Below are 71664 nucleotides of genomic sequence, written 5' to 3' on the forward strand. Positions count from 1 at the left end.
GGCATTGAAGAGCAGCAGGAAATTTTTAGATGCAGTCTCATTGTTTCACCTTATTACAGCACTTGTCTGATTAGAAGTAGGTGTTGACTCCTCTGCTTGCCTCCTTTGTTTTAGGACTAACACGTCTGAAGCAGCAAATCTTTGCAGGCTTCAGTCCTGGGCTGAAGCAAAGGAAGAGGTCAGATACTTACACACTGCAACGGGATGCACTATTCCAGCTCACCCCACCAGCCTGTGGAGCTGCTGCAACTTTACAGAGCCACTCGAAGCAGAAAGGTCACACAGTGTCCTTTTCCCTCCCTTCCACTGGGTCCAAGCCTATGTCTGGCTGTTTGGTGCTGTTTGCCTTGCTCTATCTGTCTCCCATTTCCTGAGACTGAGTTACCAGGACAACAAAGGAGGGTGGGAGGAAAGTGCACGTATGTAGCTCTGCGGGAGTAACCTCTCCGCATGCCCCCTCCACAAGAGAGAGCCAAGCAGCATCTACTCAGCGGAAGGTGGGACTTGAGTTTCAACCATATTCTGTCGGAAAGCCTACCTTCTGCACTAACCCATGCCTTCCTAGCACACTAGCGACGCATCGTGAGGGATGTATGCAGCTCCAAGTGGCAGCTATACAAAGGTGTGTGGTGACTGAAACAAATTTAAGGCATAGTATAAAGGTAGGGATTGCTGTAGTAAAGCATGCCAAAGCCATGGGGTGCTAGGAGGGGATGCTGATGTCATGAATGCTTGAGATTCCCCTGGACTAGCCTTTCATACAGGTCCTTATCCAGAGGAAGTTCTGGGCTCTGCATGTCCTCAAACATCCTCTTTTGCTCACATCTGCAACAGGAACAGAATCTCTGACCTTAACGTGCACTTGTCAGTCTCAAGACAGAAGTAGCTCAGCCCTAATGCCAGGCTACTGCTTCCTAAGAGAACTAAGTGTTCTGCGGCACTTGGAGAAGGACTGAATTTGAACTTTAGTGTTTGTTTGTTTGTTTGTCAAATCCGAAGTTTGTGTAAGCAGCAGCATGGCAGTCATGGAACTGAAACCTATTATTAAACTAAAAGCTTTCCTGATGTTACCCTTTCCTCTAGCCCAGTTACTGGAGCAGAACAGATTTTCTGTCCTGTGTTCATTTTCCTCAGACCTAACACCAGATCACTACAACTTCATTGCTGATAGACCCTGGAACAAGAAGGCTCCCTGCCTGTTCTGATGCTCCCGGCATGCTTTCAGAGTAATGAGCTGGGCAGAAAATCCCTCTGAAAGGCAGCAGCCCTTCCCAAGGCAAACTAAGTATCAGACATGCCGGAGAGCCACCTATAGGCATGCTTTTAGAGTGCCATTGCCAAGAGGGTCCAAACAGGACAGTGTTTGGGAGGAACAAATGGCAGAAGGTTTTCAAGTTCCCTGTGGCTTTCCCTTTAGAGCACTCAGAAAAAAACAGGTAGTGGGGGAGAGAAGAGCTGGAGAGAAACATAACACATGTACCACGAATTGTCCACCATGTCAGCTGTCCTGCCTTGAGCATCCCTCTTCACTTGGCATTCTAATATGGCTATTATTTTTTTTTGAAAACAAATAATTAAAAAAATCAATTTAGCTGGAGAGATCTGAGCATGAGCTTTTATTCAATTTTTGAGGTCTCCTTTCAGCCAAGACAAGGCTGCCAAGACAAGGCTGCCGAGGTCTCCTTTCAGCCAAGACAGCCACATGAGTATTACCAAAGCTACTGAAGGCTGAGAATATTTTAAAGATTAAGGCGGTTATAAATAAGAAACAGAAACAGCAAACAAACAAAGTTAGAACAATTTTCTTAAGATAAAATAACAAAGAAAAGGAATGGGGAAGATCAAAGCATCACCTGGAGCGAGATGTGTTGCTAGTCCATAATATCTGAAAATCACGAAATGACTGCAGTATTGCAGAAGTGGTTTAAATACTATGAGATGTTAAATAAAGCACAACAGTTGAGGACTACTCCTGTCTTATCTTTTAGATGTTTAAGATTTCTATTTTGTGATATTTTCCATCACAACCATTATGATAAGTTTTTAAACAGAAAAATAATCTCTCTGAAAATTTGAGAAAATCACATGGTCAAGTACTAGAAGACTGTCAACATTGATTTCTGATGTGACAGGCCTTCGGTGATTCTATATATATCTGCTCTTAAACTATGCTGCTGCAAAAGGCTTTAGAAATGGATTACTGGGAAACAACAGGCTAATGAAACAGTTCTGGAATAAGCAAATTTTCATGCTGGTTAGCTGAAAAGGTCTGAAGAGAAGAAAGGATCTTTGCTTGCTTAGACCTTCAAAGGAGACGTGCAGGAACAGGGTTACCGTGAATTGGACTTTCTCCTCACTGTGGTGCGTGAATGTTTTGCATAATGCTCAAGGATGCTGTTCCTTGCTTCTGGCAGATTTTGTCTTTTTCACAATGTTGGTATTTTAAACGAGACATTGACAGCTCTTAATTACAGGCTTCTTTTCTGATTTAGGAATGCCAGTGTGATACAAAAGTCTTTAAAATACATTTTAAATCCATATGCATTTAGTAAAAAATGTAATGGCACATTAGCTTAAGTCTTAAGTAATTCATTTAGATTCTGATCTTGCAAATATGAATTATGCTTAGGCATAAGAATCTGCATGTATATAGGATCAGGAATAGCCACTGATAGACTCTTTGTCTTCATTAGGATTGTTTATATGCATAAGGATCAATTTAATATTATGGCTTTGGCAGAATCTCATGCAACATTTGCAAAGGGATGAAAAACACTGCAGGATTAAGAGTATTTCATCTTTATAGTAAAACAAGGCTAAAAACTGCAAGCCCTTACCTCCAATACAAAACAAAACAAAACAAAACAAAACATGCACAGGTTCACCCTGCTTAGCTCTGTTTAGACAGAACTCCTGTTATTGACACATGTATTTCTACCTGACCATTTAGATTCTTCTCAAAGATGTGGAGGAACCTGTTAAGCTCACAATCAATACACTTCAAGTTCTCCAGCAAGAATATCAAATTACTGATCCTCCTATTTATGCTATTAATACAAAAGACTAGGAATGACTACCAGTTTTGTCCGTCTAGCATTTGGCTTCCATTCAGGTTTATTAAACAAGCACAATATTACAACAAAATAATGTAAAGGATATAAGCTGACTTACCTCCACTTTAAGAAGTGCACAGCCTTTCAAGAACTCTTGGATATTACTGATGCAATCAGCTTCATTTTTAGGCTCCAGACAATACTAAAGAAACAAAATCCACTGAGATCATTGCATTACCTTCCGCATAGCCTCTAGTCAGAAGGCCTGCATGAATATTGACACGTGTGTTTTATACTGAATTAGGGAAGCTTCTTAAGGGGGCGGATGGGGGTGGCAGGCAAGCTGTCGAACCAGGAAGAAAGAGCCACTGGAGGAAGTGATGCATAAATTGAAATGGTCGGCATCTTGTTTTGAATGTCAGCATATGACAATGCCCTAAATGACAGGGGGAAATTGATGACTTTTAAGAACACACAGTCCCAAACCATCAGATAAGCAAAAGGAGCTAGCAAGTTTGTTTGTTTGTTTTTTAATAATAAATGCTCCTGTTTTATAGTGCAGATTTTTTTTTTTTTTTAATTTAACAGCTTCTCTTCTGTGTTGCCATTTCCTATCTCTCACTGGAGCCCTTCCTTTTTTTTTTTTTCTCCTGCAGTTACACAGCACTTTTGGACTGTCTGAATATATGCCTTGTAAAACTGTAATATGAGGTACTCGCATGATTTAAATGACTTCAGTACCAATGGATTTGCTGGACTTGGAACAGCTCAAAATTGCATAGATGTAATGTTAATTTATTCCTGATCTTGTTCTATAGTGTACTTCCTTATTAGCGAAGTGTTTTACAGTAACAGTTCTGAAAGAGTGCATTTACACTGTTGTAATTCATGGTATTTAAATAAATGTAGACAAACTGCGTATCCTATTCAATCCCACGATTTTCATCTCTGGTAGGCCCAGTGTTTCCTGTCACTGAATGAACATGCGCTAACTCAGCCAACTGCAGCCGTCTGGGGTTGTTTTTCTGGATGTCAAGAGACAAAACCAAAGAAGTAAGGCTAAATCATATTCTGCTCTCAGGTGTAACTAGCAACTTGCGCGTTAATCATTCATCTAATTGATGAAGGAAAGAAAATGTTCTCTCAAAATGACCGTGCAGTTATTTCAGACTAGCAAAATACATCTTACGAGAATTACCTTTTCTGCAGATCCCGGAAGAAGTCGATTGATGAGTCTACAGAGCACGGTTCCATCTTTCAGAGAAGTTTTCAGGAACTCCTCTGGATCATCTACTATTTTCTTAGGGGAATTCAGAACTCCTAGTGAAATAAGCCACGTTACAATTTGCTCTTCTGGATTCATTGCCGAGACTTCTGCCACCAGCGCAGTTCTGCGCAGAGGCTTGCACTAACCCACATCCGCGATTACATCTTCCTGCCTCTTTTGCTGGTTGCAGAGCTCAAATGTGAAACTATTTTTCTCCCTCCTTTTTGCTCAGCACCAATGCTCACCAAAGCTAAACTATCAGAAGTAATGTTACTTTAAGGTAAGAAACAACTTTTTTTACAAAATGCTTTCTAGCATGCTCTGTTAAAGAGACAGCGAAAGCAGATCTTCAGCTATTGTAAATAGAAGTATTTAATGTGGATATGTTTATTCCACAAAACCTCTTACCTACTGACTTTCTCCTTTTGCCAGACACTATCATCTTGTAAACCTGGTATTAACTTGTGGCTATTGACCAAAGTACTAAATGTCTTTAATACACTGAGATATTTAGAGGTAAAATTGAAATTCCCACTAAAGATGACTGGGGGTGAACGTCACACTAACTTTAAATAACATTTCTTAACTTTTTCTGTAGTAAGCCTTGTTAGTAAAATTGCCATTTTAGTTGCCTATTTTCAAGACATTTTTAAAAAATAAATTCTGATTATCCACTTAATGTACAAAAAAAAAAAAAATGTATTTTTTAACTGTTTTACGTAAGAAACACATATAATCCAAAATGGTTCTTTGGATGAAATGTAATCTCTCAGAACAAATATCGTAGGTAACTCTGAAAGGTCACAACTAAGTCACCCAACGTTGCGAATGAAAATTTCCAACAATTTTACTTGTCCTATTAAAACGGCACTTCCTACCAGCTCTTCAAGATCTACTGTCTAAAGAACAAGTGTTTTCAGTTTTTCACCCTGAACTGGGAGATATTAACCATCAGTATCGGCCACATTAACTTAGAAGAGCCCAGTCATTTGCAGTCTCCATTTGCAACTGCTTTCACCAGCTCAAACAGAAAATAAAGCAATTTTCCCATCAGTTTATGATGCCTACCTAGAATATTATGGATTAAAGTAATAAAACAGGAAATTATCCCAGAGACAACTTCTCAATGACAATATTCCAAGCCAGTTCCTAACCTTGTTGCTTTCAAGACACCAGCTCTGCTAAACTGCTTACACAGTAATTTGAAGTGTAGAGAGAAATAGAACAGTAACATGAAAGCTACATGCAATGAAAATGCATGGCTTTGTCTCATCATTTTCCAGGTCTTATGCTTGGTACTTGGACCTACCTAATTATCACTTTTAATAGCCACCAATAAGAAATCAACATTGCCTTTTTAGGATTATACAGACTTTTGACCTCTAACAGGATGTGGAGATGAGTTCTACACTGTGTGAAAATATAGCACATAGCAGCAGCCAGCGTGAACAGTAAAGCAGGCTGAAGCTAAATCACAAAACCCTGCCATCTGGGAATGTGCATCTATAGCTATCCATATGTGTGCAAAACGTTTCAAATTAATTACAAGACCTTTGGTGTGTTTTTGTTGTTGCTGTAGTTTGGTTGGTTTAGTTTACAGTTCTTCTGAGCACTACTCTGTAGAACTGAATACAGGCAATCTCCATGTTCATAGCTTGCTTCTTCTTTTACCATACCTACAGTAGGTAAGACAACTGGTAATATTCATTCATCTACTGGGGTCAACATGTGTATAGGAACACTATATATATATGGAAGACATCCACTTCAGCCATCTAATCAGAACATAGCAAGTTTCTGATATATAAGGCAAGAGATCATGTGTTGCTATTTCAGTAGATGGAGAATTACACACTCATCCACAGTTCATGTCACAAACCTGAACACAGAATATGTCACTCACTCTCTCCTACAAACTTTTTTTTTTTCCCCCCCACAGATAGGCAGTTTTAGAGGCTTATGCCTGTTTTCATGTGTTGCAGCCAGGCATGTATTGTGCTAATGGTTTAAACTACAATTAAATGAAAATACTTCCTGCATCTTGAATACTTAACAAGAGCTTGAAAGGGTGACCTCTTACATATTCAGAACCCCCCTCCCCCCCCCCCAAATTTAAAACATTTCAGGTAAGCCACTTAAAAGCCAACTTTTCAGAAAAGCATCAGCACCCAATTAGTAATCTTCCAGTTTGTTCACCTACCCTCACAGTAGAATTAGGTCTGTTGTGGAACCCAGAATATGAAAGTATACCACCTACCAAGCAAGGAACAATTTCTTGTCTGGTCTTTGGAAAAAGCTTCAACATTGCTTGTTAGTTAAGAGGAATGAAACAAATGAATTGTCTACCATCTCTTGCAGAGTCAACCTCCACCCCCAAGTTACCAACAAGCTTTTATTTGCAGCCTGATTTACACCAATAATGACCATATTACAGTATTAGTTTTGTTGTTGTTGTTGTTGTTTTTTTTTTAAAGGAAGGAGGAGGTCTAGATCAAATTAACAAACAGCATATAAAATCAGTAACAGGAGCAAGTTACAACAAGTAACAAGAATCAAGAAACCATTCTAGAGTGTTTGTACGCAAGTCACTTTTATGTAACTTTTTTTTCGGCACAGACGAAAACACCCAACAATGCTTTACATTTAAGCCATTCGTTTTCAATGTTGAAGTATGAAACACAGCACACGAGCTAATGAGAATACACCGATGACGTGAATAATGTAACATTTCCAGTACATATGAATCTTTTTTCATGCAGCTCATACACTGGCATTAGCTTTCAGTTAGAATCTAGTTTAGCCTGAACAGCAGTACTGAGACTATAAGCTACTGCTGAAAAAGAAGTCTTACTATTACAGAGGATGACAATTTCTTTTCAAAGTAAGGTATGGTCTCTAAGACCACAGACCACTTCTTAACAGTATACCACCACTACAAAGTACTTGTTGGTAAACATTTCTACTATGCAAGCGTAGCTGAGTAACGTGATTTTCTTAAGAACAAATACATAATGCTTTTATTTAACTACGTATTTATTAGCCCAGGAAAATATTGCTATTATACCTATTTGCTATACACAGGCAGACTTACTGCTAGAGTCTGCAGTCTGTAACTGAAGTTCAGTGATACTCTTATACCAAAAAAAATAAGTTATAAATGCCTAGGAAAGGGCATAAATGCTTTTTCTGCCTTAGCTTCTTATTAGGAACAGAACTGTTTAAATGAGAAAAGTTTGTCTACTGTTGAAATACTATAAACTGTATTAGCCATCACTAAGTACTTCTGTCAATGTGAAATTAGTTTGACATTCCAATGCCTGAGGATTACTCTCACATACATTGGCACATCAACACATATTTAGGACAAAAATGCATCAAAACCAAGAAAATATTCTGAAGAAAACATCATTTCTATGGAATTCTACACCTGTTAAAAGATGTGCTGCTGGGTGGAGTTCTGTAAGAACCTAGTATACATAAAAACAGATCATTCTCGAGATTTATCACTACATCATCTCAGTACATCAACACTTTCTTACTCTACTCCAGAAGGCTTGGATAATTATAAAACTGTTAATGTAAGAATACTGTAAAACTTCTGATGGTTTCTTTGTGAGGTAGAATTTGCAGCAATTTAGTCCTTTGCAATTTAGGTGACTAAAACCTACTTTCATATAACTGGCTATTTTTCATCAGAGAGGGAAAACACTGCATGTGAATACCCTGGATTATTTTTCTGCTGCACAATCTACTGATGCATGAATATTGAGACTCTTGGAAGATGTTCACTGCAAGACACAATAACTGATTTCCACCTATCTGAACATATTTTGTATCCAAGAGATTAGTAGCACTAGGCAATTCCCTGAATGGTAACACAACCCTCTAAAACAAATACTGCGTAACATCATGCTCAAAAGCCAAGTTCTATCAGCTGCTTTATGTTATCCTTCAATTTTCCAAGCATATCCACTGCTGCACTGCCATCTTCTAGTCTGAAAAAAAGGAAATTCAAGTTAATATACTCTCAGAAACTAAAAAACATAAAAAAAGCCAAACTAAGTTGTTTTTGCATATTCAACAAATACATTTGGATTATTTCCAAACTGTCCCAGGATCATAAAATACATCAGAAGCTAACCATAGTAATTAAAATGATCTGAAAACAATTGTTAATGATATGGAACAACAGTGTCTCTAGACTGAGTACCAAGTAATGCCCTCCTCTCCAATCCTGTCTACCTGAAAAACCCACTGTTTTTTGACCACTCAACAATCTTTTCAGTAACCGGTACACACAAAGGTACCGATTATAAATAATGTGCTACAAATTAAATAAAACGTAGGATAAAAAAGCAATCAGCTTTCTGAACTAGTACAATTAGTATTTTTTTTAGAAAGTTACTATTACCTTTCCTGCCAGGCAGTCACTTCAGTTCTATTTACCGCTCCCTAAACTAAGATTATCATAATTCCTGTTAAAAACTTGGAAATGTTTATAAGCTGCAGAGTAGGCTGAGAAAGCGTGTTATTATTTTACTATGTTTATTAATTACAGTATGGCCCACACTAAGCACTAGCAAGTGAAAAAACACATCAAGTAAAGTAAGTAGCCCTTAATTTTTAGAGAGCTTTTTTCATTTGCCTAGAGCAAATCATGGGGGAAATTTTCTACTTCCCAACTAATACAAAGAATTTAAGCTAACGTGGCATATATGTATTATGAAGTTGAAAACATTCTGACACAATCTATATGATGATTTGGCAAAACCTTTTAAAATCACTTAGGATGCTGCATATTAAAGACAGTCTGTTATCTCTGTTAGAGAATTCATGACCTGGACCAGCCTCAAACTTTAAGTTTGATAATGGACTCCTAATTTTTTGTAGGTGGGGAAGGGTGGGAAAAGAACTTAATTTAAGACGTATTTCCCTAATCCACTTTGGTACCGTATTACTGATACCAGTAATTCAATGAAAGAAAGGGTTGTTTTTCTTCATCCTTAAAAAGACAGTGGTAATTCAAGCTTTGTCCCCTTTCCAACAGGATATGTGATTTTAATATTTTAACAGTCACACTCAAGAGTGCCACAAAGACAAAGAAAGTAGCATTTTTTGTTCATTGAGATTTTATCAGTAACAGCAAAATATTAAGTTGGCCAGGTTAACAGCTTTTATTTAACTATGTGCATTTTCCAACTCTGAATAGAAAATACACTTGATGCTTCTGTTTTTATCTGAATTAAAATCCAGTACTCTGAAATGAAAGAAGAATTTGTCAAGAGCATCATGTACAAAATATTACTGTAATGTTCTGACAAAAACATTCTATATAGAATCTTAGAAAAAAACTAAGCAGACTGAGATTATAATACCACACAGTATGCAACAAAACCTATCCATTCAAGATGGATCTTCCCTAAAATCAATGATAACGCATTAAATGAACAACACTATCAAGTACAGCTTTTTCTTCTCACCATTTCAAAGCTGGTTCTCAAAAGCAGTACTTGAAAGTAGCATCAAAATATGTTCTTATATTTATAGCATACTTTGAATACTAATAAAAAAATAATTATTGCAAAACTTCCCTAAGTATACACGCTTCTTACATCAGTACTGCCCTTGAAAAAAGGACTTGCACATATCCATCACTCTATGCTAGTTTTTAACAGGCATTACACACTTTTTTTTAAAAATAATGTTTGTTTAGTGGACAAGTTCGCCAGGGCACTATATTAGTGGGGCAGCCACTACTGCTTTCTTTTTTCCTTCTAAGTATCAGAGAAACAGAACAGTGACACTTTCACATGAGGTCTGAACAGTTATTCCAACACTGACTTGTCCCTCCACTCACAGAGAAAATTAACTTTTAATGTGGTAGGCTTTGAAATCGTGAAGAACAGCTGAGCTAAGAAGTTTAATGCAATCTTTGACATGAGTGTAAGCCTGGAATTTAATCCAAGGACACTCGCAGATTAACTCATTGTTGAAGACTACACTTACTGTAACTATTAAGTTCTACATTCTGCATATTTAACAAGACCGATTAAAAGTCTGTACCAACATCTAGTACTTGGACTTTTTGGTCTTATTTAGTGAAGATTGCTAGATTAAACAAACTCTGCATCTTTATTTATGATGGACTTATATTTTATTATCTGCTGTTCTTAAAATTGCTGGTAAGATTGTCATTCTTAACTTGGCAATTAAAAAGCCCAGCAAGACCACCTCCTCCGAAATATGCTATCAGCAGATCATAAAGGATTGGTTAGCCACCAAGAGCATACAACCAAATCTATAAATACAGAATCACAAGAAATCTTCCATCCAGCTACTTCATTAGTACAATAATTACCTGTTCTATTAGTACAGGCAACACTCATGTCTGCCATCCACAGACGAACCAGCGTTACTTCATTGGCATCTTCCAGAAATTATCACCCTGCAATCAAAGTAAGATAGAACAAACTGAGAAGAGTACATTAAAAAATGCAAGTCAACCTACAGTGCTTCCCCCCATTTCAAGTCACAAGCTTGGGTTTGCAGATTAGTCTCTTGCAAGTTTTACTACTTCTCTTCTAAGTGGTGGAAGATTCACTGGCTTGGAATGGACTGGAATGACTTAGTGATAGGTTGCATGGCTTATGGATTCTCATTCCTTTTCAATGGTGCACTGCCATGTTAAATCCATAAGTTGAACGACAAAATTTACTGAGGACTAAACAGTAGCACAATGCTTTTGTTTTGTTTTTAGTTGGAGGTCTTCATGTCTATTACATTCAAGAGCATCTTTTGAACTTCGTGGCTTTACCTGAGTCATAACTTGCCACAGGTTCTGCCACATGTGCTAGATATCCCTGTAACGTAGTGTCAAACTAGTCAGGCATCCAACTAAACGTCAAGTTTGCAATGGCTTGCTTCAAACTCCCAATAGCCGAGATGGTATTTGTCAATCTAAACCAATTCCTGATTTCACAAAGCTTTTATTTTTATAATAATAGTATATGCAGCCTGTTTAAGCATCTTCACTGAAAGATACTGGGCACAAAATATCCCCTCCCAACCCTACTTCACAGTATTTTGTCTAACAGCGAGCTGCATTCTCACGTCTTTAGTTTCAAAATCAGTGCCATAAATGCTTTTATCCAAGAAGAAATGTTGAATTTGGAGAACTTCTAATGCATTGAAGCTTTTCGTTTCCTTTTTTTTTTTAATCTAGACAGCACTTCCATTGCCATGACGTGCAGCTTGTCTTACTGTACTAGAGGAAGACAACTTGATTCAATTTTGACTTAGACTGAAAAACTAGTTTGCTTTGCTTACCATCTTTGCTGTTTCACAGGCATTTGATGCTTTAAATCAGCTGTGGAATGCTGAAAGTTTCACTTGTTTTTATGAAGCCATAAGCCTTTGAGAAGTGGAGAGAAAGACTTCCTTGCTTATCTTATTTTCTCCTTTGGAATCAAAGATGTTCCTTTAAAAGTGAAACACTACAGAGTTGCAAAAATTTGAAACAGTATGAGTAAGCATCGTTTTGCAGCTTCTTTGATGGAATTGGTCAAACTTTTTATTTTTTACTTTTTTTTTTTTTAATACAGTATTCTGTAGCTGACTTACAAGTACATGGTTCATTTGAAGGGGACATCTTTTTAAATTCCCCATGAAACAGTAGGAAGGCAAAAAAAAAATAGTATTATCCACTTGCTTTTTCATTCAGGTTAATTGAATGATATCCTCTATTTTCTTTACACAAGGATCTGAAGGCATTTTGAACTGGGAACACTGACTTCAAATTCTAGACAAAACTGAACTTTGTGTGGAATATCCCCACCACCCTCCACATCACAATCAATACTTTAAGAATGAGATGCTGAATATGTAGAACAATCCAGCTCCATCCTAGATGGTTAGATGTTGTGTGGAAGATCATAAGAACTGCTTATTCCATTCATGAGGAAAGTCAGATGGGAAGTGTGGCATTTCAGGGAAACTTTACTTTGAAAATTACAACACTAGTACACAGCTCAACTTTTATACATTTAACATCTGCCTTTTGAAAGAAATGTTAACAATTTTGAAATGAAATTAAACATTGGTTTAACTTTTCTTCACAAAAGCATAAAAGTCATGGAGGGGAAAACTTAACAGGCAACAATAAAAAAAAGGTAAAAACAACTTTTCCTTTTAGTAGTCCTCTGGTAGTAAAGATAGAACAACTTCCACTTTTTTTTTTTGTTTGCGAAATTATTTTTCTTGGTCCAAAAAATTTAAGAGTGTTTTTAGTATCTGCTTCTGCCTCCACCTCTGTCAGATCTGCTTCCGCCACGGCCACCACCTCTGGGTGCTCCGCGGCTTGAACTACTGTATGAATCACGAGGCGGTGGATAGCCCCTTTCCATGGATGGGGGAAGACCCCTGTCTTGTCTTCCAACACGATCACGGCCACTTGAGTAGACATCACTTCTGCTGCTTGAGTAACTTTCTCGGCTTCCATATCCATCACGTGTGCTGCCGTAATCATCATATCGACTGCTTCCACCATAAGATGGCGGGGGCCCTCGTGCAGGTGGAGCACTACGTGAGTTACCTGCAGGGTCAATGGTCAGGTAATATGGCAACACCATAAGTTATATATAACAATTTCAATCTGAATTTACAGAACTGCTGTATTAAATGTTTACTGTTACTCTTTTGTATGTATCGAGATGCTCTTTATACAATCTGCCATGTTAAGGGTACTTAAAGTGGGAATTGAGTATCAGGCAGTGAGTGGATTTAAAGACTTTGAAGGAATGCAGACGGTGTTTATTCAGGCAGGCTCTTTACTGGGTATTCCAGAACAGCTTGTTACTTTAGAGAAGAAACTCAGACATTTTCCAGAGATAGTTGCAATTCTGAACTGTAGACTTTGCTTCTTTAGTTTATAGCTTATTTAACAAGACGATCAAATGATAACCAACAACTGCACTTTCACTGTAGGGGAAAAAAGCGTGCCACTTCCCCCTAAAACACGAGCAACCTAGTAAAGTCAGATTTTAATGACACCTGTAAAAATTACTATGTGAACCTCAAAATGAATTCTTACCATAACTCTCATATGAATCTCTGTAGGATCCTCCACTTGGATGATCTGAGTAGTCTCTGTCACGCCCGCCACCGTATCCGTCACGATCACTGTAAGAGGAAAGACTACTGAGACTTAGTATAAATCAGCTGGACCACAGCAAAAATAAAAGGACATGGACAAAAATCCAGTAGTAGATACCTATAGCCCCTCGAGGGGTATTCATCACGTGAACTGGAATGACCATAATCACGATATGCATAGTCCCGTGGAGGTGGCGCATAGTCTCTTGTATCCCTGGAACTGGGATAATCTCTACTCGAGTAACTACAAAGAACAAGAATGGAGTTGTTAACTACATGTCACATTTCGAAACAATCGGGTATCAAAACTCTTCTCAGAAGAATTTAAAATTAAGCCAAGCTAAATTAGTAAGAAAATTTACCCGTCTTTAGTGCTGTAGCCATCATCTCTTGGAGACATGTAGACATCTCTTCGTGATGGCATCGGTTCTCTGCGTGGAGGACCACCATAACTGTCTCTCCCACGTGACACAGGAGCTTAAGAGAAGCAACCCAAATTTTAGAATTTAACCAGTGCTTAACACACAGAACACTCCTCAAGGCAGTATTAGCCAAGTATTAGTAAACTGTTTACAGTGATTTAGGAACACCATCTGCAGTTTACCTTTGCAATAATTTACATTTCTGCTTGTATAGTTTTAAAGCAGCACTAACAGGAACATCTTTAGAATCACACTAAATTATACCAACAGCTACAAAGTGGTGTAAATAAGAGAACTGACAGATTAGTAAAGAGAATGCACTAGTCCACAACAGATTTAACTTAAAAAAATCAAGGATTTGCATTAGTTTCTGAAGACTAACATACTGCAAGATGGCTGACTAAGCAATAACGTAGTTTATCAAGTTCTTACCTCGTCCTCCCATACTACTGCTACGCACTGGTCCTGAAGGTGCAGATCTTTTAGGTGGAGGGCCTCCACTTCGTGGAGGTGGACCTCTCTTCATGGGAAGTGGTCCTCGAGAAGACCCTAGAAGGGTAAGCCACACACCTCATTACTTCTGTAGTACTCATCTATACGCCCTTAAAAGCCTGAACTGCAATAACTGCTGTTACCACTACCATGTCATCAACAGCAAACCTCTAATACTAGGCACCTCAAAACCCCTTTTTCTTGTGTTTTGGCCACTACTAGATGCTACTGGCAGAATTGAGAGCATGCCAAATTAACTCTTTCACAGCTTAAATTCCTTTTAAGAATTGTCTTACAGAAGTGAACTGAAAGCCACAGGGTGTGATGCAAGGGAGAAAGAAAACTGGTATCTGTCATCACAGCTTAAATGCTGAACAAGTTACTGTCCTCAGAAGACAAAAAGCCACCTGGGAAGATGTGCTAGAGAAGATCCTACATAAAGAGGGAACAGAGGTACTGTAGGACCTACTACACAGACTCTCCAAGAATGGAGTTCTCACTATTTCCATCTTTTCCCCCCGTTACACCTCAGGGGCTGCTTTATTTTTAAATGACTATTTTGATACTGAAAAGTCTCTAAATAAAGATACATCTAAGTTAAAGAATATCCAGTATCAAGTAGCATATTACCCCCCCACTTCAGAAAACTTCAACTTAAAACACTATAACAAGTAACATTTAACTTCCCTAATTGCCATTGTGACCCAGAAGGATCAGTCATTTAAACACCTACAGTTCACTGAGTTTAGACCACTTTCTACATACAAACAGAAGGCAGTTCCCTGTCCCTGGTGGAAGAGAATCACTTTTTCAACTTGAATACCAGAAAGCTTCCTTTCTCACGTGCAGGGAGGGCAGGAGTTTTGTTTTTCTTTCATAGCCAAAAGTCAGGTAGAGTGTTAGATGTAGAAGGGAATCTTCATATTTGAAAGCCTTTTTCTTAAGGTGTACTTGCCCAATCAAAATTTGACTCAACTGCCGAGATCATTATTAAAATGATGAAATGTGAACAAGGAGTGCACTATTCAGCTCTTTGACTTTTCCAGTAGGATTACTGTCATCTTCCAATGGGATTGTCTTGTATGTTGTCCAAGTATATAATGAGATAGGTAAATACATACCCAAGTGACTCCCTCTTGAAGGTGGTCCTCTTGCGCCACTTCCGCCTCTTCCACCTCTAAGGCCCCTGGGAGGACCTCTGCTTCGTGGAGGGGGTGGCGGCCCACGCCTACCACCACTTTCAAAGGAGGGCTTGGTTGCTTGTTCCACTTTAATTGCTTTCCCATCTAATGACTAAAGAAGAAGCTGCTTTACTTATTGCTCAGTCATGTTTGTATTTCTTAAATTAAGCCCCTCTTGCTTCACTATTATAGGGCTTCGATTTTATAAAGTTAGAGCAACTCTAGAACAGATTTCAGTCTTCAGTATTAGTCCCCATGTACTCAGCAGCATGTTGGGCCTATTTCTACAGTACTTCATTCTTGTTGTATTGATGAAAAATACATAGCAGCATCGAAAAGGATTTTCAGTCAAAACAAGTGTCCAATGACTACGGCAGCCCCATGTCATTTATACTGTAAATGAAATATGATTTATGAGTTCCAATTTACTTCCAATTGCCACGAACTTTTGTACCAAACTGACTGCACCAGTAGTTACAGGATTAAGCTGAAGGTATCTTAGCTTCAGTTGGGGTTTCTGGCAATGGGGAGGCCGTTTAAGTACATTTGCTTGATGTCCTGATTAAACGGTGATCGCTGAAGTATTTAGAAGTAATTTCAGCATCTACAAAGCAGACTGAGTATGGTAATTCACCCCTCTTTTCTACTGTTTCAAGCTGGGTTTTCAAAGAGGTGACTGCCACAAATTACTCTTACTTGCTTTTGCAGAGGGGACTTTTCTTTGAAGTGTATTTTCTGGAGCACAGACCTGCAGTAACAGGAACTCTGCAGCCAGCTTATTATACCTCAAATATGAGCAGGTAGTAAGAAATATTGAGTAACTTAAGTTTATCAAATTTCTGTATCGCCTTTCAGACACCTCACATTTGGTCAAGAGAACAGAGTCAAAATCACAAGCTCTGCTGAAGTTGGCTTACTGCACATCCATCCTGGCAAATATGTTTATTTGCCTTTTTGTTAAATATCTGACTCTGCTACAATACTTAATGAATTAGAAGGAAAGTGCTGTTAATTGCACTTCTTTACTGCAATAATGGTCAAAAACTGACTGCCAGCAGTATGTTACTCTTGACTGTTTTATTTTGGTAAATAATCACCAGCAATCTTCTTCACTGAGATCTCCCTTTCTGAAATCATCCACTCTAGTAGCTCATGTATTCTGCCACCAGAGTTGTACCTATTGTTTGAAAAACCTGTGTATATCCAAAGGTCTTGACATTGTGAAAAAAAATACTAGCAGAAACACACTGATCTTGTCTTTGACTTAATAGAAGTCTTTTAATTATATGAAGTTTCTCAAAAACACATCTGGCATGACAAGCTGAAACATTCCAGGAGAACGCATTAACACCACTAATCCCTGGAACTTAGTTTGTATCTCATAATTTTGCCATCACATCTCGTATCTCAGTCATCCTTCTCAAAACTGGAAAAAGTAGGCTTGAAGCCTTAAACTTTGCCATCACAACCGCTGCTGTCCTATTTCATGAGAAGTTCCCGACAGCTTGTTTGATTTTGGAAACCAAGTATCATCACTTTTCACTACCATGGGGTTTTGAGTATCTGGATGCCAAGTCAGTGTGTTTTTTTGATTCGCTTTTTTAAATGTAGGGAGCAGAGTTTCACCAATGATTTCTACTATTTCCTTATGTCTTGAACCCATGCATCTCACCAAGACAAAACACAGATTTCTTTTCAAACTGCTTTCCAGCAGTCCTGAAATCCAAAAAGTTTTTTAACCCAGAAGGCATTTGTGAAAGTTTGTCCTATTTTAAAGGGAGGGAACATTTTCATGTTATCAGTTTTCAGGTCAAGTAGAGAGAGGTCTGATCTTAATGAACAGATAAAACTCAGACAAGCCATCTCAGAATAAGGAATTGTTTTTCCGATGGGCCCAAAGAAAAAAAACACTGTCAAAATGAACTGATTAGTTGGTGTTTATAATCTTGAATCAGTGTTACAGCAGCATTTGTAGTATGGTGCGGGCACCATTGAGTGGCATCACCTTAGTACTAGAATGTGGGGAAGTCTACTGAACAATCATCTAAGGCTAAATCATAATTAAAAACTCCCACATGTGAAATGAACAACCTGTACTATTTTGTACTGTGCCAGGGAACCTCAAGCAAACAATTAGAGAACTGTCCTGCAAATTGCTCATTTTCTGACAAAGAAGTTAGATGTAGTGTATTTTGAAAACTTCAATGGCCATAATTTAAGAGCTCCAAAGAAACTTGCATGAAACAGCAGCCTAGCATCACATAGGGTTTTCCTCTCAAATGGAAGATTTCATTATTGATGCTGCAGTGACTCCACCATGTTCTTTGACATCACATCACGAAGGCTTCCTTTTGCCAAATACATTCAAGAACTGAAGATAATTTCCTATCAGGCTGAGCTTCTGCTTATTTTATCAATTCTTCACCAGAAGAATGGGAAATAAGTTTCTGATGATTAGAGGAAGACAATCTTCTCTAGTGCTGAGTACAGTTTAGACAGTCATTTGGGTTGTCGTATTTGCTTCCAATATCTCAACACACTCCAGCTGGCTTGGCAGCTCTTCAATTGGAAGAATGGAATGCTTCAAATGGAATTTTATCTCTGGCTTGTCCCGTATGTTTCTCTAAGGTCATGTTCTCTTTAATTATAGATTTTTTTTCCCCTTAGGGCTTAAGACCAGAAGATCACAACAGCCTGCTTCACAGAATGTTCAATACATGCTTGGAGTATTCGCACTTGTATTTAGATATGCAGGTCCATTTCATGACATCAGGATATTGACTTTACTGCCATGCAATTAAGGTTTTTCTGAAGAATTCACTCTAAGATTTTTACTAACATTTTTTACTAACATTTTTACTGTGCTGCTCAGGCTAAGATTGATCCAATTCTGCAGAGAAAATAATTTTAATTGAAAAAATTGCCCTTCCCCCAAAACTGTTCTCTTCTGACCTTCAGGACTAAAATTTTCAACGAACAGGCATAAACTAGTCTCTGCTTGCTTCATTTTAAAACAAATTCTTTAATCCTTTTCTTCCCTTCCCCCCTCCCAACACAGCAACTGCAGATACACTCTTGCAGAAGTCATTGAAGTCAGCCTCTTCTACTGGCTGCAAGTTTAATTTTTCTTTGGAATGACAGAATGAGCTACACACAGGCCACACAGAACCTTCTCCCCTGCCTAGACTGTAACTTATTCCTTACAGATTGCTTGAACTATTTATTGTCTGCACAGTACTTCTGCTGCTGTGTCTTTTGAAGTGCCTGGAATTTTCATTAGAACTCCAACCCATCACTTCCAAATGTGAAGAGAAGCTTCCGTTTCAGACAGATTAGAACGATCTCTTCCCACAGCATTCCTCAAGCATCACTCCTCTTTAGATCTAGAGTACAGAGTCTTTTTGAAGTACAATCATCACTTATTGTCCAGAAGGCTTTCTCAAGACGAGGACGAGAGGCTACCTCCCAATAATCTTCCACATCTTCCATATCCATGATTAAACCATGCTAGACCACTACAGAATTGGAATAATATATAGTAATACCTACAAGGTTTATGTTAAATGGTCATTCTTGGTCAAATCCTGAGTGAGAAAGTTCTTCTCATACTTTGGTGTTCAAATTTCAAAGCTGATGGAGGCATGTTTAGGCTTGCAGCTCTGAAGACAGAATCCATTATAACGATGACCCACAAGGCAATACCTTCTAGCAGTTCTTGAGTGATGCATGTGGTGCAGTCCGAAACAGACATCTCAGACAAGCATTAAATCTCATTTAGCTACTTTACTGAGCATTATTTGCATGAATGTTTCCAATGTGATCAAAAAGATTAGTACTAAAGATCTAGATCAGTCAGTGTTTTATTTTCAGAGGCATTAAATGAAAATGGTGCACTCCACAAACAATTCCTAAGACAGTGACTAAACTCCTTTCAGTCTGACAGTTAGTTTTTGGTGCTTCGAGTTACCATATGTGAGGGTTCAGTGGAATGATTAATTCAGAGGAAATCAGGGTTTCAAAACTGCAGGTAAACAGGTCTTCAGAACTGTAGCAAACTACACAATGGGAGGTACATTTAGTAACAGGCACACCTTTAAGGATGTTTAGACCAGCAACAGAAAGGACCTTATCTGACTTGTCACTCTCCACCTTGAGAAAAATGACTAACTTGTTTAAAGAGGAAGCAAGCCTCTGAAGAAAGCAACGCTAACCATCATGAGACTGTCCTCAAGCACACAGGAACTAAGAAGCACACACAGCAGACACAAACCAAGGAATAACTACATTTTACTATATGCATTCTCAGTGAACACTAGAAAAAGATTTTTTTATTGCTAGAAGCACAAATACTTATATGCATTACCTATGGACTGCAACAGGTATTTTTCTTTCAATTCAGTATCTTGCACCAACAGCTATTAAAAACCCAAGTATTATTCAATCATTGTTAAGTAGAGGCTTTAACCTTACAAGAAAGCACCACCAGAAGCACTGCTTACAGAAAGACCGATTCAGCATGACCTTAACACCTGACCTGTTCAGATTATGCATTAAAGACCAGAGACTGAAAATCAAGTTAACTGAGATGACAGCTTGCACTGTCTAAAAAGACAGTATCTCTTTGAAGATAGGCTGCTGTTGACTATTAAGTTACAGACTTGCATCTATGTTTTCAAACACATCCTGAAAAAGACACAGATCACAACAGCTTGTTGAAGGAATTTACATTATCCTGATGCTAATCTCAGAAGTTTTTGCTCCAAATTTTCAGGTTTTATTTTCTTTTAAAGCCATTAAATACATATTAGTTATTTAGTATTTTCTCTAGTAAGTCGTATAGTTCCACTGTAGGGTATAAACAAGCAATTCAATTGCTAGTTAACTGCAGAACTATTTCACAGTAACTGGAAAGATGCTCCACATACATGCCAAGCGGGTTGACGATGCAACTCACATATGTAAGGACACCTATAAATTAAGGGTGCATCAATGCACCACAGAGTAGGGAAGTCAAATTAAACCCATGTTAAGGGGAACATTCATAGTTTTCAGGTAAGTCACTTCCCCAAATTGTAATTTCTACAGCACTACACTCAAATACAATAAAAAAAAAAATAATTATAGAACATGAAATAGTGAAGAGCTGTCTACTAGAAAATCATTTATCACCAATTGAAAAAGAAAACTATGACTGACTGATGGTCAGGCTTCACTTTCTACTGTCATATCCAGGATAAGGAAAACATGATTCCAACTTCATGGAAGCTCAGAATTAATACATTTTGACAGATTTAAAGCTATGACTTGCCTCCAGGATCTTCTAGCAGATTGTCTTTCCCAGTGTTATTATTAGTTAATTTACTCCATAGATCAGTATTTCTGGTTAGTAGCAACAGCAAAGTGTGATTGATCTTAATTCCTACCTTTCCATTCATGTCTCTGGCAGCATCTTTTGCATCTGCTGGACTCTCAAACGTTACAAATGCAAACCCTCTGGACTTGTTGGTTTCACGATCTTTCATCAAGAGGACTGTGGAAATAAAGCTTTGTTATTCTTTTTCTGTAATTAGGATACAACACAGCCTTTATTTAACCTTCAAGCTCAGAACTTCTTAGAGGACGTGAAGGTATCATCATTTCAGATGATCAACACCAAAGAGTCATCACAGCTAAGGTTTTTTTTAAATCTTACAGTAGCAAGAGTGTTGTTTTTTTTTTTTTTATTGTTTTTACCTTCCACAATGCGTCCATATTTGCCAAATACAGCCTCAAGGGCTTTTTCATTTGTCTCTGTGTTCAGGCCCCCGATGAACAGTTTTCCGGGACGATCTGCTTCAACCATTTTGATGCTACGAATGACCTATTAAAAGCATACAGCTGTCATTAACAAAACATTCAACTAAATGAGACTTCCAGACAACCCCATGGAATATTCAACTTTCCTCAAACATTCAAGGAAGTTTTCCTTGAATGGGACGTCAAGTAAGCGATTTGATGTATAATGGACAAAAAAAGAGTAATAGGCTATTACTAAACAGTAGTAATAGGCTATTGAAAGAGTAATAGCAAATAGCTATTTCAAGTAGAGTAAGTCAACTTTGAGAGGTGAAGCAAAGCACTGATGAGACCACTTTTAACATCAAATAATATTGGTGAACATGGAAAAGCAGGTTTACTGCCTTTTTACCCTTGATAATAACCCTAGGGCTTGCTCTTAAGCCCTGCCATAGGTTTTCCAATAAATATACCTTTTACATCAAGATAAAACCAAAGTACTTAATTTAAAGCCAGGTGGGCCAATCCTCCAAATTAAGCACCACCGTTTACATTATTTTAAGAACATCGAGGCTACGTCAGTCAGCCTTGGCCAAGAGAACACAGCAGCCTGAATGGATGCCACTCCATCACTGCAACCCTGCACAAGGAGGCCACGGCTGAGGGGAGCGGGGAGAGAGCAGAACAAAGACAAAGCAAAGCAAAGCCTGGCAAAGCGCCTGGCGCCTGTGGCCGAGCGTTACCCGCTCGCCTACAGGCGGGAAAGCCCGCAGCGGGGCGCCGAGACAAAGCAGCCCCCTGAGGCGGGGGCTGCCAGGGGCCGGGCCGGGGCCGCCTCAGCCTCACGGGCGGCGGCACAAGCCGCGGGGGCCGCCCCCTCCGTGCCCCGCGGAGCCGGGGAGGGGAAAAGGAGGAGGAGGAGGAGGACAAGGAGGGGGGCGGCAGACCCTCGGCGCTCTCCACACACCTCCACAAAATGGCGGCCACCTCCGGCGGGGACTCGGCTCCCCGCCGGCCCCACACGACGACCGCCTGAGCGCTGACCCGAGCGCGCGGCCCGACCCCATATCCCCCATCCCTCCGCCCCGGCCTTCTCGTATCCTCCCCGGGGAGGCGGCGAGCCCGCGGCGGGACCCCGCGCGGAACCCCCCGCACCTAAAATGGCGGCCGCAGCGCGCCCCGCGCGCCTGGGACCCCCCCGCGGCCCGCTGCGACCGCGCTGCTCCCTCAGCTCGGCGCTGCGCGGGGCGGGCGGGCGGCCAGGCCCGGCTCCACCGCACCTCAGACCCGATGCGGCGGCCCCGGGGAAACCCCGGCTGCCTCACCTACGCACCGCGCCGCCGCCCTCCGCGGCCGGCCCCCAAGCGGCAGCGGCGGCAGGACCCCGTTATCCCCGCTGCCCGGAGCCCTCCGGAGCCGCCCGGCGCCACTCACCCCCGCTCCCGCCGTGCCGCAACTGCGCAATGAGGGCGAACAAAGGCGCTGCGGGCCTTTATAGCGCTGACGTCACCGGCCGGCCGGGGCCCCGGATGCACGCGGCGCCGGTGAGGAGGGGAGCGGGGGGGGGCCCGGGGTCTCCCTGCGGCCGCCTCAGGCTCCGCGCACCGGGGGCACCGCGCTCGGGGTGCGGTAGGAGCGGGGCGGCCTCGCTGCTTTGGAAATAAGTCCCTGTGAGGGTCAAACTCGGTGGAAGTGTCTGTGTGGGAGTTCAACACTTGGAGCAGTCTCAAAGCTCTATTAATTAATATATGTGTATGTCATATGGCAGGCGTATGGCAATGCCCCTTCCTCAGAGACTTAGGGTGACCTGAAACAAGCCTGGTTTAAAATGAAATATATTATTCACAACACGGATTTTCCCACTATTTCAACTACCCCCATTTTTAATTATACCTGAAGTTGAATGGTGGCTATTTTGCCAAGTAAATTTGATAGCTGAAAAGTTGGGAAGAAGTCTGTGCATACAGAAATTCGCTAGGTTTCCATAGCTTGCATTTGTGTTTCATCTAAACTGTCAGCGAGGCCTGTTTTCGTAGAGTCACCACAGTATAAATATCATTCAGTCTTTTAACTTAAAAGCAAAAATGGATTTTTCTGTTACCTTCTTAAAAAAAAAAAAAAAAAGGTGACAAAACCAAAAGGGAAGTTGCCTGATTGTTTATTCTGTGAGGTTGTAAACCGGATAGCTGTTTTGTAAGTGCTTTCTCAATTTGTTATCTTTTACAAAAATTCAAAAAGCGTAGCTGGTTGCCAGGATTACTAATGTCATTCCTACTCTTTGCAGATCCCTTAAATTGATTCCTACAAGATGCAAAAAATAGGGAATTGTAGTTTAATGTTTTAGGGGGTTCATATAATTCCTAACTCATCCTTGTACATTGAGGGAATGGTGACAAGATGTATCACAGTAAATTAATACACCTGGTTCCTATGCTGAAATTCTACTAGCTAAAAACCAGGAAACTCAGAACCCCATGTGAAGCTCCATCTCAGGTTTGAGTAATAAATAGGGTGCCAGCAGCCAGTCCCTGTGCATTCCTAGGCATGGATTTGCTGTGCTGTGGGATGTTAGCTGCAGGGGCCAGTTTCCAGAGCCACTCCATGTTCTGGTACTGCGTCTGCATCAGTGGCATCAGGTCACCAGTGGCTTTTCCTAGGGCTTCTCAAAGTAATCGGAAGGGGTGGTATAGTTTTCCAGGCCGTGTTGTCTTGTGGCAGTCAAAGGAGACAAAGAATAAGGGTCCAGCTGCACATTCTCATCCATTTTCTTAGCACTTGCCCAAGCCCTCTGTGTCTTGTATTCACTAATGTGGCATTCTTCAGACTGTTCTTCCTCAGAGGTGCCGCAGAGTCCACAGACTCTATTCATTCTGCCCAGTGCGCTTACAGTCACATGGCTACATAATTGTCACATCCTGATAAGAGAACACCAGACCCTATTCTTATCTTCTATTTTTCAGTCCCTTCTGTTCAGTTACTGACATTCAACTGCCCTATGTGTTAGTGAGAGCAGAAGGCAACATTGCTTCAGACTACCTCATAGATCTGCTGAGAATACAAAAGAAGGTAGCGCTCAAACACTCTGGACTGCAGTATGTACTTAAAAGATAACTTTTCAGCATAGATGCTACAAGTTTCTGGATGATGTTACTGTCTATAGGAAAAGGGAAAGATGACCTTCTGTAACACATGCAGAAGGGCAGAAATGCAGGATCCTCCTTTGGATCCTGCATTTTTTCATCAAATATAATGGCCTTTCACCAAGTTCATCATACTTTGGGCTTAATCCAGATAAAGGGATCAGGAGAGCTGGGGATGAGGGGTACATAAATAATCTGATCACATAAGACTTGTTTTGGGGTTTTTGTTTGTTTGGCTTCATTTTTAGAAAACCAAGCTAACAAGCATATATAATCAAAGAAACAGATCTGCACATACAACATCTAATCAAATAAGCCTGAAACAAAATCTAGAGAACAAACTGCGTATCTTTCAAATGTCTGAGCAAAGAAAGAATTAAAAGTATGTTCGAAAATGTAATCAGAATGAATAAAAAAGGAACATAATTCCCTCCAGATATACAGTCCAAAACTAATAACTGAAAAGATCAGATTAATACTTCCATGACAAAGAACAATTTTCTGGGCAGCTGTCACTTGATGGGTATTTGTAGAAAATCAGTATTTTTGCTCTGTGAAAATCAGGATAGAGTGGATCAAAGCAGCACAAACCAATTGTTTCTAGGATTAACTTTTGTCAACTTTCTCTAAACCACAACTCCATTATGTGTTTCTCCCGAATAACCTATTTGGGATCTAGTTGTGCTCCCTTTCAGTTTAGCAATACAAGATGGATCACAATTCCCTGATCTATAATTGGAGCTTCCTGAAATGACATCTCAGTTTCTCCAGATTCAACAGAAAAGACACGTGAGATAAGTAATCATTACCCTTCCTTTATTCTTTCTCCTTTTGCCCATTGCAAAATGGTAAAGGCAACACACCACTGACTTATGAGTTGGATAAAATTGTTGTGCATAGAAGTTTTGCATGGGAAATGCACGTGTAACTTCACAGATAGATTGGAAACCAGAGTGGCAACAGCTTGCCTAAGCAGGAATTACAGAAAGGAAGATGGAGACATTACCTACCCTCTATCAGCAGCAATACTTTTAGCTTAATGTCTCAGCAGTGAGTTTACATCTTGCCATAGTGGCATGGAGCTTGGATTGCAGCCAGTGCTTTCATATGCCCTGCTTCTCAGACAGGCTTTGCAGCTGCCCCTGGGCACTGCTCCTGCCTTTGCTACCTGAGCAAGTGGTCCTGGAGCCTGACACCACGCTCGTGGCACCGCTGTAGCTGCATCATAGGGGGGAAGGAGCAATACCAAGAGCTGGTGTGCATCCCACTGTTACTGGCCGTAAACATCACAAGCTGCTGAACCAGATATACAAACAAACAACAAAAATAAAACACTAAACCAAAAAACAACCAGCAGACAACCCTCCCTGCTCTCCCTACAAACCCCACCACATTTAATTCTTGAAAGTGATGGTTGTAACCCAAGGTTGAAATATCTGGGATTTCCACCCCTAATTTCTGAGCTGGTAAAGATCTAATTTGAGTTTTTCTCTGCTATGCAGGGGCTAGAACCTGGAAAGAGGTTCTGGTATTAATCACCCATAGGAGGCTTTAGGAAAAAGAGCGCCTTTCTATTTATCGTGAAACTGGAAATAAATAGGGAGCACCGCAGAAGGTGCAGCTGCGTGGAACCCAGCGCCATAAGAGGAGTAAGAGAAGAGCAAGGACTAAAGTGAGCGTGGAAGGCGAGGAAGAAGAGAAATCGCTTCCCCCAAAACGCCCCGGAGCCAGCCCCAAGCTCCGTGAGGAGCGGAGCGGCCGCGCCTCGCAGCGCCCTACCTCAAGATGGCGCCCGGCGCCTCACCCGGCAGCACGCAGGCGCCGCGGCCCCAGCGCTGTGGTGACGCCGCCGCTGCCGGCCTCCGCCTGGGCTGGGGCTGCCTCCGCAAGGCGCTGCCGGGGGGGTGGGAGTCGGGGCTGCCGCCTCGCCTCATGCTGCCTTCGCCTCCTGAGGCTGGAAGATGAGGCTGCTGGCGGCCGGCATCTTGCTGCTGGCCCATCTCTGCACCGCCTTCTACCTGCCCGGCCTGGCGCCCGTCAGCTTCTGCGACGACGACAAGGAGAGCGAGGGCTGCAAGGTGAGAGAGCCCTGGCGGGAGGCCCGGCGGGGCTCCCCGATGGCCGTGCAGGCACCGAGGGGGCTTGACGGGGTTTCTGCGACCGAGGAACCCTCCAAGCGTGAGCCCCGGCCGGTCCGTCTCGGGACGGACCTTTGCTCCGGGGAGTGACACCCGCCGCCTTCTCCCAGGCACACCTGGCGTTTCCCCCGGGAGGGCGGAATTCTCCCTTTCCCGCCCAATTTTTCAGTCATGACTGGAAAAAAAGCAAATTTCCCTTCACTGCTGCAGCCTCCTGTGGCGGCGGGGCTGCTGGGGGATGGCTGTGGCGTGGCCCGGCGCTGCGGTCGGGGCCTGTCAGAAGAGTGCAGGAACTGTGGCGTGCTGCAACTTTGGTTAGCTCCTGACAGTTGCTGATGCGCCTCGTGTTGGCCGTGCCTCTGGTTTTGCAGATTTGTATTTTCATACTTCTCTTCTCTGTTTCAGTCGCTAATTGAGCTCTTTGTGAACAGACTGGACTCGGTTGAATCGGTCCTGCCATATGAGTATGATGCGTAAGTACACCACGACAGGCTTCCAGAGGCATTTGGGAAGTTTGTTTTCTGTTCTTAGTGCAGTGATACAACCCATAACACAAGTGTTCTTGTTTCCTGTAAGCCTTGTTTTGGGTGTACAGAAAGGATTGTTTTGGATGTACAGATAGCAGAGCAAATCCAGTGCTCATCAGCAGGACTAAAATGCAACAGTGGAAAGGATGAAGGCCAACCCTGTGCCTCCTGACCACCTTCTGTTGTTGTTAAAGATGAGGCTGTTGAGTTTCTACAGGTTCTTTGCATTTGAGCTCAGTTTTAGACTTAGCAGAGACTGTTTGACACATTTGAAACTCCTTCCTATTTGTCAAATCCAAATCTTTGTGTTTTTTGTTTCTGGCAACTAAAGTAATTGAAAGGAAAGTCACTGTTATTTTTCTTTTACTGCCAAAGCTCTGTATCTAATTTTTGGGTTTTATTTTCACTTTGGTTCTTGTTGATGTATACTATAACTATCTACAAAAGCACTGCTAGTAAGCAGTTATATGCAGTCAATAAAATCATCTTGCTGTTTAACATAGAAAAGAGAAACTTGCTGTTAATGTAGCTCTAACACTGTATAATGCAACAGTAGCAACAAGGCCACAGACTAGCTCAAAGTCAACAAAATCTCTATTTGCACTAAACTTTATGAAAGCCAATGAATTTAGGCCCACACATTGAGGAAAAGTACTTATTCAGCAAAGATAAGTGAATCTCTTTCTTAACCTGCTGCCCATGTTTAAATAATAAAGACACAGAATGGTTATATTTTTGCTCCAATTTTCAGCTGTTTCAGACTGTATTGAGTCAAAAAGAGTTGGTGAATGGTATTTGGCAGTGTGGAATATTAATATTGGAAGTACTTCTTTGGAATGTGTTTCATATTAAAGAGTCTTTGTAAAAGCCCCTTTAAGAACGGGGGGTGATTTTTATTATTATTTTTTTTTTTCCAAGAGAATGGACAGACTTTTTTTTTTTAATGCGAAACATGATATTGTTTGTTTAAACTGTTACTTGAAAAGACTGTTTGGACTAAAAGCCATGTGTTTTGTTAAAAATACTTTACCTTTGAAATACCTTGGTTGAAACTGACGTCAAATAGGAATATTTCTATTTAATATATACAGAAGCACTTATACTTTTATTAACAGCTGCAGGCCTCCTGAAAGAAACATGAAAACTGCAATGCTAAGGACAAAACTTAAGAAATTGTTTTAGGCTATTATTTACAATTATATGGTAATTAAAAATTAAAGGTTATCTTTTCTACTTTTTTTTTTTTTTTTTTTTCCAGTTTTGACTTCTGTCAAGATAAGGAAGAGAAAAGACCATCAGAAAATCTTGGGCAAGTGCTGTTTGGAGAGAGAATAGCATCATCTCCATATAAGGTTGTTTCATCTCTTAAATACAATCCTGTTTAAATTTGATAGCTTTCTTTTTAATGGCTGTAGTCTGTTGATATAGCTGAAGACATGGCTGAAGAATTTGTGGGTTTTTTGGTTTTGTTATTCATTTAAACTTTGTACAGTTTATGCAATAAAAATGAACAAAAAAATCCTTCCAGTCCCAAAAGCATTGAAGGGTGACTAATAAAAGTTAGGAAGCTGTGAGCCAGTAATCACTCTTCCCTCCTGTTTCTCTATGATAGAGGAATCAAGAAACTAAGTAGTTCTTGAACAGCTGGGTATATAGCCTAGAGTGTTAGGTGATCTGAAATCATTTTTTGAGCTGTAATATAGGAGGCCATAAAGTGCTGGTTCAGGAACTGTTTCACATACATCTTAGTTGTGCTATCAGGCAACTTCCAGAGTGGGAAGAGAAGCCAAGCTGGGACTTATTTCCTGCTCTCCTAGAGGTCTCTTTCTCCTTTATTCTCTGAGCTAATGTAGTCGTATGATTGCTAACCACAAGAAGCTTTTAAATACAGAGCATGATGTGTCATTTGGGCTTGATACCTGTAATTTAAGAACTGTAACAGTTATGTCTTTGAAATGGCTATATAGTACAGTAATTAAAAATGCCCTGTTATTGGTTATCGCTTAAGCCTTAATAATATTAGAATTTTCAGTCATGGTCTTAGTTATGTTAGCTCAGTAACAGGTAAATCCTAACTGGGTTAGAATACCAGTTTGATATACAAATGTGAGCATGTTAGCATTAGGTGGTGTCTGCCCTTGAAGCATAGACATTGTGCAACATGTTACATTTTTGGCAGCGTTGTCTGATAACTTAAATCATGAGGGAAACACAGCTAAAATTAAAGCAGAACATTAAAAAAAGATTTAGTTAAAATCTGGTGTAACAGATGACAAAACTGTCAAAATAAACTGTTAAAAATAAGAAAGCAGTACCTTTTCTGCTCATTTTCAAATGTTGATCATCTGAAGGTAATTTATCTGGGCTGTTGTAGACTTTTAGCAACATGAAAGGGGAATACAGTTTCCAGATATACAGAACTCTTGAAATTTAGTCAAAGCAATTTATTTTATGGGGAATTCTGCCTCAAACTTTCATGTCAGGGATGTACGTCAAATAAGTTAGCTTTACAAGAGAAGTCTGGACAGATTATTGAAGCAAAACTTAAATTACTCTCTTGTGTACTTTCATACCAGTTCACTTTTAAGAAGCAGGAAACATGCAAGAAAGTTTGTACAAGGTCTTATGACCCAGAAAACAGTGCTGATAGGAGCAAGCTGGCTTTCTTGAAGAAAGGAATGCAGTTGAACTATCAACATCACTGGTAAGCTGAAATGTGTGCTTGAGCTTTTTTCAAGTTCCTTTTTTAGCATCACGTTATTTTTCTTCTAAGTGGTTGCTTTCTTCCTTCTTCTATCAGATTGTTGTCCTCTACTGTGCATCTTGTGGGTGCTACTGAAAACTGCATTACATGGATGTTAAATGTCAGTATGAAATAAGGTGCATATCTCCTGAGGACTTGTTCTTTGATAATTTCTTTATAGGATTATTGATAACATGCCTGTAACATGGTGCTATGATGTGGAAGATGGACAAAAGTACTGTAATCCAGGATTCCCAATAGGATGTTTTGTTACTCCAGATGGTAGAGTTAAGGATGCTTGTGTTATAAATGTAAGTGGTGGAACTTTTTTCTTTAGTATAGTAGATGTAATTTATTTCAGAGTTTTATTTTTAAGCTTTGTTTTCCTGAAAAAGAATAAGTAGCCTTGTAAGTATAGTTAATATAGTTAATATTCAGAATTTGGGCACTGAAAAAACAGAATGGCTTCTTTTGTATGCAGTGTCTTTCTGATAGAAGTGTCCAAAAAGACACTTTGTTTGTTTGTTTGTCTATATGATGCTATAAAGTAACTGTTTTGATGTCTGAAAGCCTTAGAAAACTCAGAGTTTTTGTTCTGAAATGTCTCATGTATCCATCTCCATACCTATTAATTCTGTGTCCACACAACTTGAATTGTGTCTGTGTGCAAGACCTTTTATGGATTTCACATACAAGCTGTCTAGTGAAGATCCAGAAATGAGCAGCGCTCTAGTTGCAAAAGCTATGTCTAGCATAGTTTACAACCTAAATATCTCAGGATTTTTCCCAGATGGCTGGAAGATAACACAGCTGTGATAGAGGAAAGAATTATATTCACAACAGTTTGAAATGTGTCACTCATCCTGGGAGTTGTATGGTGAACTACTGCTGTTACATATATTAGTGATGCAGTTCTTCTGAGGTGGAGGACCACCCTCTTGAGAGAGCAGTTTGCTGTGGCTGTGCTCTGCCACATAACTTACTGCTTGTATGTAGTGCAGTCAATTTATTTGTATTAACATGTGATGCATTTATCATGCATGTTCACTTAACTCTGAAAATGGTCGGTGATTTGAATAACCTGCTGTAGTTAGGTGTTCATCTCTATTACTTTGTGATGTTATGCTGTAGGGTTATTGAGAAGATTGATTTTATGTTACATTGATACTGCTGTCTTGGAAGCTTTGTGGTACATGGAAAATGTTTGTGGCAAAGTCAGTAACTTAAACAATTTTATTTTTTTTATAGGATGAGCTTCATATGTAAGTGGCAATAGTTGAATTTCCTAGTGAGTGCTCAGGGAGATTGTATGGTATATCCATGAAATGCTGCACACATTGGGTGTGCTAGCTGTGGTGTGGGTGCTTTGCTAGTGTAGCTGCAGTACTCAGCTTCAGTTTTAGTCTGTAGCATCTCGTTGCAAAGCACAGCAGTAGAAGAAAGGATTGCTACCTTGGCAAATAAGAACGTAGCACAGTGAATATGACTGATTTCTGGGCTGAGTTGGGCAATATCATTCTTCTCAAGAAGTATACCTAAATAACTATTTTGGAAGATGTAATTATCCCTTCAAAATGGGGCAGAAAAGAGGTTGTTATCATGCAGTGTCAGAACTACCGTTCATCCTCACATTTATGTAGCTAACAAATTATATTACTGCCTCAGCTGCTACTTTAAATTGGAGGGAAAAGGTACCTAAAGATAGGGTTATAGTATGATACAGGCATGATTCTAGTCTTCTTCTGGCAGTTAAAGATGAGGAATCCAGATAACTTTAGTGCAAGACACTTTAATGTTTTGCTGAGAGGGACAGGAGAGCAATATTTTATGGCAGTTGGAAAATGGCTAACATATAAAACCAAGAAAGGAACTTTAAAATTAGAAACTCAACTGGAAGTCCATTATTCTGGTCCCTTAATTCAAGTGAAAGTTATAGTTAAAGTTTTCTAAACAATGACAATTGTGGGAAGAAAGGAAAATTCAAGTCAAATTGAATTGACTCAGGTATCTACTGTGATTTTTTTTTTTGAATATGAACTTTATATAGTTCTTCAGTTCCAAGCTCTGGAAGGATATGGATGACAAAGCAGAATAGCTACTGAAAGTGAAAGGTACTCTTTTGAAGCAGAACCTATTTTGTCAGCTTCAGTAGCTGGAGTGTCTACCAGGTAGGCTGTATGTCGGGCGGGGAGCAGTGGCGAATCTGAATTACTGGCAGCTTGAATAAGATCTTTGAACTTGTTTTGGCAGCTTTGTGCAAAAATAGTGTCATACGCTTTTATATCTTAATAGAAATACATGATGCTTTAACTATGATGTGGGTATTATTTAGATAACATGCTACAATGTACTGTTTAAGAAAATGTGTATATATTTTATACAAGCATGTAGAAAAATGTTTTTTCCTGCTCCTTTATTGGACAGTAGTCTTATTCTAAAATTCATGACTGCATTGCGCCCTCTCCTGCTGGAAGTTTCTTAAGCTCTTGATGATATCTTTTTAGTCAGAGTTTAACAAGAAGAACACTTTCTACCTCTTCAACCACGTTGACATAACAATCATGTACCATAGTGGAAAGGATGAAAACTGGCCTGGTGCAAGACTGGTGATGGCACGACTGAGACCACAAAGGTAATTCTGCATTAGAGCAGCAAATTCTAGTACTGAGGAATCTATCAGTAGTTGCAAACTTTGAAATGATGTTTGGTGTTACTAAGTTCTGAGGAACCAGTTATTTTGAACTCTGGTAAAGTTTTCAGTATACTGGTTCACAGCTGGAACTGTGTTTGTAAAGAGCAGTTCCATGGCTGTAAATGTCATATAACTTTGCTTTTCAGATGTTTCCCGAAGTCCATCCTGATTGGAAAAACTGCTTTTGTGAAGTCTTATAACCTGACACAAACAATAGAAGCATTCTCATGTTTATATTGATTTGCATATAGTTGTGCATATCTTTCCTTTCTAAAATATGTTTTAGATACATAAGAAGTATCCATTAATTGAGTTAAAGTTTCCCTTGTCATCTCTCTTACTTTTGCTGCACTGCACCCCAAATGTGCTCTGTACAAAGGTACAGATATACTTTGTATATACATACTATATTTGTACAGATATACTTTTTCCTGCGTTAGTTTGAATACTGAGGTTCAAGTGAAGTATCAAGTTAATACTGCCGTTCAAAACAGCTGAATATCTGAGAAGACTGACTGATCTTCTTATAAGTAGCTTTTTGGTTTCTGCACTAGTAGGTTGACCAAGAAAGGAGATGCAAGAATTCAGAGGTTGGACTGAAGTGATTACGTTGGCCTATTGCCAGTTTGCTCATGCATAGTTAATACTTACATATATTTGAGAACTGCAGTTCAGTCTTCCCCTTTTCTATAGGGATTAAGTATGTTCTTAAAATATGTGACTACAACTTCTCAAATTATACAGATGTGTACGATCTGTGTGGAGATTTGGGCGTAGTTTTTTTTTTTCTTTCTGTTGCCATGGCATGGTGTAATTTTAGTGAATTATACTTGCTATGCATGTTTATTCCTTCCATTTTCCTCTGCTCCCAGATGGTGGCAAGAAGATTCTACCAACCTTCTCCATTTTTGTTTAATGCTTTATTGGTTGCATCCTGAATGGTTCAAAAGTAAGAGAACTTGATTGTAATGCAAACCACAAGGGGGCACAGTCAGTTTGCACATAACCTTAATTTTGTCATTCTCTGACCTGATGTTTTGCTTGGTGCTTTACTTCAACCTTTAGCCTCTCCCAGTGGGGAGTATTTGAGGCTGGAGCACCCTAGACTGTTCATGAAAGTTTTATTATCTTGTAGCTTGACTCAGTTGTTGTCATGTAATAATGCATATAAGGAATAATTGTGTAGCTGAGCTGGGTAACTACATCTTGATTGAGAGGATGCGAGAGGGAAGCTATTTTCCAGTGTTAGAGAAGATTCACAGGAGAAAATTCAACCAAACTTTAAGGTTTCTTTGATTTTGTGCTTCTATAGCTGTAGTAAGGTGCAACAGAGAAGGGTTTATGCTTTTGAACTGTAGAATGTTGTTTGGAGTTGTTCTATCTTTTTGGAGTATTAAAGACTGAAGAGAGGTGACATTAGACTGCTTGTATAGGAATGGAAAATGAAAAGGTTTACACAGTTACTTCTGTTGCCCCAGCATTTAAAAATAAATAAAAGGCACTCACAAATCCACTAAAAATAAAATATACAACCTTCCCCTAATGACACTTGAGGGAAAATAAGAATCTGTGGGAGACTGATAAAGTCTCCATCTTCCTTGTTGACATATGCTGATGTTAAGTCCCTCATCAATAACGTGGTCTTGTTTAAAATGTGGAGGAGAGGTATGATGGCAGAGAAAGGTGTATTTCATGTTAAAACTTACCTTCTTACCAGGTAAAGATCTTCAGGTTTCATGGCCCAGTTAATCAAGCAGCATGTTAGTTTAGGACTAGGATGCTGTTCTGATGTGGCAAAAAAAAAAAAAAAAAGTGGGTAGGGTGACACTATATCTCCCATAGTTTTGGAGGTCTTAATTTCTTGTCTCTCACATACCTGGCAATCCTGAGCGTACCTGTAATGTTCTCAAGTGCCCAAAAGTCTGAACATATATGAACTGAAGATAGTGTTCCAAATCCCTGGGATGCTTTCTAGGGAGATTTTAACTCACTGCAAGTGCTGGTGAGAAATAGAGTTACAGCAGAGCTGAACACTAAAGTTGTCACAGAAATTATGAATAATGATGCCTAATTATGTACATGTATTTCTTTCATATTATCTGTAACTACAAACATAAGAGATAATAGAGGTATCTTTGAAGATCTTTGACCTTTAGTGGTAGAAGCACGGAAAAACAAGTTCTCAAGGAAGTTGAATAGCTGATTCAAAATTATATGCAGAGCTCTTCCTGTTTGTTTGTTTGTTTTTCCAATAAAAACCCATTCTGATTACCCTTAAAAAGAAATTGTGAAAATTCCTGCTGTTGATTAGATGTAATGTTATTTTATTTAACTATTTTTTTTCCTTAGTTACAAACATACAGATGAAAACAACTTAAGCTGTGAAGGTCCACCTATGGAGATTCCTGGAGAATTCAACAACAAACTGAATTTGATCTATACTTACTCAGTGACATTTGAAGTAAGTATTGAATCTGTTATATGTAACTCCCCAAAAGTACAAACCCAGAAAAAACGGATAATTTGCAAAGAGCCGTAACTGGGCTAAAGCAGTGTAAACTCCATAAGGATGATCTTGTGAAGCATTTTTCCCCAAAACTATGATGTTTCCATTGCTGTAGTTGCAATTGACAATTGCATTGCTGTAGTTGCAAGTGACACTTGGAATAAGTAGAGACCTTTTGCCTTCATCCACCCGCCATCATTACCATCATTCAGGACTCTGTGGGCCAAATATCCTCAAATTTTATTTGTAACTGCAATCTTTGCTGTCTTATTGAGAACCAGATCTCTTGGTATTAGAAAACAAACGGAAAAAATATAGACTTCAGTTTTGCCCTGTTTTATTCAATCTAATGACTCTCTGTTAGTAATAACTTAAAGAGTTCTGTTCCTTGAGTTATACTGCGTTTTTCAGAGTTTTTTTGTCTGATGGTGCCATGCTTTCATTTGGTAGCATTTTTTTTTCTTTTGGGATAGTGGGCCATTTGTCTTTTAGAGTATTATGCTTTATTCAGCCTGCTACAACTTAGTCAGGAGGAAATCTGACTTTCTTGCTACTATGTCTTTACCATAGCATGGAAAGTGAGCCTCCTGTGGGGGTGAGAATAACGTGGTTTGAACTATTGCAAACCTTTGTGCCTCACTTCCAGTCTGTCCCGAAGGCATGGTTATTCTTCTGATGTAAGACACTGATCTAAAAGGATTTGGCTTGAGACCACTGGCTTATTTTGCATAGGCAGTCAAGTCGCCATCATGTGGTAACAGCTTTCGTTGTACCAAATGGAATTTGATTTGAACCAGAGATCTTGAGGTGCAAGGCTCTATATGCTGTTACTTTTCCTTTGAGACTCTGATTTTACTACGTGATTGAACCTCCTGTCTATTAACATTTTTGTTTAAATTTTGTTGATGAATTGTAGTGTAGACTTGCAATGTGCACTTTGTCCTGTTATAGACGCAATGTGTTAGGTGTTTGGGCTATTTACTCTCTTTTTCTTGGGAATAGAGCGTGTAAGTTTTAACAGCTGTTGGTTCAGATGCTTCCAGCAGATGGCACTCAAGGCACTTCAAAATTGACTTTTCTATTTTATCCATTAGCTTTGATTTGGAATGAAAGAAAAAATAAAATATATCAGGCATTATCAATAGTTTCAAAATAAATTAAAAGGGTAGTATTCATCTGTGAAAAATATTTTAAAAGAGGAGAACATTAGTTTCAGTAATCTTGAATACATAAACAGGTAAAATGCATTTATTGCCCTTTTTGATATGAGAGCTGATTTCTGATGAGAGAACTTTGGTGTCTGTTCTAATTCATTATAAAAGGACAAGTATTCAGCTTTGTGTGTGTGAAAGGTTACAATTGTGTCTCACATGTTTAATACACAAGTGTACAGAAGTGTAAGCACGCGAGCAGTTTGATACTCAAATAACAAACTTTAAAACCACCCTTCTGGAACATCTGTCCAAATTATCCTTTTGCTACTGATCAGCTACAGATTGTGCTAGTAAAGAGTAACTTGTGGCAATTTCAGCCACTTAGTTGTATTGGTGCAATTCATTGTAACTTTTTTTTTGATCCAGAACACCACTTGAAACTTAAATCCTAGGTCATTGTCAGTATAGTCTAAATTTTGATAATTAACTGTACAGTTTTATCATCTGGTAAAGAGGCTAAGAAATTTGTATGAACTTCACACCAGTCAGGAGACAGAGTTTAGTAGCAGGACAGCAAATGTACCTTCCATGAGACTAGCTGGTGGAGGATAAGGCTTGGAGGTCAGAAGAAGTTATCACTTGTACCACTTTAACATGAAGCATCTAGAGGAGGAGGTAAGAGAGGATGGAAGTCTCTTTTGAAGAGGAAACTTGCTGAAAGATTTGTTCTTATATCCTTCAAAGGGAAAACAGAAATCAAAGTTGTCAGTGGGTATGTTGCCAGGAGTGGAAAATATTCTGTGTCATATACCATTACGGCAGGGAGCAAGAAAGTTTGTGCTAAACACATTAAAGATGATGAGAAAGGGAAAAATCCAGGGGAAACTAGAAACATGCTCATAAGGTGTGTTGAACAAAGTTGAAGATTCATGTTATGTGCTATGCTGGGAATATCTTGTAGCAATGGCGTGATTGTATTTGGGAGTTGCAGGCAGCTACATAGCAAATCATGGGAAGATGAGGCTTAGTGAAGCCCCACTTGAAGGTAGAAGGCACGAATAGGAGATTTCAATAAATGAAATATTCTTTGAAAGGCTCAGGAGATGAAAAGAATTATTAATGCACAAGGGAGGTCTAACATCCAGGTCTGATACCAAGCTTAGATATTAATGCTGAATGGAAGGTTTCTGGAAGAGATTGTGTGTGCTTATTTCTTCTCAGAGACTGCAACAAACTTGTATTTGTCTCTATTAATTGCTATTTAATTTCTTTATAGGAAAAGAATAATATTAAGTGGGCTTCCAGATGGGATTACATTTTGGAGTCCATGCCACACACAAACATCCAGTGGTTTAGGTATGACTTGTATTTATGCAGTGAATAACCTTGCTGGGGAGCACAAAGGTTTCTTATTTGTGCTTCTAGAGATACATAACTTCTGCTGTGGTAAAACAAAGTCTGTTAGTCTTCAGGCAAGTAAACTTTCTTGTTTTCATATGTGGAGTGACTTATCAGTCTTGCATCTCTTGGGAGCAACCGAAGTATTGCATTTCACCAAAGGAATGCAACATTAGTGTCCAAAAGGAAGGCAACCTCTATGGTCTTACTTCATCTCCATTTTGTAAAACTTCTGAGAAGCTGCTGCTCTGCAATGTTGCTATTGTTACTGACTTTTTCCATTTGTGAAGTAAGAGGTACATATGTGCACTGCATGTTTTGTACAGAGCAGCTGCAAACAAAAAAAAGGGCTGCTTTTATGAGTAAAATATATCAAGTAAGTATATGATTTATGTTGAAATTATAATGTGCAATATTAAGTGTTTGAAAAGGCTGATCAGATTAAATATGTATCCAGAAAATACTAACTGGCATGATGTAGATTTGATGGGTTCATACATGTAAAATCAGCTTTGAGAGCTGTAGTTGTTTCACTAAGAAAATACCTTTGGAGCCATGTAAAAAGGAAGATGAAGAAATGCAATATGTAACTGTCTTGAGAATTAACAACATAAATAATATTCTTGCTTCTGTCTCCTAAGAAGTCATAAAGGTACACAACTTAAAAAGGTGTATCTTCTCTGTATGAGAAAGTACTAAAAGGTCTGACGGAATGTCTTGTCTAATATCTGAGTATCTGAGGCTATTCCTATTGACTTGATCTGTACATGTGGTTTTGAATTGGAGTGCATGTCCTGAAACCTGAATAAGCAGACTGAAAGCCTGACTTTTTTTTTTCTTTACCTACAGTATAATGAATTCCCTCGTAATTGTTCTCTTCTTATCTGGCATGGTGGCTATGATCATTCTGAGGACCCTTCATAAAGATATTGCAAGATACAACCAGATTGACTCTTCTGTGAGTAAGATTTACAGCTTTTGTATATGTATGCATGTTTTCTGGCAATGGGGATATCTCTCAAATAGTGTATACAATATGAAGAGATGTATAACTATCTAGAATTTGAAACATGATAATTTATCTGGCAGTTAAAAATAGCTTTATTGCTATTTCATCTCTCCTAACGGAAGGAATAAATGGGCAGATATGACAGTCATACTTCTTGGGAGTTGTTTTAATAAATTTTAATATGCAAGGACAGACTTCAGCTTTAGGAAGTATGTGGAGTGATTCACAGATTTTTTCTTTTGCTAGTGAAGAAACTCATTTTTAAAACATAAGTCCCTTTGTTCCAAAGTCTTAACAAAGGAAAGCTGGTGTTTTTATTTTATTTTTAACATAGATTTTCACAGCATACCAACAGCCACAGGATACACTGTAGACATTGAAAAGCTGAAGCAAAGTGTTCTGTCAGTGGTTCACCATCAGGAGGTATCAATTGCTCTGAGTCCTATGACTGCATTATGGAGTCAGTCAGGATGTACAGAGGGTAAACACGTCACTGATCTAAGCAGCCAGTAATGATCTTTATGGAATCTGCATCACTGGAGATACCAGTGCAATCTGGACATGGTTCTGGGTAACCTGCTCTAGGTAGCCCAACTTGAGCATGGGGGTTGGACAGGATAACTTTCAGAAATCCATTTCAACCTCAGCTAGTCCGTGAGTCTATGACTGGCAACCTGGGATTATGCAGAAGATTCCTTGTTAGTGCAGCCCTGTTTGTAGTCATGTTACACAGATTTAACACAGGAGCTGTGCTGTAATTTTTGTAGGTATATGTGCAGCACAGAAACAAAGATTTTGCTATCCATTTGGCATGTTTTCTTTCTAAAAATGTGTTTTAAAGTTTAAACAGCCAAACTTGTGAAGAGCAGATATTTTTATTGATAGCCGTGTTTTCCCCTCTTGATGACGGATCAGGCTTAAAAACTACTGCAGACAGGTATTGTGTCTATCTGAAGCTGCAGTAAGAAGCTCCTTTGTTGTAACTTTTCCAGTTCCAAGGTAGTAGTAGTTTGTCAGGTAGCTTGTCCAGAAAGCAAACTCTCATAAGAAATATCATTCTATGCACCTTTGTAAGGTAAGCGAAATCCCTTAAAAGTAACTGACAGTTATAGCAAAATAAATAAATAAAAATTAAACTAAGGGCTAATAATGGAGTAAAATTAATGCGAGGAACAGTATTTTCTTGCTAAATGTGACAGGAGAGATTCTGATTAATGTAGACTAATACAAATATATGTTGCCTTCTGTCAGTGGCTAGAAAGTGTGATGGAATCTCATACTCCCTCTCTACTGAGGAGATCACAGTATTGTATTTTGTGTGCAGCATGACTTCAGTACATTTTCAAGTAGTCTCTAGCTGTGTTAGAACTACTTGGCGTATGCAACTGTTTATTTTGCTAATACAATTATCCTTGTAATCCCTGTATCAAACTGAACCTGGTTTGTGTGACCAAAGCTTGTTGCTGACTGCCTGAATCCATTACAAGTTCTTTTGAAATATTTACCCCTTCAGAATGGGAAAGGGGCAAGTCTCTGTGGTGGCTTGCTACCCTGGAAGAGAATATAACTGATGGTGAGGGGGAAAAAAAAAAAGACTTGACCAGTTGACCGAGGGTGAAAGACTGAATGAAAATTTACTCTTTCTAATTGGTAGAAGTGGTATTTGCAAGCCAAAGATGAGAAGTAATGTCAGATACTATAAAGGTTTGAATTTGCACTGTCGTTGCTGTCTATCTGGATAAAAAAAAAATACTTTAAATGCACAAAAATGTTTAATATTGAAACTAAAACATCTGAAAGTACTTTTATTCTTCTGTGTTTTTGATATTTAATGTCTTTTGTTAATGCAAATGCAGACAGTAATTAAAGTGGAAGAATTTTTCCATGTTCTTTAACTGCTCCTTTTTATGAAGCTCCTGTTTGATCTCTCAATTAAATCATGTTCAATATCTTATACTGTGTTGTCTTTTTATTAGTTGGTCATTCTTAATGTGATAAAGAGTGAGACTTTTAAAAGTTTGATTAGTTTTTACGGATAACAGCAGGGATAGGTCCAACTTTCAAAAATCCACTTTTTTGTATTCTAGCCAGTGTAAGAGACTTAAAGATCTGTTGTAGTTCAAGGAGCTGATTTTAAAAAGGTGTGAAATAATGGTGCAAAAGAGGGTCCAGTCTGAGGAAGATGCATTGAAGGAGATTAGTAATCTCACTTAGGGAATGCTGGTGGTTCACTTGAACTGGTGGTTCATTGGAACACTTGAAGGGAGAGAAATGCATGGGCCATGCATTCCAAACTTGCACAACATTTTCCTCATTTTGTCAGGAACTAAAGTATTAAGTGTTTATGCTTAGTGTTCACCATTTTGAAAACAGATAAAATTTAGCTTCAGATGGTAACCTTTTACATTCTTTCATTCCTTGCAGTTACCTGAGAAAAATCTTCCTTCTGCCTTTACTTTCTTATCTTCTGAACTTCAACTAATTATGGTGACTTAAAAGAAAGTGTGGTTTTCATTCTTCTTTAACTAAACAAACCTTTACTGGAAGAGTACTGATGTGTTGGAATTATACTGAGATACCTGGTATCCCTTTCTTTATGGGCATAGTTACAATTAGTGTTATCTTGTGTTTAAGAGACATTTCTCGGTTTTTAATATACCAGACTTCTGAGAGTAATTTCTAGCTAACAAATGCAGGCAGAAGTATCAGCATAAGGAAGACAAAGATAAGATGCTTTGTGTCATTCACCGGTTTGGTCTGTATTCTTTGTTGCACCGTTTCTTGTGTGCCGTGATTTTGGTGTTTAAACAGTCCAGTGAACTATATGCAATTCGCTTGGGTTGAATGAAACCTGGAGCTTTTAACTGTATGAGGAAGAGAGTAGTCTTCTTGAGTGGTTGTTTGCTTGCAGTTGTGTGTTTAGGTTTTGTTTTCTGTGAGGGGGAGGTATTTGTTTTTAGCAACTTCATTGAAAAGCTGTATTCTTCAGCAGTGGTTCCTTAGTACCAATGGACTAAGGATTCCTCCCTCCCCCCATGCCATCCATCCATTCACTTCTGTCAGTGGGACAAAGAATGTTTGTACTTGCCCCTAGTGAGTCTAGGGAGCAGACTTTCTTCTGGAGTACAGGGAACAGACCACTTAATCCTTTTCAGTATTGTCATTGAGACTGATATGCTTTGGAAGAGGAAAAAAAAGAAAAAAAGCTTAGCTTGAACTACATTGAAATGCTATAATCCAAGTTAAATTAAATGAAATGTTTTGTTTTGGTTTAAATTTAGAATGATGTTACATGGTTTGGCTAATTGCACTTTGTTTTTTCTTGCTCTGAGATGAGGATTTTCTTGATAAATCCTGCCTTTTTCTTTCACTGAACCATTAGGGGGTTATAAAAATCAATGAGTGATGAATCAGATGCAATTAGTCTGTCTCTAGAACTAAGCTGGAGGTTAATCAAACTCTAAATATGTATTTCACTTCTTGTTTCTGTTAATTCACTACTGCGTTATGTATTTTTGCTAAAGACATTGTTGATTTTGTACAGGAAGATGCCCAAGAGGAATTTGGCTGGAAGCTGGTTCATGGAGATGTGTTTAGACCTCCAAGGAAGGGAATGTTACTGTCTGTCTTCTTGGGCCAAGGAACACAGATTTTCATTATGACATTTATTACTTTATGTAAGTAACTTTTTAGTTTACTAAGGTGATGTGTTTGTAGTGCAATAGTGTAAGAAAGATACAATGTTTTTACACAAATATTAGAAGCCTTCTTTTGGAAGTGAAGTCCTTCCTTTAATAAAATAAAATATCACTGCTGTTTCATAACAGTAATTTAGATAGCTTCAGTAATGTTATTGGAAATGATCCTGTTTAAAATGTTGTGGTACCCGGACCAGTTCAGATTCTTCATGATTGCAGTATTGAATCTTCCCTGTTACAAGCTTCCTTAAAAACAAAACAACAACAACAAAAAAAACACAGTTTGTCATGGTGTAAATTATCTAAGGATCCAGTTATGCAAGTTCAAAGACGTATAATCAAAGCTTTAATGTTCTCAGAACACTTTCTATCTAATACGTTTGACACAACAGCCTGCAGCCATGCAGAAATAAGAGCTAGAATGCATGCCGATGAAATAATACTGACATAACATTGAGATAATGACAGTCTGCAATAAATAACTAGACATGTACGTGACTTTGGTACCTGTCACAAGTCAGTGTTTTATTATGTTATCTATAAAGCATATTACCATTCTTTTTTCTTTCATTTTTTTTGGATTTTTCTAGACATCATGGTCTTTCAGTGCTACCACAGAACAGCTCTTCTTTTTTCTATTCATTAAATGATGCTGTAAGATTAATATAAACTTCACATTATTTTCTTTGTGGGTTTGTTCTTCATTATTGATTATAGCTCTTTTTAACTTACTTAACCGCGGTAGTTTTCTGCCCAACCAGAGTGCATAGAAAGAAATTTTTCTTTCTGCTACAAACAAAACTTTCTGCCTGAGATCACTAAAACTCCTTTTCTGAGTATCTCGCTGTGCAGGCCTCTATAATTACTTTGGACTCAGACAACTTTTTTTTTGTTTGTTTTTATAGACAGGCCTATTTTTAAGGTAATGCATTCTTGAGATAAGTGTTGTCCATCGTGGTGGCTGAGTGCTTTCATGGTATTTCAAGCAACTGACTTAGTCTTTCATCTCCATGTTTATTTCTATCTTAAAAGGCAAACAAACCACAACCCTTAGCTCTGTCCAATTTTTTGGCATGTCCAGACCTACTGTTCTCACATCTGCTTCATGGTGCATACCAAACTTCTCTAATTACTTACCACGTGTGAGTAGTGGCCATACGTGTTTACAGCAGAAACGTAGGATGTTGGAAACAGGCTTCTTCAAGCTGCATTGTGGTTCAAGTTCATTGCTTGTCTCTGGGGAGGGGTGTTGCTTTTTAGTCTGCTGGCTATGAGACTCTTCCTGTAAAGGTTGACCTGGAAATAATGCTTTGTTATGAAGGAAACATTGATGGTAGAGGTGCTGTCATATGTACTCTCATACTGTATAAGAGAACTTATACATGTAGTCTCCATCTGAATACCTGGTGGTGGAAGGGGGTAAGCCTGTACTCTGATATGTGTTACAGGAGAATCTGATGTTTCAACGAATATCTAAATCTCTTTGTATCTTTAGTCCTAGCTTGCCTTGGTTTTCTTTCTCCTGCCAACCGTGGTGCTTTGATGACCTGTGCAGTTGTACTGTGGGTCTTACTAGGAACTCCGGCTGGTTATGTGTCTGCTAGAATGTACAAGAGTAAGTAGAAGCATTTGTTTAATGTGGCACAGCAGGTTAAACTCAGAATTGCTGAGCTTAATACTTCCAACTGGAGCTCATGTCTCAGACAATAAACCTGCTTTGTGCTGCCCAGCTGTAAAACAGTTGGAAAAAGTCTACACCTTGAAATTGTTTTTCCTTCTTCCCTTCAGCATTTAGAGGCGAGAAGTGGAAGACAAACGTTTTGCTTACAGCTCTGCTTTGTCCTGGGTAAGTGCTTCCCCTTGGTCTTAAAATTCCTCTTACCTTAGAATTCTTTTGAGTGACCAGTTGAAAAATGTTGCTTAGGAAGTTAACTTCGGCAGTGTAGCTGTTTTAATAGGCAGTTGATCTTAAGCCAAAACAGATCTAAGAATTTGGAGAAGTTTAATATGCTTCCAGGTGAGAATAATGCAGAGATTCTCTAACGTTGTAAGCCTTTATATAAATGTAGGTAATGTCCAGTTTCTGAGATTGCTGTGGTTGTGTATAACACTATGGCCAATGCTGTTGTGCTTGGGAAGAGTGACAGTTCTCCTACCTTTCCTTTTCTCGTAGCTCTCAAGACCTTTTGTGAGAATTAGGTCAGTGAAGAAAGGGAATAGAAACTAATTTCTTCTGCAAGTCTTCTGTATTTCGTGGTTTCAACTTTGGCTACATGAAGTTATCCTTTGACAAATGCCCTTGGCAAAGGTTAAGGAAAAGGTTATAAATTTTTTAAGGTATTTCTGCCAAAAAAAAAAGTATAAATTGATTTCAACTAACATAGACCTTCATCAAATGAAATGTAATGTGTTCGATAACAACTGAGTGTAGTATTTCTACGAGATCTTATTTCTAAACAAAATGTGCTTCAGTCTCCCTGCTGTCATTTAGATATTATCTTGAGAGAGAAGAAACTGTTTATCGGTGGAAGAAATATTGTTGTGATCATTTAAACTCCCAAATAAATTAAGTTTCACAGAGGAAGTAAAATGATTGGGGATGGTAAAATAGGAACAGATGTCTTGATTATGCTATGCTAGTTCAGTGAATTTGCATAACATCATAAACAACCTAAGGCACTTAGAGTCTCAGTAGACTGATGGGTTTTCATATATGCAGGTTGTTGGGTTTTTTTCTAACTTTGGAGGGGGTAAGTGGGGTCTGCATGAAAAGCGTGGGCAGATTATAAAATGGATTTATTTTTTATTCAACAAGATGCATACACCGTAGGTAACTTTGAATGTGCTTATTTAATATGTCTATTCCCCCAAACGGTTTTGGCAAGTGTAAGGCTTCTTCTGCCTGCCTATTAATCTAGTCACACCCTCCTTCCCCTTTGTTTCTTAATTAAATAGAGTGGAGTGTGTATGCTTGCTTAAGGGTAGTATAAATTCTGCCTTGGGAACCCTTTTTTAACAAAACACAGAGGATGGTGCATTTTGCTGTGACCCTTTCTGAGGCTGAATCTTCGTGAATTCAGAAGATTCAGAACACAGGACAGTGGGAATTCAGTCAGGCTTTTAAATGGGTTTCCCTTGTAGAACGTTAGAATGTTTTGTATTACTTTCAGAATGGGATATTTGAAATCTTCATCATTCATCTTGGAGTTGTTTTTCTAAGATGTTTAGAAAATGAGGTGTATGCACTCAATGTGGGAGGAAAGAATAGGTCTGTAGATATGCCATAACTGATGCCATATTTATTTAACTTCTCCCAAAGTGTGAGCTACTGAACTGTGTAACTTCATAAGGTGTTAATAAAACAGCTCTTGAGAGATCTTCCCCATAACATTCCATCCTTCTGCAATGTTGTAGTGTGGTGTATGTTTGTTGTGAGACTGCTGTGGCCTCCTAATTACGAGATTTTTCTATCACTGAGTATGTTTTTTTTTTTTCAGAGAGAATTTACTGATTAGAAAGGACCTGTGTAAAGGAGTTAAAGACTGGCAATATTAGGAAAGTTGATTCGGATTTGAGATTTTTTTATTTTTATTTATTTTTATTTATTTTTATTTTTTAACTAGTCTTTTAGCATAGATTTTATAATGGAATCTTTCTGTTACTTTGTTGTTTTATGTGTACTTTAGTTAGTGGCTTTACCATAGATACCTGCACTAGAGGCATTGGATGTTACAAGCATTTTTATATCAACTGCACTATTGCTGAAAGTAAATAGGACTGTTAGAGAATGAAAGACTGCAAGAAGCAACATTTTTCTTATGCAGGCCTTTAGCTGGCTTGGTTTTAATACTAACTGATATTTATTATTTCCTGAGTGTTTTTTTTTATATTATCTGTTGTTTTTGTTTTCAGAATTGTCTTTGCTGATTTCTTCATTATGAATCTCATCCTGTGGGTAAAAGGATCCTCCGCTGCCATCCCTTTTGGTACTTTGGTTGCTATCCTAGCCATGTGGTTTGGAATTTCAGTTCCACTAACCTTTATTGGTGCATATTTTGGCTTCAAGGAGAAGGTAGGGCTCTTTGAATACATTTTTGAAATACACTTGTCTTCTGCAGCTGAGCCATTGAATCCCTAATACAAGAACTGGTTTGACTGAAATACAGCCCTGTGACTGAAATGATGTTTCAGTTTCTTATGATTTGAAACTGTATATGTGCTCATAAGAAAGCTGCACCAAACTTTTTTTCTGACTCCTGGAATCAGAATTTGATAGTGCTCTTGTAGAAGTCTTAAGCACTTGTTTCTTCTACTTTAGTAGCACTTCACCCTTTTCAGTTTTGAAGTAACTTCAATTTGTATTTCAGTAGTTTGAGATAATGCCAGGCAACTAAGTTTTATTTTATTTTATTTTCAATTAAAGACAGCAGAGTTCTTTCCTCTGTGTTCTAACTTGCTTAATGACCAATAGCTAGAGTGTTTAAAGTGTGTGTATTTTTCCTAATGATAGATATCAGGTTTGTAGTTTGTTTGTTTTTTTTTTTCAGTTTGGTAACTTGTGATAGCTTATGGATGAAAAGAATTGAAAGTTAAGTTTATAAAATCTTTAGATACTTAATACTAGGGAAAAGTAATCTTATTTATGATGTAACAATTTATCTTTTAATCATGTTAATTTCATTCAAAGCCTATTGAACACCCAGTTCGTACAAACCAGATTCCTCGCCAAATTCCGGAACAGTCCTTTTTCACAAAACCATTGCCTGGTATCATAATGGGTGGCATCTTGCCCTTTGGCTGTATTTTCATTCAACTCTTTTTCATTCTGAATAGCATTTGGTGAGTATTGCTTTGTTGTTATTACTGCTCTAGTTACACTGGTTTGATAGCGAGAATTGGGTTTGAACATTCTAAGCCAGTTAGTATGAGGAATAACAAATTCGTCATGCAGACTTTTTTGGAATTTCCAGAATCTGCATATTTTTTTCCTATGCTTAGAAATTATATATAAAAAAATAGTTCTTATTGACACCCATGAAGCATAAAATTAGAGTCCCAGTTGTCTTGTTCTATCTTTCCAGCTCTGAACAGCACATACAGTTTCTTGCTGCAGTGCTTAGGCAGAGCTTAAGCTATTGTATAACTATAATGTAATCTATGAAACTAATATTATCTAGCAGTTTTAGCTCTTAAATCAGATCAGTATCTTGGGATTCCATCTTCTGTAAAACAAGGACTCCACCCCTTCTGAAATTTTTTTCCTGTCTGTATGGGTGTGATGATTTTTTGTCTGTTTTTATTAGCTTATTATATGGCCATGTAACACTGTAAGTTAACTCAGAACTTCAGCTGAAAATGATGCTCCTATTTATTTATTTATTTATTTATTTTAGGTCTCATCAAATGTACTACATGTTTGGTTTCCTGTTCCTAGTCTTTATAATTCTTCTAATTACGTGTTCTGAGGCTACAGTTTTGCTGTGCTACTTCCATCTCTGTGCAGAGGTAAAAAGTACACTTCTGATGTAGATATCATTTCTAGCTAGAATACGTTAGAAGTAGTATTGAGGTGTTCACATATACCGTGGTGTGCTGGACACCGTAAATGGCTTGTATTGTCAGCCCTTGACGTTCCTATCCTGGCCACTTCTCTGAAATGCACCTCCTGCTTCAAAAACTTATTGTAGTTTTTCCAGTGGTACTACAACTACCATTATAAACTGCCTGCCTCCTTTAATGGTGCAGGTGTTTCTGAAAGTACATGGACATCAGCACTAACCTTCTGATCATACTGTTTCTGTTCATAAGTAGGCTGAGGAGGAAGACTGCTATGCGAACTTGTCATACAAGACTTCAGGCTTTATTTGATGGTGGTTTTAGCTTAGTGGTAGAAAGCAATGGGTGTGCAAAGGGGAGAAAATTTTCAAGTTGACTTATGAGATTTGCATGTACTTCAGGTTTTATTAGACTTTTTTCAGCAATGAAATTTATATAATTAAAAGGTATCTTTCCGTTAATGTTTGGGAGAAGGCAAAACCTAAGGTTTTTCCTGTCAAGCACTGCATAATGCCATTATGATACAGTTTCAGCATCCAGTTGGTTAAAGGTTTTGTGTGCTGACCAGGGCAGACTTACAAAAACTCTCAGCATCCATAACATTTGTATGCATTGTAAGTAGGGAGAACTTCGGTCTTTAATATCTGTTCCTCGCAGTTAGTGTCTATTGTGCTTGCAATTAAACTGCATACTAGAGCACCTGTGCTACTTTTTTTTTTAATCGTGATATGTTACTATTTGTAAAGTTGCCAGTCTGAGAATGAGCACTAACAACTTTAAGATTAATCCATTGGAGCAAAAAGTCCCTTTGCATACATGTAGCTGATAAGTAATATTGGTACAGATATGGCAGGAAAACCTACGTTTACTTAAGACAGTGTAGACTGGACCTTTATTTTCTGCAACCATCTGCAGTAGATAAGCACAAATAAACAGCCTTGATCCTAGAATAATTTAATGTTAATGGTGGAAACAGTATAGCAGACTTTGAGGAGAAAAAAAACTAGTTATGTACTATGTTGGTTTTTTTTGGAGATACCTTTGATTCTTCAAAACTTGTTTCATGAAACAATGCTATCTTTTAAAAAACAGATTATTTTTTGTTTTCCATGTGATTTATCCAACTTAATGGTTTGTTTCTTTCAGGATTATCACTGGTGGTGGCGATCATTTTTGACAAGCAGCTTTACAGCTGTTTATCTCTTTATCTATGCAGTTCATTACTTCTTCTCTAAACTCCAAATAACAGGAACTGCTAGCACTATTTTATACTTTGGTTACACAATGATCATGGTCTTGATTTTCTTCCTTTTCACGGGTGAGTATAGCATTCAATGTAAAATGAATGCAGGGGTTTCATTATTTGTCTAAATTTCACCTAACATTTCTTGTTCCAGTCTGAAACATTAAATACAATTTATGACTCCTTGGTCAGTATTACTTTTATGGTTTGTGAAACCACAATGAGATATTCTCAGAGGCTTTTTGTTTAACTTGAAATTACTTTTATAGTGCAATTTTCTTTTTACTGCATATTATATTAGCAGCGAGTTCAAACCATTGTATTTTCAAAGAGCCTTTCTTGTTCACTTTGATATCAGGGGTATTTAACTTAATTTTGGATTTCATAATTGGTTCTATTTCTGTAGTTAAAGATTGTACTCAGTATATGGAGGATAAAAGGTATTTTCATCTTTCACTATTAGTAGATGAAGCAGAATGGTACTGGACAACAATAGTGAGCTCTGTTAGCAGTAGGTGAATTGTGTACCTGTTGAATTGTGGCACCCCTTCTTAATGGCATGAAAACACCTTAACTGGAGGAACCTCTTTGAAATACAGCTTTCCATTTTAGTAATCTAGTTTCTGTTCCTGATGGTGCTCATGCAGACTAAGTGCCTTTTACATAATTATTCCAATATTCATAGTCATGTGGCTCAAAATATAGTTTTGTGGTTGATTTGATGGGAAAGCCATGCCAGTTTTACCATGTGAAATTAGAAGCTCTTTGAAGCTTCTAATAGCCAGGAGTGTTCTGCATTGGTGTTCTTCGCTGCTGCTGTTCTGTATGTAGTTTTAACACATCAAGTTATGTATTACTCTACTTGACATGGGAAAGTACTGCAGTGATAAAACTAGAAGAAATGCTAGTTCATGTATAATGATAATGAGTTGTTTATAAAACCAGCCTTATGTTCATTCCTGAAATTTGTTCCAAAAGAAAAGGATCTCGTTGTGGATGGTACAATGGTTCACATTGTTACTTCTTAACATCTACCTGATTATCAAAGCCTGCCATAAATACTTTCTGTTTTCTTCATGGAATGTGTCACTTAACTCCCTTGATGCAATTTAGAAAAGAATGGCTAAAATAAGTAATGAAAGAAGCCTTAGCATCATACTTTGTAAGTTCAGCAGTGAGAAAGACCTCCTTTATCTTTCTGTCTCTAACACTAGTTGAGTATGTACAAAAAAGATAGCACTATTCATATTAAAATGCTGAAGAAAACAAATACTCTCTAGAAATTAAATTTAATAATAATAACTGTTACCTGTTCCTAGATCTTTGTTGCTTGTTATTTAGAACTATCTTCTAAGGAAAGTCAAAAGAAGCTTTAAAAACAACAAAAAAAAAGGAAAACAAGGAGGACTTAATTCTTCTAATTCTTTATTATTAGGAGGCAAACACAGAAGTTGGCATATTGCCAGTTAAAACCCTGCTTAAATCCTGGCAAAACAGACAAGCTCCAGATGTCCTCTATAATATATATATAATATATTTATTAAAAAGAAATTAAAAAAACCCACCCTGTAGTCTGAAATGTTTTAATTACTTTTAAACTAAGGCAATATGTTAATGTGTCTGGGTTTTAGCATAGGTTAGCTGCTGTTCTGCCAATTTCAATTTCACTTACAAGATGCAAATTGGTGGAATTAAAAATATCCCTTTCATATATAAAACGATAATTGAAACTGTCATGGCAGCTGCTGAAATGGCATTAAAAGCTTCAGATGTGCTGATCCTGGAGTTCTTGATGTGGAGACCAGTGAGGCCCCAAAAGTACAATAATAAATAATAAACTGTGCTGCTGTTACTGCTGTGATGCTGTCACTTATATTTATTTACTTATTTTTAAATATGCTGGTGACTGTGCTATATTTGTACTTCATGAGGAAAACTTTTACATGGTCACTTAAAAAAAAAAAGTTGTAGAATAGCTAGTCACTAGAAAGGTGAAAGGTGTATAGAGTGTGTAATAAATCTTTGCTAATTTAAAACGCAGTAATAATTTGTTGTCCAGTATTTAGTTTGAAAGATGATGTTTGGGCTGAAATTTAAGCTACTGCTGATAAATGATTCAAAGTTAAATGTTTTCAGCTTTATTTTGTAGAATATTCCTTAATAACACTTGCTTTGGAAAGTAAGGGTCCTTCACAAGTTTATGGAGGTTAAATGGTTTACTAACATAACTTGGCACACTGTTTGTAGTAACAGCATTCTTCCTGTACGTATGTTCCCAAAATGGGACCTTGGCCTGTTCCATTTAAGTTAGCAGGAGGCATTCTGGTTTTCTGTGTTGCATACTAGGTCTCAGCAGCTGTGACAGAAATATGAAGGGCAGTGTTAATACCTCCTACATAGCAGTGTGTTATGTTACCGTGAATGTTACAGAAAAGATTGTAGTGAGTAACTATATAGGAACTGAATACTTGTATGGCAACAATGACAATAATATAATCTGGTGAAGACTAAGCATGCACACCCAAACAAGACAATTCTATTTCAACGTGCAGCTAACATTTCAAGAAGGAATAAGTATGGTTAAATGTGGATAGCTACATGATTACATGCATTTTATGCTAGGAGACAAAAATGCTGATCGTAGTCAAAGCGTGTTGCTTTAGTGACCTCTATTTTTGAACATCATTTTCACTTGTGGGTTAATGCCATTTTCAAAATTGAGTTTTGATCTTCTGGGTAGATTGTGTTTAGAATCTGAGATTCTGAAGCACCCACCACTGTGCAATGATTGAAACCAGTATGATACAGAGAGCTTTTAAGGTACATAAGAAGTATCAGCCAAGTGCAGAGTGCTTTTCTATTTGCTTTCTTACAAATTGTTCGTGCTTTGAATTCTTTTTTCTTCATTAAACAATAAAGCTAGGAGAGATGAATAGAGCAGAAAAGTCTGCTTAATGTATTTTGGCATTATTCTGTGGAATAATCCTTGTTTTTAACATTGAATCTAAACTAGTTTACTAATAACCTTCCTTTAACCAGTTAGTTGCTAGCTTTTGATCTTCTTTCTCATATAAGAAAACTGTTGCTGAGTGATATTACAGGCCAGAGTATTCAACACTATAGGAACTGGAGGCCAAAAACTCAAAAAAAAAAAAAAAAAAAAAAAAAAAAAAACAACCTGAGATGTCAGTGTGTCCCTAGTAAGTATAAACAGGTGCATTGGACGTATTTTGCTTCCTGGATGGAGAAACTACTCAAGGCATCTTTACAATTAGGTACTTGAATTTAACTGTCTCCCACAAAAATGAACTTTTAGCTGTGCCTCCCTAGGAAGAGCAGTCATGTGCAGTGGGCTGCAGTGCACTAGGATGGCATCAGCCTCCTAGACTAGTAGGGGTTATTTAGAGAGGCAGAATCTTAAGATATGAAGGTCACCAACTTAGGGAAAAATAAAGGCTTATTCTGCGAAAGTGAGTTCTTAAATGTATGTTCAAATGCCTTTTCATATAATTGAAGCTTCTGAGTACTTGTAATTGGTTTAAGGTAGACATTACCCACAAAATTAATTGATCATGTTAAATTAAAACAAACAAACAAATAAATAAATAAATAAAAACAAGACTTTACAGGCTCAGTGGAGGAATTGGTGTCAGGCTTGGTATCTTTGTGCTGTGAGATTTAATAGATTTGCATATTAAAGCTGTGAAAACCTTACAATGGAAAGGAGTTTAGACCAATCATAGAATAACTTTAGAGGTTACTTCTTTGAACTAATGATGTTTTTTGTTTTGTTTTGTTTTGGTTTTGAAAGTACTTACTGCTAGAATGTAACAGCTTTAAGGGAAAAAAGACTTTATGTCTTTATGTATCTGTTTTCGGTTTTGTTGCGTTCATTGATGTGTGTCAGTGAAGCGGCAAGCTGAAGAGGTATGCTGTTTGTTGATAGTGCCTCAAGACTTTGATTTCAGTTTGAATGTGTTTGAAAGAAACATATGTAAGCAAGATGCTTGGGTGATTACAGCTCATCTAGGTAGTCCTGGTATTCTAATGAGAGAAGCATAATTTGATAATTTGAGAGGGATGATTTTTATTTAGGAACAGGATGTGCTTACAAAAATGCTCAAGATTGAAGAGCTGAGTGCTTTTCAAGAAAATACACTTCAAGTCATGCTACTTTGGATGGCTAAGTTGTACTGTAAGTAGTGCAACCAGTAATGACAACTTTACTGGGTAGAGCGACAGGTGTAGGAAACTGGTTGTATGCTTATCTGTATTAAAATTAACTTTAGATAAAGCAAAATAGGAATCTGAGAATCTGCTACCCAAGTCATCACTGTCCTAAAAGTCCAGTATGTTGAAGCTTTTGTATAAAGTGCTAAAATTTGTAACAAATGGCAGATTTGTGAAACGGTCTAAAATGTAGGAAACACTCTGGCTAGAGTTTTTTGTTTTTTTTTTTTAATAAAACCAAACTAGGTCAGAGTTGTTTTTCCCCAGTCATTACTCACTTGAATATCCCTTTCTAATTTGGATATGTACTGCTCTATAGAAAATTGGAAACCTTCTGACAAAATTTGTGGACCTCTTTAGAAGTTCATGGAATCACTGGCACCTGTAGGTCTGAGGTGGGCGAAAAAAAATGAATATCAGTGGAAGCAGACACTGTACTGCTTACATTCTTTAATAAATAAATAAGCTTTTCATTGCACTAACAGAAGCTATGCTGTAGGTAAAGTAGCTATACAAGGAAACCTTATAAATAACGTTTCCTTATGTCAGTTTCTATCCATTAATACTGATGGTGTAAGATCAACACACCCATGCACTGACCTTTATGGTCTGTAGAGCAATCCACACCTGAAATTTGTAGGATACATTTGTGTCTCTGGGGAAGAAGAAATTGCTGTTCTGGTAAGCCCTAATTATAGATGTAGGACTAAAGCACTGTGGAAGTAATAACAGAAGGAAACTCCGCTGACAAAGAAGGTAATGAGTACATAAGGCTCTATTTTAGGTGATGAGTCTAGCCTTTCTCTCTTGAGCTTGTAAGTTCATGCTTCAAATCTGGTGTCTGACAAACATTACCACTTACTGCTTGTGTTACAAAACACTGACTTACTCTAATTCCAATACATTGGCAAAATTTCTGATAAAGTTTAAAAAAAAATGAAGTAGGTGGAACTTGGTCTTTGATTAGCTAAACAGGCCTTTTTAAGAAGGAAGTTGAAAATCAGTGTTACTGAAACCTGTGAAAATCTGTTTATAGATAAAATGCTTGTTCACAGTGTGAAGTCTGCTGATTCTGCTATAAATGAAGCCATGTGTTTTAGAAAGCTGGTGTATCATAAAAATTCAGAATGACAGGGATTGGAGGAAAATGCTGTGCATTTAGAGTATGTTCCCATATTAAATTATGACACGTTCAGAAAACTGGTAAATCTCATTCTTGTGTTAAAGTTCTACCATTTTCTTGTGATATTACAATTCTGTTGTAGAACAGCAGATAGATTTTAAGGTATGTCATCTGTTAAACATTTGGAAGAAACATTGCTTTCAAAGCCACAGAAGGCTCAAAGTGGGCTATATTATAAATACAACTAGAAAGCAGATGCTGACCACCATTATTAGGAAAAGAAAACATGAGAGTAAGGCTTAGAGTAACAATGCTGATTTTGGAGTATTGGGCACAGTAGGAAAGAATGAGAATTGACCATAAACTGCAAAGACTTCGCGATGTCAGGCCTACAAAGGAATTAAATTCCTTCTGTGGTTAGTGTCTGATCTCCTATCAAGAGCAGTAAATCTGCTGTCTCCTACTGTTTCAGAGGATGATAACTGCAAACTCAGAGGGAAAGGGTAATCTGTGGCACGTAATAGTAGGCTGTCAAAAAGCCTTTAACTGCAAATATACGTGGTAGCACGGAGGACACAAGAATTGGCATATAGATAATAAGCATCCAAAGACAGATTCCTCACTTACCAAATGCATAGATGGAATCTGAAAGGTAGGAAGTGTAATGAATGCAGAAGAGACAAATACGTAATAATGAACCTCCTAGTTAGTACACCAGTCTCAATGAAATAGTGAAAAAGGTTGGAGCTGATGTTAAACGTGGGCTGTAGAAATAGAAAATGAGGAATATAAAATCGGTGGAGCTGAATGCATCATCTTGAAAGTGACGGTAGTGTAGCTATTAAGTGTTGTCACATGGATGGTGTGTAGTTGTGTCTTTGAGAAATGAGTTCAGCTGAAACAGACTTTTTTTTTTTTTTTTTAACTGGCAAATATTAGTATCTGCATAGCAATTTACACATAGGTAAAAGCATGAGAAACAATGCGTCACTTCCCAAAGTAGCTTAAGACTTAATTGTATGGGAGTCAATGTCTCCTTGCATAGGAAGTTTTAAAAGGAATTCATAAATAAATGTGCTGGACAATGTCTTTGCGGTTGTCCCATAATAGTTACTGTGGGATGAAAAACACAGTCTTGTTCTTCAGGTTAAAAACAGAAAACTGGTATAGCCAATCTCATTCAGTGTTGTCATATCTCTTCGTCATCTTACTCTGTGGCACATGTCAAGTCCTATGGCTTGAGTTACCAAAGTACAAAGTGCCTGCAGAGTGTTGTTTTTTATTTTTATTTTTTTCTCCTGTTGGGTTGGATGGCTAAAGAAATGGATTGGTAAGAAATTGAGGAAGGTTATAGCCAAGAACCTTAACAGCAGTACTTCAAGGGAGGGGTGTGAGAACAGAGCAAGCATGTTAGTGACACTTTCTCTCAGCCTTCCATCACCTGTGGCTCAAAGGCATTTTTAGCACTTGAAATGGTGTTTCTGTAATTAATAGCCTTTGGATTTCTTTGTTCATTAATTTGTTCAGTTGACTGAAACATCTATGTTTTTATTATCCGTAGTGACTTGTGGCAAGCAAATCCACAGCTTGAATATACTTTACATAAAAATTGTTCATTTTGGTTTGAGCTTGCTACTGCTAGTTTGTTTGATTCTTGCTCCCAACTGCTGTAGTGCTCGGAGCGTTGTTTTAGCAAAAGGAAGTAACGGGATATACAGAGTTAGATCATTGCTGTTGAGTGTCAGTAGAGCACAATGAACAGAAAACCAGGCCAGGTGACTTTTCTGAAGCTCATGTTTTCTAGCATAAGTCATAGATGACCATGAGATACTGTAGCCCTTAAAAATAAAATAAAATAATTTGAATGATTTAGGTAAATGTTGACTTTGCTTGTATCTAAAAATCATTTTCTTAAATGGCACTTGTGTGCCCGGTAGTAGTGATAGTAGCACCACCTTCAGTGCATTAAATGTCCATCCAGTAGTCTGGTCCTAAAAGTCATCTTTGATCTAAATAAATAACTTAGCCTGGGGATGAGTGCGTGTGTTGTTAAATTTAACAAGTGTTATTTTGGATAGTTAGCTGGATTACAATGTTATATTCTGTCCTGCTGGGATATGCTTGTTAAATTTTTCTCAACACAGACTGGAGGATTAAACTAACCATTTTCACTTTCTCATTTTAGGAACTATTGGATTTTTTGCCTGCTTCTGGTTTGTAAGTAAGATTTACAGTGTTGTGAAAGTGGACTGAAAAGCTTCAAAGTGTCTTTTGAACATATCTCCCTTGCTGTTTGATATTTTTTTTACCATGTATTGAGAAACACACTGTGTAATTCTAATTTGTAAAAGCTGAACAGCTTTTAGAGCTTAAAATACATTTTTTTTAATGGAAGGAAATGGCACCATTGGAAAAAAAAAGTTTACATCAGTATGTTCATTGAACATGTTAATTCTAATCATTCTAAAACTTGTATCCAAAATTTGATTTAGAAGAAATAAAAACCCTGTGAACTAGTTTATTTGAGAGATGAATGCGTTATACCAGTCCTCCAGCTGAATTTTCTTGCATTTTTTTTTGTAATTTTTTTTTGGTTTCCAATTATATACCATCAAAGCACAGGACTGTCAAGTAAATCTATGTAAAATGTGAATTTTTAACTTAACTATGATTGTACATATTATCCTATACCTTCTGTACAACTAGATATCTTCTTACAACTGTACATGCTCTTAGTGTAACGTAGACTTTATTAAAAATATCGACACTGGTTTTTGTTCAAATAAAACTGCACAACTCCACCTGACTTGTTGCCTTTTTTGTTAATTAGGCCTTCACTATTTGAACGCAGATCACATTAGCTTAACCCGTTGATAGCCGTCCAATTTATATTGCTTATAAGTAGGTTGGCTATGACATCCATGTACTATTTTTCTTGTATGGCTGGAAATTGTCTCTGCAAGCAGGACTGCTATGCTACTTGAGTCTATGTCTCTAGGATGGCCAGAGGCTTATGAAATTGCTGTGCTTCAGCTGTGCACTTTCTTTCTCTCCACAACATTTTTGCTTAGCAAATCTTTGCTTTCTATACTAGAGCAAACTCCCTTTCCCTTCTTTTAGCAGCTTGAAACATGCATCTCATTGTTCTTCATCCTAGGAAAACTCTGCAACTTGTCAGAAGGTTTAGCCGTGAATCTAGTGGGCTTGAGAACTGATGATTCTTAAAGGTGAAACCTTTTCTTCCCACTCTGCAGAGCTGTGCTTAAATGCTGGATTACATGATATGGATATTTTAATAGCTTCTTCAGTTACAAGATTGCAGGCATTCTTCTCTCAGGAATGTCAAGGCTTTAAAGAGACTCTCCAACATCTTGAATTGCACTTGAGGCTGAGCAGAAAGTCACTGCAGACATAATTCAAATGGCTGTGTTACTGGCCCTGCTGGAGATGAATAAGGGGATGTTCACTCAGATTAATGGGTGAAATACTCAAAGCTTATTAACTGGCATATGGAAACATTCATTGCTGGAAGCTGCTTTTCAAGGTCTAAGCCAGCAATTTAACAAGACCCAAAATGACTCCATATCTTTTCATAGTCATATAAATACCAGGTAATTGTAGTTAGTGTTTAATATCCTTTCAAAGCTGTAACTTTGGTATGAGGATTTCAAGTTTCACCTCTTGTAGTTCCTTCCAGGTTACTTATGTGTGGGACAGATCACCTGGCTAAGCGGATGTACCTGGCTACATCTGCAGAACAGTGCCTGTGACATTAAAAAAAAAAAAAAAAAAAAAAGCTTTAAAAATCCTGATGCTTGGGGAACAGGATATGAATATATAGTTCAGGTGAGAGGAAGCTTGGGTGGAGTGTGCAGCCACAGTGGAAACCTCACTGCTCAAGCAACTAGAGCATTAACCGAGGAGTGGCTGTGTCGTACTGTTGTGCTCAGCGTTATACTAGTAACTCTGTTTCAAGCGGATGCTTTTCTGCTGCTTTCAAATTATTACAAATTTGGGAAGACTGCTGGTAGGTCCCACAGAGCACATAAGCCATATACATGTACTTTTTTTCTTTTTCCAAGGCAAGACAGGGAGCAATTTCAAATGAAAGCTTACAAAGCACGTACAACAAGGATACATGTTATTGCATGTACTTTTAGGAGTTCTTCTCATAAAGCTATGACAATACAATATATTTTATTCTGTGGAATACCAGCTTTAGACAAATTGATTAAAAAAAGATCCAAGCACTTTAAAGTTAGTGTACCAGGAGGAACTGGCAACTGTAAAGATTGTTTCAAGTGAGGTTCAGGTATGCTTTTGATCACAACTTGGCCTCCCAACTGTTCTACCACCAAAATCTCTGCTTCCACTTCTGTTTTGCCCAGAGAGCTGCCATGAGAGAGATCGTCTTGCAGTTATCTGCAAGTCCAAGAACACCATTCCCTCTATTAAAGACTTAATGCTCATATTGAAATTGATATTGCTCTGTTTAAAAAGGTCCTTTCTATTAAATCATATATTTAATATTTTTTATTTTATTGGATACATTAAAAAAGAAAAAAAAAAGCATTGCTGGCTGAAGCTCCTTTTCAATTTTACGTGTTCAAAGGCAAACAAATTCATGAGAGAATTTGGAGCTACAATTGGTGTGAAATGCTGGCAGGAAATTTTGCCAGATTAATAAATATGTGTTTCACAAGAGACAAAATAAAATGAGTTGTAAAATTATATTCACAATGCTTTCTCTGCTTTACTGTGAATACTAGGGAGTTAAAAAGTAAAGCTGGCTTAAGTAAGTTTCTGAAGCTTGCAAGTAGGCTAGAGCCATGGCTGTAAAAGTAAAGCCAGTCATTCTCATGCAGCCACTAAAAAACTTTTTTTTTTTTTTTTTTTCGTGGCAAAGACAATTTTTCTGCTGTTATGGCCTGTCATGGGCTGTATGCTTATGTATATTTAAAGTGAATTTTTAAGGTGTCTTTCTTTTTTTTTTTTTTTTTTTTTTTTTTTTTCGTTTCTTTTAAGTATGCTACAAGGGTGAGCTGGGCCAGGCTGCATCTTGACTAGTGTCTGAACCCTGGCTATTAAAATCCAGGGGGGAGGTGGCAACTGAAACCACAGTCAATGATGCATGTTTCAAGACAGTTTGTCCATTGTCGTTTTCCCACCAGCAGGCAGCAATGAGGTTTGCTGTCACTACTGTGCTCCCCTTGCCGAAGAGACAATTACCCTTCTCGTCTCTTGAAGTCCTCCACATCTGAATATTTTTTGCTGGTCCCAGATTTGAGATTTGTACAGTTTGTAAAGAATCTGGACATAACCCTTGGAAAGAATTTTCTGGCATCTTTTTTGACTGAGGAAAAGTTGAAAGCTGTCTTTTGGCTTTACACCTCCCCTAGAGAAAGCCACAGGGCTGCAAGTTAAAGGCAGGTTGTTAGGAGCGTGTATCAATTTAAAGGTTGTGTGCTTACCTAGCCAGAAAGCAGTAGACAAATTTCTTGGTTTTAATTTTATTGGGCACAGAATAGGCTTTCCTCTATGTAGAACAATGGACTTAGTAAAGCATTCCCTATCCTGTTGCCGGTACTTGAGCCTTTCTGCACTCTATTCAAAAATAAAAATAAAAATAAAAAAATTAAGCTAAGGTTTACCTTTTCTGAAATAGAATTATAGGTATCTACAACCCATTTTTGCATCCCTCCCAGTAATGGACTCAGAAAATGAAGTAAAGCATCTCCCTTGTGAGACTCTTCTTGTAAGAAACACCCAAATCCAGCAAAGTTTGTAGAATGTCATGTTTGTCATAGTTTAAGTAAGACTTGACAAGTTACAAAAGAGCCTCAGAGAAGGAAGGAATTTCCGTGCTGATGTTTTACATTTCATTCTACTTGCTTGAATGGTGTTGCACAGACACAACTTCATCTTCACTCCCAGTTCAGAATGAAAATGTCAGAACAAGGCCGTGCTGATGTACAGCAAGGGTAAGTCAGGTGCCAATATGCATATGGGATTCATGTGTTACCTATTTAAGCCTCTTTGAGGACTAAAAACTGTGCTGCTCTGGGGGAGCTATGAACATCTGAGCATTACACCCTGTCCCTTTTGCCAGGGGGTTGCAACAAACCCAGAAGGGGAAAGTGTTATGAGAAGAGATCAACCTGTTTGTTTTAGCCTCTTTGTTAAGAGCAAAATGGTGACTTGGCGCTGTATGATTCGCTTGTGGAGAACAAACTTCCTGTGGCAGAGAGCAGGTAGGAAAGGATTTAACAACAGCCTAAGCTTTCCAGTGGGAGAACAACCAGCCATGCAACTTGCCCAGAGACGTGGAGTACCCTTCTTAGTACATTTACTTTACACCCAGGTGAGATGTCTTTGACTTTGATGGGATAAAAGGAGGATGGATGCCTTTCATGTTCTATTGAGATGCTGCAAGCCTGTACCCAAAACCTCAGGTCAGAGTCGCTGTCGATTTTGGCATCCAAAGTAGCTACAGTTACGGTGTTCACAGTGCAGTACTTTATCTTCCCAATCTAGATGCCTCCTGGTTACAGTGCTAATTAGCATTACTCATATAAAATGGGAAGCCCTTAGACTTTCCATGAAGTTATTAGTGCCAGGATTTTATAGATAACATTAGCCTCCATGGAGGTTACCCAAGGTAATTTATGTTCTATTTGCAAGCAAAGGAAAACTCCTAGTTGTTTGACATCATAAAACAGTAAAACCAGGAGATTTATTGCAGGGACAGAGGGAACAGGGCCCTTGAGCTGCTTTATCATAAAAAGTCGGGTTAATCAGATGTGCACATGTGCCTCCCATATTTTCTGGTTCAGTTTTCCTCCCTGTGCTGCTCCTTGACAGGCTTCGCAAAATGTGAAAAGGCGTGGGAGACCTGGCAAAAAAAAAAAAAAAAAAGTGGATTCTATTTGAAGAGGATTATATTTGTAAATCTAGAGGGTATGTGTCTCCCTCCTGAGCTACCATTAGTAGAGAAAGGACATGTAACTGAGCTGTAACTTCTCTCAGCAAAGGGCAACATAGGAAATCCCTGCAGCTGTGCCTCTGCTCCTGGTGTGCTGCTGAAGGTGCAACGCCAGCACCTCAGGAATGCTCATCCCCAAGGATACAGCTCCAGGCAAACAGAGACACAGTGAGGAAACCTGAGTGTCCAGGCTGTATTAGTTAGCTTTGTAAAAGACACTCCCTCTTCCAGAGGAGCTTTGCTCATTGTTGTCCTGAGACCATCATGGATGCAGCAGCTCTGCCTCTTCTTTAGGGGCTTTTTGAGGTCTTGATGTGAGTAATACCTGGGCATTTTGGGGGGTTGCAGGAAAAAGCTGCTGCCTTGAAGGTGCTGTGGCCAGCAGAAAGAAGGTGTTTTCCCCAAACTGTGCAGGCCAGGTCTGCATTTGGCTCAACTCAGCAGATGTTGCTGGTGCCTTTCTCTGCCCAGGTGCCTCATTGTCTGTCAGTCATGTGTTTGGGGTTAAACAAGCCAGATCCAGAGACTGGAAGAAGAAGAAACAATCCAGATAATCAGATTGGCAGGGACCAACGTGGAGCTTCTCCTCTGCTTTAGCAGGGGGTATTTTTTCCAATAACGTTCAATGTGTTCAAGCAGAGTGAAATGGCTGCATGTGGTCAGGTATCCTCTGGAGTGGGGTGGATGGGGCAGCAGTGGGCAGTTCCTGGCCAGGCTGGGGGAAATGTGGTCACACAGCCAGGTGTCCTCGCTAAACGCCTCCTCTAGAGGTTGCATTGGCAGTGAAGCCTTGGTTAAAGGGGAAGAAAAAAAAAAAAAAAAAGAAGCAACTAGGTTACTGAAACTACACCAAAACAACTGCCCGTCATCCTTCATGTGTTGAAGGCAGAAGGAGTCCCATGGAAATTAGGGATACTGAGGCAGAGGAAGAAGAAAAGCAGATCAGGTGGTTTAGCATGTGTCTCCGTGGGTTGTGTGAGCAGCTCCAGCACCAAAACCAAGCAGTGAATTGGTGCTCCTTGTGCAGCTGTGGGTGGTTAAGCAGCAAAGCTCTCAGGGCCCCCTGACTGCCATAGGGAGTGCTCCCAGCTGCAGCTGGGAGAGAAGCTGGGGCAGGATGTGTGTGCTGGGGGAGCTTCTGCTGGTCCTGTGGTCCCGAGCAGCAGGCGGTAATGTGAGTTAAATGGTGCGCTTTTTGAGTTTTTCCTCTCTGAATGGGGTCCTAGGAAAGAGGAGGGTGTTTTTGGCAGTGTTTGGCATAAGGGATGCCTGGTCAGAAATGGGGAGGTGGGAGCTGGCTTCTGGGGCTCCCTGCAGGGTGGGGGTGCCGCTGGGCTGGGAGGGTGGCTGAGCTGTGGTGGGGTGTCCCCAGGCTGTAATGGCACTGCTACAGTAAGGGCCACTGGCCCTGCAGGGCCTAAGGGTAGGGAAAGGGTTGTCCTGAGCTTGACTGAGACCAAATGGCTTTGGGGTGAAGTGCCTGAACTGTGAAACTTAAACTTGAGTGTTGAACCAGGAGATGGGGGCTTACCTCGTGGTGGCAGGCCCTCAGAGGTGGCAGGGCAGGCGTGTTCCTGCCATGGGTGCTGAGGTGTTGTGGGTGACACCAGCTTTTTCTGCTTGCTGTCTGCTGGGAATCTCATTAGCTGCTCCTTGGGACCCAGCCACAGGGATGGGCCCCTTTATTTCCCCCTTCTTCAGGCTCTGAATGCCTCTAGAGTTTTCTTCCTTCTCTTTCCTTTAATGAGCTGTGCTGCATGGAGCTAAGTGGGGAACATGCAGGCACGGATCTCTTGGCTGAAAGAGTCTAATTGCTAGAATAGGAATGAAATAGCCATTAGAGCGTTTGCTGCTAATTAATTATTGTTTGTGGCTGCTCAGAAGTGGAAGGGTGCAATTGTGGTGTAACAGACTTAACAGTGCTCAAAGAACTCCTGTTTATAGCTGGGGGACCTGAATGCTGATGATTACTGGTGGTGTGCTGTGCTGATCTCCTAAGCTAAGGACCCCCCCTGTTTTTTCACATTTTTGGCAAAGTTTTGTGTTTCTCCACTTGCTTGTTTTAACTAGTCTAAAATGGCTGGTGTCTCCTTTACCAGTCAAACTGGGCATGGTAGGAAGTATCAAAGAACTAGTTAACCTGCAAGACTGCTTAATAATATCATTATTTATATATATACATACATATATATATATAGTTACTAAATACAGGACATACCTTTTGTCTGGCTTCCTCACTTCTTAATTTTGGAAAGCTGGTGTGGAGAAGAGGAGAAATCTGCATGTAGAACCAGCAGACTGATGGCTGACAACAAGTGCTTGTGATTTACAACGGGGTAATTTTCCAGCTGCCATAGTTTGTGTTAGCACAAATGAGAATTGATGGCAGCTTGAGTTAACAGTCTGTGCGGAGAGGAACTGGCACGTGGTGGCTTTGATCTCCTCTGCCACAGGAGCAGCCTCTTCTCCAGCCACCCAGAAGGAGCTGGTGAGCTCTGGCCCTACAGCTGCCTGGACAACGTGGGAAAGGTGCACAAGTGTTGGAGCAATCCCTGGAAAGGACTGAGTGGAGCAGAGCAGAGCAAGTGCCCAGGGTGGCTGGGAGAAAACTTCCTCTTGCTTTCCCTTCATTCCTCCATGTGCTCTTTCTTTCCAGCCCCAACACTTTGCTTCTCTGCTGTGCAGGTCACCCCAAACCCTGTCTGTGTTGTGCCATTTCCTCTGTATCGTGCCCTGCTCCACAAAGCACTGCTGGAACAGTGGAAGACGGTAAATATATTCCAAGATGTGATGTGTTGCCAAGCATCAGGATGATGCTGAGCCTGTTGGACAAGGACCCAAATGGACTGCATGGTGGTTTGAAGCAGGATTTAAAAAAAAAAAAAAAAAAAAGTCTGTGTCCTTGCTAATTGCCAGGGGATATTTGGGGGACTCCACATAGCCCTGTCTCTGCGAGGATGCAGAGGCTAGGGCAGCAGCATTGTTCTTGCAGAGCTGGAGTAAGGTGGATGCTGTGGTCATGGTGGTGCCCACCTGTGTGCATGGGGCTGCCTGGCAGCAAGGGAGCAGTGATCAGTGGGGTACCAACATAGTGCATGGGGAGAGCAGCACCAAACGTGGGGCAGGCTGAGGCTGCATGTGGTTCCTAGGCTGGGCAGGAACAGTACAGTTACAGGTAAAGTACATTATAAACAATGTAAATATTCTTTGTTTTAAGGTTTTCCCCAAAGTTCTTCAGTAGTTCTTGTTAGGAAATATGACACATACCAGTCTCTGAAAAGTGGCAGTGAGAGGAGCTAGTGGGAAGAGTCTGAAGTATGTAAATATGAATTATTAAAAAACAAAAACAACAACAACAAAAAAAAAAGTTCACTCTCTGGCTGTTTCTTGCCATGGTATCTGACTAATTATCATGTTACCAAAGGAGTGCACAAACCTGCAAGCCTTGCTGTTTGGAGTGTCTTGATAGGTCTGCTTTTTTTTTTTTTTTTATTTTTTATGGAAATAGATACAACTTTGCTATTATCGGTCTGGTTCTCTTTTGAATTTTGAATTACTTTTTTTTTTTTTTTTTTAACTAATAGTCTATTTTATGTAAACCTCTTAGAGATTAGGAGTTGATTTCAAAGATCATCCTCTATAAAGTCTCTTGATCATATTTTATGGTTCCTGTGACTCATGGGTGTAATCTCATATCCCCGGGATATTTATGACATGTTCGCCTAATTCCCCATGGTAGCTAATCTCACTTCTCTACCTTAAAAATATTAAAATATCTTTAAAGCAAGACTGGTAAAAAGGCAACTTTTACAGCCAATCTTCAGCTCCAATTGCTCCTGCTGAGGAAGTCATAATGATGAATTTGTGACATAATTTCTGCGGCAACATGCTGGGATTTCATAAATGGGGATGGTGATTATAGAGCAGGATCAGGTGAAGCAGGATTGTGATGGAAAAAGCCTTGATTCAAATGCAAATTGTTCAATAATGGCATAGGGGATACCAGAAATTACTGGCAATTTATTTTATTTGGGTTAAGCTCCTCATTCAGTCTTCTCCGGTCGGAAAGTCACTCTTTTAAGGAAACAAGCAAAAGAAATGGCTAGAAAACAAATCTCTCTCCTCTTGAGAGAATGAAATTGTTCTAATTCACTAATAATTAATCAGTTAGTGTAATTGTCATTAATGTTCAGCATTTCTATGACTCATCCTATTGAAGACTCTCCAAGTGCTTCGCAGACCCTAATTGATTCCACCTTCCCTGGAGCAGGATCCCATAATCTACCCCAATTTCTGGAGACAGCGAGAAGCACGGGCTAGGCACAGGGGCTAAATGATTTTCCCAAGGTTGGACCGGGAGCTGGAGTTCAGGTCTACACTTCATAGACCAGCCTCTACCTAGCTGGGCTTCGGCAGTCGGACGGTGAATGCTGGCACCACGAGGTGATGTGATGCTGGTTGCAGCCTTGGAGCAAATCTGGCAGCGTTCTGCTGTCTGGCACGAGGAGCGAAAGCTGGTGCAGCTGCCACCAGCCTCATGGGCACGTGTCAGCAGTGTCACCAGCAGAACTGGCTGCTAGTTGGTTATTCTTTATGACATTAGAAGCAAGCTGGCTTGTTTGGGGTGGCTTTTTTTTTTTTTTTTTTTTTTTTTCCAAAATAGCTTGGAATTTAAACTGTTTAGCTAAGGATTAAACTAATTGCTTCTGCAAAATGCTGTTCCCACACCATCTAGTGCGCATCTGTTAAGTGGGGAGGGATAACTGAACCAGTTGCCAGATGGTCCCCTGGATTTGAGTGGCCAGGAGCCAAGGAGCTGCCAGTTGGCGGTTTGTGGGGTTCTAGCAAAGAAGTCACGCTACGTGCACATTCCCCTCAGTTACTCCTTTCTGCCTTAATGAAGATACTGTCTAATGCAATAAAGCAGCCATTAGCCTCCTCCCTGCCCTCCCCTCTCCCCAAAAGCAGCCAGTTTTTAAAGTCTGATCTGATCTGACTGGAGCAGGCTTTTCCGGGAGCTTGGGTTCTCTGCACGCTATGTGTGCAAATGCACTTTCTCAAGTACACGAGGTATTCAGCCTCGTGCCCACCAGCTGCCTTTCTGCACTGTAATAGAAAGTTGCTGTCACAGTGCAACTGCTGTTTGAAAGTGCTTGCACCTTTATTGTTAGCAAATCGGGAGGACTTCATTGTTTACCCTTGATTAGTCAATGACACCTCCAAAGGACATCAGCATTTTTAAACTCCAGCCCAGGAGCTGCATGTAATGCTTTGTTCAAAAAACACATCATATTTGCTGTGCTTGAAAGAAGACAGTCATGCACTAGTGGAAGGCAGTGTTATATCAGCATCTGAAAGGCTGCCTATAGTAGGTGAATCCCAGCACCCTTGTTTAAAATTCAGAGCATCTTTCCTGGGGCTGGACCACTGCTCGGCAACCTCAAAGGTGACAACCAGGCAATGTGTTTTTTGTGGGACTGCTGCTGGGGCCAGCCATGGCATCCAAAATCTGCCCAGGACTTGGGTCTCGTTTGGTTTCTGACAATGCAGAACTAGACCAGAATGGAGATCGCATGTGGTGGGTGCTGGAGTCACTTCCAGGTGTAGGACTGCTGGCTCCCCAGGAATGCTGGTGCCTGGCTCTTGCTGCTCCCTGGGATGTGGAGTGGTGATGGCCAGCTTGAGCTGTGTTTCCACTCAGTCTTTGTGCTGGCAAGGCTTCCTCTTGTCTAGGAGTCACAGGAATCCGAAGCTGCGTGCTGGGATAGGGAGGGACAGAGCTGGGAGCAGGCGTTTTCTTTTTGGCGGAGTGTTTACTGAGAAATATAAGGTTTATGTGATTTATGTTGAAGTCTACAGTATAAATACTCTGCTGGATTCTCTGTGGTGTGATATGCTGTTACTTTCCTACCTGGGTTGAAGTTGGCGTGCAGTAATGTGCACAAATCTGCCTGGATGAAATACTTGTCAGAAAAAATAATTAATAAAAGCAGTGGGTGTATTTGGGAGGTGACTAATCAAATCCAACAGCTCTGGAAAACCAGAGCTTGGAATTTAAGAAGCATTTGGACAGTGCAGTTAGTCACATGGTCTAAAATTTTGGGTAGACCTGTGTGGTGCCAGGAGTTGAACTCAATGATCCTTAAGAGTCCCTTCCAACTCGGGATATCCTATGATTCTGTGATCTAGAGCCTGCAGTGGTCCACAGGGAAGTTCCCACTGAAGTGGGTGGATTTTACAGGTGGGAAGTCCCTCCCTCTGGGAGGCCTGTCTGTGCTGCCTTGCAAGGGGAAGGGGCATGGGCTCTGCCCACAGCTGCCCCAATGGGTATGGGGCAGAAAGCACTCAACTGGAGGAAAGTTAGCTAAAAAGGGGCTTTGTTCTTTGAGGAGGTCTGGTGTGGTGCATTACAGAATGTTTTCCCCTCTTACACCAGTAATGTGTCACTGCCTGGCTGGGTGACCCTGCTGGAGTGGGGGCTGCAGGGCACGGGGCTGCGGAGCTCTCCTTGGGGACAGCCACACAGAGGGAACGTGCAGCAGCCTGAGTTACAGGCTTTGAGGAGAATTTACAGCTTCAACATTAAAAAGCACTTTGGCAGCAGAAAGTTTGGTTTTTGGTTTGCTGTCAAAAAAGTGGTGGAAATGGACAAGTTCCAACCAAAACCACTTGCTGGTGGGGAAGTCAGCAACAGTTCCCTCTCTTTCCATCTATAAGTGAGAGAGAATCACAGCATTTCCAAAGCCTTCTCTGCCTAGGACAGACCTAACCATTTGGCTCTGTTGCTAAGCACCCCATTTAACTCTTTCATTGACTGGGAGATAAATTCCTTTTTCCTTAAAGAAGGGGTGTGTGTGTGTGTGCCCCCAGTGTTGGGCTCACAGCTTCCAAACCTACCCAGGGCTGCTGAGAAACTCCTGGTGTTGCAAAGTAGTGGTTGTCTCCTGATGTGGTCTGTGCTAATGGCGAGAGGTTCTTTGGGCTGAGGAGCTGCCCTGGGCACAAGGAAGTAAAAGAGCCCCTTGCTCTGTGCCTGGGGAGGGATTTTGCCGAGTTGGACCCAGCCTTCAGGAGAGGCAATGCCTGTGTGGAGGCTCACCTGGGATGCAGCGTCGCTTGGAGAATGTTTACACTGCTCCTAGCACAAGCAGGGACAGCACTGAGAGGTGTCTTGCATAGGCAAGAGAAGTAGCTCTGGTCCCTGAAAGCTTTCTTCCAGTCTCTCTAGGCTTGCCATGGAGCGCTGGGGCGTGTGGCAAGCCCTGACAGTGCCTCTCACTCAGTGGCTTCCCTGGGCAGGAGCTGCATGGGGTTGAGAATAGCACAGGGCTATATACGGAGATGTTTGTGCTGCGGTTAAAACCCACGTCCTTTTGTTCCTCCTCTGGAGGAACGGGATGTTCCCTGCCAAAGCACCGTCCTCTGGAGGAATGATGCCTGCTGGCACTGCTGCCCTCTCAAAACAGCCCCTGGAGTTGTGGGGCACCTATGCCTTTTCCCACTAAAGCTGGAGCAAAGGGGAAAGTCTTCTAGGAAAAACATGCCTGAACGTGTGGGGTTTGGGTAGGGATGAGGGCAGGAGCAGGAGAGGCAGTAGAGGTGTGCGTGGAGGATCTCTAACCACTTTTCATTCTCACCTGGGGGATGTTCCTGCTTCCTCATCTGCCCCAGCCCCACAAGTGCCATGGAGCTGGCTTATGGATGCAGCCAGTGCTGCGCTGTGCTGGATGTGGCCCTGGACCTCCTGGCAGCTCAGGGCTTGTGCAGGCAATGATGCAGACTGAGGGTGAGGAAACAAATGCCGTGAAAAAGAGGCACTTCTATTGCCGGCAGTGGCTGTTGGGGACATTGTGAATGCTTTGGCACCCTTTTTGCCTGTACTGTCAGTGTATTTTGGTGTGGGGGTTCCCACAGGAGGGGTAAGCAGCAGAGAGGATAGCAAAAGGGGAGGGGCTGGGACCCTCCTGCAGGGGGGGATGGTTCCAGCTGAGCGTTTCAGACCTCCCAACAAAGAAGGGCGTTGTGTGGGGGAAGACGGTTGGGTTATTCTTTTCCTCTGGTAGCTGTGAGCCTCTGGTGGAGGGTTGGAGCTGGCCTGTGGCAGGAGCAGCTGCTGGACCACATCCATTGCTGTGTGGTGGCTCTCCTGGCATCCTTCCTGCCTCACCCTACGCCACCCTCTTCTTGTGCCTGCTCAGTTTCTCCTGCTCCTGCCTGCAGCTCACACGTGCGACACTGGGGGAGGACAAAATATGCACGTGGTGCTGGCAAAAGGAGAAGGTGAATGGAGATTTGAGCTCAGAAAGGAGTTCGGTCTGCTGTGCACTTGTAGGGATGCAGATAAGGTCTTGGCTGAACTTTCTGAGGAATATAAAGTAGAAAATAGCATGCTGACTGTCAAGAGCTCTGTGCTGCTGCTTGGATGTTCAAAGGGCAGGGCCCAGGGGGTGCCCTAGAAAGAATATTGGATATATCACCAAGTCAATGCACGTGGGCGTGCAAACTCCATTGGTGCAGTCATGCTCTGACCTGCAGGTCCCTAGGAAGGGAGCTGGTGCACCTCTGTCCTTGGGAGGCACTTCTGAGAAATACAGGATGAAAAGTGAAACATGCCTTTATGGTTGTTTTTAAGGATGAATCAAAGAGATAAAGGCAAACTGAGATACTGAGAAGGTGCACATATGGAAGAAGCTCCTTTATTGAAATTACAGGCACACAAATCCAGAAAAGCCTCATGGGTTGGGTCTAAGAAGCTTACCAAAATCAGCACCTAATCAGTGTGATCCCTCCTTGCCCGGGCTACAGGGTAACTGACCTTCAGAAACTCAGGCCTGGGATGAGCATGGCAATCCCTGGCAGCACGCAAGGGGCCCCGCTCTGCAGGGATGTGACCTGGGGCAGAAGAGTGAAGGAAATGGTCAAGGGCAAGTGCAAACCCCAGCCCCTCAGAGTCCCAGCTCCCTGAGACAAAGCTGAGCTGTGATGCTCACAAAAGTTTCTTCAGAAATGATTGATGGTGAAATGTTAGCTTTGGTGTCTGTACCCATCCATTGCCTTTTCACCAGGTACAGGGGCTAAGGTTTGCCATAGCACTTCTGCACAGAGGATCCTTGCAGAATGTGAAAGCCCCATGCAGCTTGGAAATGCCAGCCTGGCTTTTGCAAGCCATCCTGCTGTGCAGAGCTGCATCACTGTCATGCATCCAAGCCATTAACGTGCGAGGAAATTTGGGAGATCATCACTCAGAACTCCACATCTTCCACGTAATGGTCTTGATTCCTCCCAGCTCATTTGGAATCCGTTTGGGGGTCAGATGAGAAATGGAGCAGGATCAGAGTTAGCCTGGGGGAAGCTCCCACTTACGTGCGTTTCTCTCTTTCCAAAAAGAAGACTCCAGCATATGCATGCATAGCAGAAAGTGGTCTGGGCAAAGAATGCGCCCTCAAAGCAATTCCAGTTCTGTCTTGGGGATGCGCCTTGCGTTTTGCAAACACTGAACTTGGTCCAACATGCTCTGCATGTTCGAATATGGCTTCATGAGCACGTTCAAATGAGAGACTAGTATTAGTAGGCACTCTCGCTTCAATTTATGCTAAAAGCCAACAGATGGGGGAAGTAAAATGCCAGGAAACCAGGCCCCCGATCAGGTGGTGTTAGCTGTACTCATACTGTATTTAGACAATAGGCTGTATTGCGTATTTGGAGACTGATCTTGTGAAAATGAAACCCTGCTGGTGCTAACCCACAGAGGCTTTGCACGCTGGGAAAACGGCCAAATTCCTCTGGAAAATGGTGAATCTCCAGCTGGGGGAATTAATGAAAATTCACTTTTGCCAAAAAGCAGAATTTCATCTTTTTGCATGACAGAGTGGCTCTTGCTGCTGGAGATTCCCCCTCTCCTGCCACCCCATCTCATGCACACATGGCAGACAAATACCCAAAACTGCTGCAGGGAAGAAGAGTAATCTGTTCCTTGTATCTGCTAAGGCAAGGAGTCAGGGGTTTGGGCTGCAGCAGGAACGTGTGGGCTTCATGCCTGGAAATCCTTCTGAGATGTTAGGAGTCACCAAGGACGGGATTGCCCAGGGCATTTCTGGCACTGGAGGGCTTGAGGACAGCATGGTAAATGTGTTTGTAGGGATGCAGGCTTACATGATCTTGAGGTGGGGGAACAGACCAGGGAAT

At 39.8% G+C, this 71664-nt stretch overlaps 2 protein-coding genes across 4 annotated transcripts; one reads left to right on the plus strand and one right to left on the minus strand.

Annotated features, from left to right (window-relative positions):
• Positions 1–6698: 6698 nt before the first annotated feature.
• On the minus strand, positions 6699–22807 carry RBMX (RNA binding motif protein X-linked). Of its 3 annotated transcripts, XR_014618793.1 has the most exons (10): positions 22775–22807; positions 21299–21425; positions 20989–21095; positions 15506–15677; positions 14325–14441; positions 13833–13947; positions 13589–13714; positions 13409–13497; positions 10679–10765; positions 6699–8315 (listed from the first exon to the last, which is right to left on the minus strand). XR_014618793.1 is itself a non-coding variant. In XM_084294023.1 (9 exons), the coding sequence occupies exons 2-9, from the start codon at positions 21405–21407 to the stop codon at positions 12603–12605; spliced, it is 1143 nt and encodes a 380-aa protein (XP_084150149.1). In that variant the 5' UTR covers positions 21408–21425; positions 22775–22807; the 3' UTR covers positions 11865–12602. The 3 variants fall into 3 exon arrangements, 2 of the variants coding, with proteins under 2 accessions (XP_084150149.1, XP_084150148.1); XM_084294023.1 differs by lacking the exons at positions 6699–8315; positions 10679–10765 and adding an exon at positions 11865–12910; XM_084294022.1 differs by lacking the exons at positions 6699–8315; positions 10679–10765 and adding an exon at positions 11865–12910 and having other exon boundaries at positions 13409–13512.
• A 3534-nt stretch (positions 22808–26341) lies between these two features.
• LOC311213676 (transmembrane 9 superfamily member 2-like) lies at positions 26342–57293 on the plus strand. Its single transcript, XM_084293837.1, has 17 exons — positions 26342–26558; positions 27024–27091; positions 28404–28497; positions 29722–29849; positions 30070–30199; positions 32393–32520; positions 34930–35041; positions 37517–37596; positions 38488–38596; positions 42192–42324; positions 43841–43960; positions 44134–44191; positions 46258–46417; positions 47033–47184; positions 47739–47850; positions 49048–49219; positions 56683–57293. The coding sequence occupies exons 1-17, from the start codon at positions 26442–26444 to the stop codon at positions 56748–56750; spliced, it is 1941 nt and encodes a 646-aa protein (XP_084149963.1). The 5' UTR covers positions 26342–26441; the 3' UTR covers positions 56751–57293.
• Positions 57294–71664: the final 14371 nt, after the last annotated feature.

Source organism: Netta rufina, assembly GCF_964035555.1.
Source record: "Netta rufina genome assembly, chromosome: 12".
NCBI lineage: Eukaryota > Metazoa > Chordata > Aves > Anseriformes > Anatidae > Netta > Netta rufina.

Excerpts from the sequence above, each read along its gene's own strand:
- RBMX (XM_084294022.1), bottom strand. The coding sequence starts at position 21,407 with ATGGTTGAAGCAGATCGTCCCGGAAAACTGTTCATCGGGGGCCTGAAC. Across the intron at positions 15,678-20,988 it reads CCAGAGACATGAATGGAAAG|TCATTAGATGGGAAAGCAAT; the intron begins GTAGGAATTAAG and ends CTTCTTCTTTAG. Across the intron at positions 14,442-15,505 it reads TTCAAGAGGGAGTCACTTGG|GGTCTTCTCGAGGACCACTT; the intron begins GTATGTATTTAC and ends TTACCCTTCTAG.
- LOC311213676 (XM_084293837.1), top strand. The coding sequence starts at position 26,442 with ATGAGGCTGCTGGCGGCCGGCATCTTGCTGCTGGCCCATCTCTGCACC. Across the intron at positions 27,092-28,403 it reads CTGCCATATGAGTATGATGC|TTTTGACTTCTGTCAAGATA; the intron begins GTAAGTACACCA and ends TTTTTTTTCCAG. Across the intron at positions 38,597-42,191 it reads ACAACCAGATTGACTCTTCT|GAAGATGCCCAAGAGGAATT; the intron begins GTGAGTAAGATT and ends GATTTTGTACAG.